Genomic DNA, 60948 nt, shown 5'->3' with positions numbered 1-60948 from the left:
TCAGAAAATGGTACATTTCCTCTATTTAAGGGCAGCCTGTGCTGAACCTTCCTGTGCTGTTCCAGCCTTCTCCTTCGTGGCAGGATTTCAGTACAGCAGCTTTGGCCATCTGGCTTCATTAAAACATCATTGTGTCCCTGGCTTTTTTTTGATGGACAAAAAATAGTAAGAGCAGTTTCCCATTTAGCAATCCCTCATTAATCAGTGCTAGCTGGTGGGTTGACTATGATTTAGTTTAGCTAAGGAAATAAGAAAACATCTTTGTAAGCTGCTGGGGCTTGATTGGCTTTCTGCTGTCTAAAAATTCTTCCTCACTTTGAAACCTATGTCTGAAAAGATCTGCTTTTGGGCCAACCTCCAATAGAACATACCCTGAAGCAAATGTCTAATGCTGCCAGACTCCTGCACCACAGCAAGAGGGGAGCTTTAATTTATGCTATCCCTCATCAATGGATGGAGCTAAAACCTAAATAACCTCTAAGAGAAAACAACTGGCGCCAAAGCACCATGCAGCAGGACCAGCCATGGGATTTGGGACACTTGGTGTTCATGCAGACCCCATTGCAGTTGCTCTTTATGGTTGCCTTTGCCCAGGGAGGTTGGGCTAGGAGGTAAGGGCCATGCCCGTGCCCAGCTGGGAGAGGGCTCCATCCCATCCATGCAGCTGCCGCCCTAAGACTCCCTGTCCGGATCAAAGGAAAAAGTTTGATTGTAATCCATGAAGGAGCTGTACTCAGCCACCAGAGAACTAAAAGTTATCTTTCTCCCATTCTACGGCAACACGAGACTATTAAAATCCTTGACTCCAAAGAGAAGCCCATAGACTTTAATACCAAGGTTTGTAGTGCTTGGGGATTATCTTGGAAGAATCACGAATACCTGCTTTAGACATTTTTCTTGGAAGAAAAAAACCTCCTCAAAGCCTTGGTGGTGAAAAGCAAAAGCCCAGCCTATATCCCCACACCTGAACAACAAAATACCCTTCCCAGGGGCAGGAGGTGGTTCCTGTACCCTCCGCACACCAGGAAATCAGCGTGTCCCCACAGAACCAAGGGGAGCAATGGCCATGTGCTGAAGACACTCAGTTGAAATTGAAGACATTTCTGGCTCCAGCACAGACTTTCATGTGAACCCAGGCCAGTCGATTAATTTTGCTGTGTTTAAGATTCTCGTCACTAACTTGCCCTTTCTTTCGCCCAACCTTTGTCCCTCTTGCCTATTTAGGATACGAATTCCCCAGGACACTGAGTACCTCTTGCAAAGCCTGGGTAGATGTTCAGTACAGCGGGGCCACAAAGGTGACCGATGACTTCAAAAGCAGCTGTGATACAAACAACAAATTGCAGTTGCTAATGTTAAAAGCAAAGGTATTTACTACAGAGAGGCTTTAATCCTGTACAAAGCTGGTGCTGTGGTGTCAGATGTCCGCACACAGATAGCACACATCATCTGTGTCCCTGAGCGAGGAGGTGGCAGGAGACGTCTCTGCAGCAGGAGAGACCTCGCTCTGTGCACAGTGCTTGCTAGCAGCTCCCTGGGATGGCTCTGCTCTGCCCAAGCCAGGTTATGCAGCTGCCTCCAGAGTCAATGCGGTAAATATCCATCTTTTTTTTTTTTTCCCCCAATAAATAATAAAGCAGCCTTTCTGCCCTGCTGTGAAAAGAATGGATATCTCTGGATATGTGCTTATGGAAGAGCTGCACTGGCATATTTTGAGCTTCTCTGTCTGATCAGGTAAATCCATCAGTGACATAAAAAAATGCTGCCCAAATGGATTAGCTATCGCTTTGCATATCTTGGCTAAGGAAAGCAGGCTAATATCACATGACCCCAGTACTAGTTAAATGCAGTTGTTTCTCCTTAGAGAGGCAAGCTGAATTTGCAGCTTTGGGAGCCTGAAGTATCCATAGCACTACCCCGCACTGCACTAACACCCACTGCAGCTGCCCATAGCCAAGCCTACAAGCTGCACCTGAAAATTGGCTTTGAAGGGTTTAGAAACTGTAGAAACTGCCTTTCACGGGGCTTCTCCACACAAGCCTGCAAGCATCTGTATGTGTTACTCCCCGCCGTAGCTCAGCAAACTGCAGAAGCGCTCATCTGGGGGAGGAGCGGGGAACATCAGACCAGAGCAAACCTCCTGGCACAGTTCTGAAACAGAGAAATGAGATGGTGTGCATGGCGGAAACGACTTTTGCAGCTTTGGATAGCAGTCTGCCAGACAGGGATGGAGAAGGGCTGTGGATATCTGTCTCCTGGGTGTTAGCAAACTCCTCCAGAAAAGCACATATCTCAAGCTGCTTAGCTGCAAACAGGAGGAACAGTGTGTCAGCATGTCCCCTCTGCCTCTCCTGCAGGAAGGTGAGCTCCCCTCCCAGGACTGGACCTTGAACAAATACCACCGCATCCCTGTCGATAAAGAAAACCTCACAATATTTGCTTTCCTTACTGAAGTCCGTTGAGATCAATGCACGAAACAACAGTACACTGTATAGCTCTTGGACCTTCTCTTTAGCATAAACTAACACGCAGTTCTATGTTTTCTTTATTTCTGAGCGAAATAATTTTCAAGAAGAGAGAGGATCTGCCAGGTTGGTTGGGAAAGGGAGCAAGCCACGTTGGGGTACAAGCCAGGGAGAGCTGAGAGCTCTGCCCAAGGCCACGCTGAGCCAAAGCCATCTACCTGGCATGATGCAAGACAGCTTAAACCCTGAGAGATTTAGTATCTCCTCGCTGCGGGGCCTGGGTAAGCTTAAGGAAAAGCCTGCCCTCCCAGGAGGCAAGCTGAAATGTGAACACTGCTCAGCATGCTGCCACTCACACAGAGCCAGGACAACGCTGAGTTATCCTTGGCACATCTCCCCTGAGCTGAAGTGATGGTTATAAGGGTGCTCTTTTAAATAAGAGACAAATATACCCAAGCTGAGCTAAATGGCAAATGTTTCTTGGCAGGGGATGCAGAATAGGATTGTTCTGGCATCATCCAAGGCAGCACTCTTGTGGAGGTTTCTCTGTCTCCATTTTATTTATTTATGTACTTCTAAATTTGTAGTTCTCATTTGGGGCTGTGCAGAGCTTGTGTGGCAGAGGGTGGAAGGGACTCATGATGCCTACTGATGGGGGAAGCAAAAATTGTCTATGGACAGCAGAATAACAATGTAGGAGGGTGGATGCGTAACAGTGGGTATATGCACGTGGTCATGTTGGTGTGAAAGTGTTTGGAAGAGCAACTGCATAGTCCTTTTGTGCATGACAGGCAGACGAGTGTGGCATTCAGTGCACACGTATGGCTGTGCACATGAGCAAAAGCACCACGTTGCTCCTAACCCGCTCTGAGGCGGCTTTGTTAACATTCCTGGTGGATCAGCAGCAAAGATAACAGAGCCTTCTTTCAGTCCTGGAAAGAGCAAGCGTATGCTTTGGGTAGAGGGTCATGGGGAGACAATCAAGAGCCACTCGCACCAACTTTCATCCAAGGAATTTTCCAAGACTTTCCTAGAGATCTATCTCACAACTGCTTAGCATCACCCCCACAGCCTCTAAGCATCTCCTGCTGCAAGGTGCCAAACCAGCTTAGCAAAGCCAGGGGAATACAAGAGCCTTGTAATAACAGCACCTAAACACCCCCACAAGGAGGAACAATGTCCCTCATCATTCCTGTAACAGAAAGCTATACTGGGCTACAGTGAATTTCTACGTTCACTGCATCCATTACATTGGAAAAACCTCAACAGCAGCAATGCCAGAAGCGCTGTTACAACTGGCAAACCCAGCTCAACGCACAGTACAGAGCAAGCAGGGAACAAGGGCCTGCCTCTGCATGCATAGGGTGGGGAAAGCACCACTTGCAAGTACTTTGCTACACCTATAATTACGGGGATGTAAACATGGATGTAAAGACTGCCCAGATCCAATGTGGCCCAGAAGCTCGGTCCATTAACAGCCCGAGGCATGGGGGTGAGACCCCATCCCAGCCTCAAGCAGGTGACCTCAGTGTCCATGCCCTCCTACAGCTGATGTTGTAAGTGCACCCCACGCCTCTTCTCCATCCCGAGAGGGACTTGCCTCTCAGTAGGGGCTAGACCTAATGAAGGCTCTCCACACACAGCTCTGGGATGGATCTGCATCAACATATCTGATCCTTTAGTTTGATTCATAATTTTCTAGATAGCACAGGAGTTAAAGTGTGGCTGGTTCTGAAGTCCAATATAGCAGGAACAGTGTGCACCCTCTGTAACTAGTGGAGCCTGAATACTATTAGTCAGTACCTGACAGCAACAGTAAATCAGTATAATTGGCGTCATACAGTATGTGGTTATCCTACAGGCAATTGTACCTTGCTGGACCAAGCCACGATAAAAGAGCTTGATACAACTTTGCAGCTCAATGCACCAGGGCCTTACAGCAAATCATTATTATTTGAAGCACAATAAATATGGGACCAGTTCAAAGGCCACTGCAGACAGTGAAGAGCATCCTGCTGACCTTAGCAGGCTTTGGATCAGCCCCCGTAGGACTGCGCATTCCTGCTGTCTCGAGTCCTTGCCCACATTTTGCAACGCACAGGTACATCTCTCAGAGCCCCAGCTCACCTGGGTGTGAAATGAACGCTGCCCATTTTGGCAGAGATACAGACAGGGAAAGCAGGAGACAGCACACAGAGGGAGAAAATCTTTGTTTTCTTTCTTTTTTTTTTCTCTCTTGACTACTAGCGTTTTCTGTGACAATCCCCATGGCATTCAATATATCAGAAATTAAAGAAGCTACTGTAGAGAAACAGCAGGTGTGCACGGGTGGGAAAGCTTTAAAATAAGCACTTTAAAACTAATTATTAGATAACAATGTTGTATCTGAAGCTGCTTAGATAATAGCACGTTAACAGCTGGCAGGACTGACAGTGCCTATTCTACTCACACAGGCACAACAGAAATCTGTGCTTTATCTCATAGCCATGCTGGGTGCAAAATGCATTTCTCAAGATTTTCATTCACCCTCAAAGCACTTTGAAAGCACGGAGAGCTGTCTGTCCAATTATTCACCCAGCTCCGCCCTTGTCCTCCCTCTTCCTCAGCACTGCAGTTTGAGCAAAAATGCTGGGTACCTCCTCAAAAGCATGCTCCTTTTTTTGCAGTCTCACACACGTTCACTTGTCTCCCTAATTCCTGGCGCCTTGCTCTTCTCATCAAACTAAAGTATTTAACAGCACAAGATTGCTTCAAGAGTCTAGCAAAAAGATTTGCCACATGCTTAAGACATGGAAGCTCATCCAGAGTCAGAGAAGCATACTGTAGCAATTTTAAAACTGCTGTAGATCAACCTCTAATTTTACTATATATTTTACCTATAAAATAACTCCGAGGTTTTTCAGCATGGCCCACAGAAAAAGGAAGGGCATTGTTTTCTGTTTCCTCAGGCAGCCACATTTACATGAAGAGTAATCTTCAAAACTGTCACCGATCAGTCAAATCCCTGTAAGCACTTCGAGGGCAACCTTCCTGCAGAGCTGGGGCTGTTGCATCAGGTTCGGATATCCATCAGCAGCTCTGGGCTAGAAGTACAGGGGATAAAGTCCTCTCTCCTGCCAGCAGGACAAGCTGGCCCCAGGACAGTGGGATGAAGAAAGCATTCAGGTCCTGCCTTTTTTGAGGCCTGAGGAACAAATTACCATTTCAAGGCATGGTGTCAAGAGACAGATATCAAATGCTTTGGCTGTTGGTGCTACTACAGCAATGAGAACAGATTAAGTAGAGAGATGTCTAGAAACCAAGACCATATACATCAGGAAAAGGAATCTGAATCCTTCCCTAGAGGAACAGATGTTATCGTCAGTGATTTTTTTAGCTAGGAGTCATCCTGGAATGTCATGTTTTATGGAAACATTACCTTGGCATCCAATATGGGCCTTTTCAGAAGAGCTTGGTAGTTTAAACTTTCTCACAAATGGACATTTTTCCACCTTATGAAGTCACCAGCCTGTTGAATTTCTTTCTCCATCCAAGAAAGAGCAAGGACTGAAATCCCTGCGGAGTGCGAGGAGGAGGGCTTGGCCCAGCAGCGAGACTGGGAGAAACCCACACTCACACAGCACCTGCTCTGGAGAGGGCTCTTGGTTTCATCTCCCACAAGCAGTGACATTTATTCCAGGTTTTTGTTTTCTTTCTCTCCCCGCCCCCCCAACCCCCAAATGATCCTAAGTCTCTGATGGGACTCTGCATTTTGTTTTATTCCAATCAGGAGCAACACTAGTGACTTTTGGACTGCAAAAAGCAGAGTGAAAAAGCAGACAGCAGTGAGAGAAACAACACACAGGCATCCTAGTGCCAGCACTGATGTCACACGGAATAGATATTTGAAAGAATTTAGTGGCTTGGTATCATTTACTTCCAGAGGCAGCAGTACCCAAAGCACTCCCGCACGATTCGCACTCTGGAATTCTGGTCTTTATGTGCCCGACAAGTGGAACAAACTCTGGTTTTTATCTCATACTGCAGGGACAGGACAGGTTGAAGTCTCCTGGACTTTTGGAGTCCAACTGCTTTACAGCAATTTAAAGATCATCTTATACTGGCTCAAACATGAACCTCCCCTGCCAGGAGGTGACCCGAATCGAGGGGCAGGACTTCATGGGATAACACCAAGTGAGACCCTCTTGGGTCTCTGCAGAGGGTTGGGCTCGCTCAGGCTCCTTCCTTACTCCCTCTGCAGGGACACAGTCTGCTGGCAGAGAGGTGCAGGGCCAGTTTGAGCTCACAAGTACAGGGCAGGGATACGCTACAGGCTTAGTAGAAAGGAAAAAAAAAAATCAAAAGGCACAAGCAAGTGACACTAGGAGATGCTGTCCCCTCCTTATCTTCCATATGTCAGACCCCAAGAAGTCAAACAACTCAATGAACTACTAGCATAATGTATGTGTCCCACAACACTTTTTGCCCCTCGGTTAATGAGTATGGAGAAGAAAAAAAGTACAGATATGGGAACAGTTTGCTGGCACCACTACAGAGATAGCAGTCACCTTCATGCTCTGGGCAACTGATGTATAAATGGTGTTTTAGAAGTGACAAGTTCCAAGAATTCATGCAACGGAGACAATCCTCATTTGCCCTATTAATGACTGAAAAAGCATCCGTCATGATGCTATTAACTGGATCCCGAACTCAATTGTCCATCCTGTGACATGGCTCTTTTGCATCCAGAAGAGATATGTGGGCATCAAAGTAGTGTAAAATAACTATAATCAGCAAGTGCAAGGTGGCCATAGCCATGTCCCAGAATGAAACAGACAATTTCTTCCATGTATTTTCCTTCCTCTCCTTTCATGATTTACAGAAGACCCAGTTATTTTCTCAACTGGATTCATTTCAAGCAGGTATTTCTTCAACATACGCTCTGATTTTTGTTGCTCAGTTTGGGCTGGACACCAGTGTCAGATGGCATTGCTACTGGTCCCCAAATGGATGAAACACTCACAGACCTGGATTTCTGATGAAACTTTTCACACTTGCTTCCTGCAAATAATCACTCACAGTAGCTTCTCCCAAAGGCATTCCTGCCAGCAAACGTATTAACTCAAATGTTTGGGGATTTGACCACAAAGGAGGTCACAAAAAACAGCAGAAGCAAACACTACATTTAATTTGGCAAATATTTACCAAAAAATGGCACCCAGCCCACAGTAATTATATTCCTTGCATCCACGTCTAATTTAGAAAGCCTGAATGGAAGGAATTTGTCAGTATTCTTTTGGGGAAACAAAATTTATCTTGAGTAAAAAACTGGCTCATGCAACCAGCCACCAAAAGCCCCACTGAGCTCCCAGCAGAGCGTAAGGACAAATTTTGCCAGCTGTAGGTTACAGAAGTCTGTGTTTAATAAGTGTCGACTTGACAGTAAGTCCCTGGCAGCAGTCTGAAGGGAAACTGTGGCAGGTTTTGAAAGGCACCAGTCTGAGGGAGCTCACAGATTTGTACTTGTCACTGGTGACAGTGAGAAACCTTTCAAAGGGTACTCTGAGAAAATTGGTTCATGTAATTATAGAGATTTATGTCTCTTACAGTTCCAGGAGGTTCACTGCTATCCTGGATCTCTTGGCACAGAGGAGTCAGAAGAAAAAGGTAACATCATCTTTGGATGGAGACTGTATGATCATATCCACAAGGTAAATAAAGTGACCGGCTTCAGTGTTTGGTTAGGTGAGAATAAGGCAACCCCTCCCTTGGAGGAGGCAGAGACTGCAGGAAGAGCCTCACCATGGCAAATCACCCTGCTGGGCGAAAAAAGCCATCAGAGCTGGGAACCAGCGACCACATTTTGGTTTATTTCCATAGGGCAGATAGAAGCAGCTCATTATCGAAGGCATTGAGTTTGCCAAGACTTCTCATTAACGGTGCACATTTATGCAGTTAGTCTGCAACGATTTTCATGGTTTGAATGTATTAGACAGTGTGTTGAGGTCTCATTTAGGGGTAGAGTGTCTGGAGTAAACGTCTACAGCTATAAACCGCAAGAGTCCTAGCCACAGCCCTGAATTTCCAGTGTTGTATAACATTAAATTCATCATTTAAATAGCACCCCAACTGAGATTTAAATGAATCAAATATATGGAAAATGAATGTTGAAGTCCATCTATGTTATTTAGTGTATACACAGGGCAGAAATAATGAATCCATTGAGATGTAAATCAAGGACTTTTAAAACCAGATCTGTCATTGCCCTATCAGGATTACAACAGGACATTGTGCTACCAACTCCCACAGTTTTCTACTCAGATGTAGACTGATTTTTTTTAAACACTCTGGTCCCTGAAATCCCTGGTCTGTTGGAAAACCTCATCTTTCTTTAAGAAAATATATCCCATTAAGTTTCTAGCCCCTCAGGTTGCACAGATTAGGTCATAAACATGACAAAGACAACAAAGAGAAACCCAGGTCTATTTTCTCATACCATCTTGTGATACCTAAGCCAGTCCCAGGCCAGACTTCTGGCTCAGCTCAAGGCTAATGCTCCAGCTCCCCAGCACCCACAGATTCACTGCCTGCCCTCAACCCCTGACTCAGCACATACATTGTGAGAAAGCCTTGCACCAAAGACAAGGGCAGGATAAAAGAAACAAGGTAATGAAAAAGAGCAAACTAAAAAGTCCATTTGGGGTCTTCCTGATGCAGCCTTTCCTCAGTAAGATAGCAAATTCTCGGAGAAAGTACCACCAGAAAGGACCCAAATCAAAACCCCATGATGGGAGGCTCACAGACTGCAAGGAATTTGAAAAGTTGGTTTTCAACTGCACTTCTATGTTGATTATAACATATAGGTACATACACTTTGAATGAATAACACTGAATTTAATGCCCAAGCTCTGGGGCAGGGCAGCAGCACCTTCCCTGGATAGGAAGGTTTGCTCCAGCTGTGGGCCTTGCTCCCTGAGGCAGGAGACTGAAAAGTAAGCACACTGCTGGGGTTTTCTGTAACTGGAAATGTTCCTTCTGTTATTCTGAACAGTCTGTCCACAATTCACGGCATAAACTGCTTTAGAAATTACAGCCCTGGAATGTAAAACCAGGGCAGGCTGGCTGCTAGCCCTGGCTGCTCCTTGCAGGCTCTTTGCCAAAGGGTATCTGGTGTCAGCAATAGAAAGAGGGGAAGAAGCATAAAAAAACCAAACATCTCACTCCAGCAGCCATCCATGCTACTGTGGTGGGTTGACCCTGGCTGGACGCCAGGTGCCCACCAAAGCTGCTCTATCACTTCACTGGACAGGGGAGAGAAAATATAACAAAAGGCTTGTGGGTCAAGATAAGAACAGTTTAATGAAAGCAGAAGCAAAGGCTGCACATGGAAAAGCAAAAGGAAAACAAAAATATTTTATTCTCTACTTCCCATCAGCAGTGATGTCCAGGCACACCCCGGGAAGCAGGGCCCCAGCATGCACAGTGGTTACTCCAGAGGACCAATGCCGTAAAACAACAAATGCCCCCTCCATCTCCTTTCTCCTAGCTTTTTTTTTTTTACTGAGTGGACATCATATGGTATGGAATATCCCTTTGGTCAGTCTGGGTCAGCTGTCCTGGCCATGTCCCCTCCCAAGAGACAGCCTTGATGCTGTGGGATCACTGCTCAGCAGCAGCCAAAACACTGGTGTGTTATCAACACCCTTCCAGCTATTGATACAAAGCACAGCACTATGAGGGCTGCTATGGGAAAAATTAACTTCATCCCAGCCAGACCCAGCACAGCTACTGACCACGACGATCTATTGTGCCACAAAAGAGGGGCAAAGCCCCCATTTTGGACAAAACAAGTCCTCCAGCAATTCTTCTGTAAAATACACTCCCCTCACATTTCCACTCCACATCTGGATTTTTCCCCAACGCCATACAACTGAGCCTCTTGAAATGTCTTCTCAATCTGTCAGCATCAAGGTAGAAAGCATGCGAGACTATTTGGGGTGAGAAACGCTCAGTGCTGCTGCTGCAGAGTGGGTTTGGGGAAGGCTCCCCAGGAGCCAGAAGCAGGGCAGTGCACGGACCACGAGTGTACCTGCCCCAGCCTCGGCAGCAGGAACAAGCAGGATGCGTGTCAATCCATCTCAAACACGGCCAGCGCACGGGAACGCAACCACATGAAGCAGTCTGGTCCAAGGCCTGGCCTCCAGATGTTCCCAGATAAGATAAACAGCTTTGCACCACAGTGACCAGGTTTTTCCTCCTCTCTGCTCACTCCTAACTTATCAAGGGTTAAGAGGGCTCAAGTGCACCCACATTAATAATGCTCAAATGTGGTTATCTACCCCATACTAAAGCCAAAAAAAAAAGCATAGCCCAACTAAACCATGATAAAGGATTGCATTCCTCAGCTCCTGTGATGGCCCCTGTTTTATCAACAGCCAGAAGAGAGGTTTTGGCCCCAGATGATATGCAATAATTATCTTGACAGCAGTACTTGAAGGACACATCTTCTATATTACTCCCTGTGTTTTTAACATTAAACTCTCTACCACTATATTTAAGGCCAACAGAGGGTTTACAGGACAAATGCCAAATATGTTAAAAAGGTTCCATCACATAAAATTACATCTTAAGCACTGAAGAGAACAAATGAGAAATCGGGTGAAGGCAGATGTTGCAGATGCCAGAGTGACGATGCTAATACTGGAACTCTATCTTCACAGAAAAATGACTGGGTAGCTGCTGATTTGATGTGTAGCAATTAAAGAGTAATTTACACAGTGCCACTTAGTGACAGGTATAATTATGTTCTACTCAGGGTACATATCAGATAATAATTGCCCCCAGCTGAGCTGGGGTTTGTAACCCACTAAAAGGAACTTTAATGATATGACCAAACATGGATTTCAGCTAGAAAGTTTATGACTGACCAGAAGATCACAGGAGTTGCTCACAGCTTTTTGAAGAAAATTGCAATAACACCTTGATCTCCTCTATATAAACAATTGCACTGATCTATGCACAGATCTATAACAAAGATAAGAAGGTACAGAAGAAATTATGAGATTTCTAGCACAGATCATGCAGGAAATTGTTCAATTCACAAGGCTCTGGTGCCTAAGCTTTAAAAAAAATTTAAAAAAATATTTTAAAAAAGGTACAGCTGTGCCAGATATGGTCAGTAGCCAAAATTTGGTAGACAAAGGATGCCACCAGCCTACAGGGACTGCCTGGCACATATAGCAACATCTTTCTTTAGACTCTGTAGCGTCTTATCTGGGCTATGGTTGCTCCAAAAGACATCAGCTACTACTCCCAAGATGCTGCTGGAATTAACTTTTAATAGCCCCCATTAAAATAAAGCCCCAGAGCACTGAAACCAGCTCCACAGCCTGGCCTGTAACACTCCCATGAAAAATAAAGTCTTATATTAAGCTGTGGACACACTTTAGCTCTTCTGTAGCGCAGAAGGGCTCAGCTACATACTACAAAAGAGACCTTCAGAGTGGCCATAGCTCTGAACACATCCCCAAACCTTTTCAACAAGAAGGAGGAATTACAAAATGCAACAGTGTTTTTGAGCACGTACTCAGTGTTTTCTCTCCCCAGACTCTGCTGGTCTTTGGACTACCCTCAGCTGGGAATTGCAACATGAAAGGCCATGGGATGAAGGTGTGGGAAAAGGAGATGTGACTGTAGCAGCATCATTGAAAGCTGAGAAAGAAGGTTGCTGTTTAGCTTGGTTTCAGAAAGTTTTGGGACAGTGTGGCTAGTGCCCTAACAACACAACTTAAAGCTAAGTAGGACCTAGGCCACACACAGATTTGGGAGTTACAAAAAACACCAAGAATTTCTCCAAAGGGAATAAAGCCAAGTCTACCCTTTCCCCCAGAACCTACAGCTGACCTCATTTACCATCAACATAAAACATGCAGTGACATGGATATTCACGGTGAACCCAAAGCAAGCGTGAAGTGCTGTGCAGAGCCTGCTGGGTACCGGCAGGCTGCAATGCGATGCTGAGATACTTGAGCTTGCAGAGGTACCAGAGTCAGTCCAGCTGTGCAACCCAGGGCGAGCACAAGCTGCTCATGGAGCAGCACACAGACCTTTAAATTCACAGCTCAGGCTCACCCTCAGCAGATCCTCCACACCAAGAATCCAGCCAGCCTACTTGTCTGTAAGCACACTGACATTAAATTCTTAGGATTTGGGGTGGACTTGTACAATTGGCAGCTGAGTTGCACGGAGCAGCAAGAAGCACAAAAATAAAGCAGGACTACAGCACAGGTCACAAAAGCTGAGCTCAGTAACATTTTGCATTGCAAACTACACAGCCTTATGGCTTCTCCTAGATTTTATCAGCCTGTTCACAGGAACAGCAGTAGTACTAGAGGTAGTTTTGATTAACTACCATGACATGACTCAAATGTGCAAGTGTAGAAATGCATCAGTGTGGGATGTCAGCTCAATAGGACAATCAAAGTCACTTTAAATGAAAGCTCAAGGCATCTTCTCACACTTATTTCTCTTCTCCTCCTCTGACATGAGGATGAGAGATGGTTGAATCAAATTTTACCTCCCCCGTTAGTTCTGGTTTCTAACTGGAAAAGGATTCTCAAACAAATTCATTAAACAGGTGAGGTGGCTCTAGGGTTTACCACACCAACTCATCACCCACCATGCCCCTATGCCATGAACTACCCCACAGAGGAGAATTGGCACAACAGGACCTGGGGCTGTTCATCACTGCCCACGTGAGCAGGGTCCCTGTCCATGACAGCCTGGGACTCTCCCATCTCTCACCTTACTGGGTGGTAGCTCCAGACAGATGGCCAGGCTCACTCTTCAGGCAGGACCTTGCTAAGCCAGAGCAGCCAGAATGAATATGAATGAATATATGAATATATGAAATTAATCCCTGTCTGTACAGATCACCTAAGTTCATCTTCTAGATAAATTAGGTCAGCAATAGCCTGAATTTAAAAAAAATTTAAAAATCTGATTGAGTGTTGAAAGTTTTACCATGGCCAATTACTCTGAATTATTCATCCCAGCAGCAGCTCTACATTGCTCAGAAACATTCCTACAGTCAGGGAAGCACTTCACCAGCAGAGCAGGGCAAAATAGGCCAAATTCCCCCAAAATACGGCGGCAGGGCCACACCCCGGCTTGCCATACAGCATCGCTCACAGGGCTGCATCCCTGCCAACCTGCCTGCCTTTGCCCTGTTCAGCAAGCACAAAAGCATTTGCCTTTGAAAATCTGGCCTGCAGTTTTACAAACAGATAAGAAATTCCAGTGTGGCACTGTTTTTCATGCTACCAAGAGCAGATTGCTGCAAGTCATTGATAAAGTGAATCAAAGCCTCTGTGTATCTACAGAAGAAAAATGAAGAAGTAAAACCTCAGCTGTTCTGAAATCTGAAGAAGCTGCTGCAGAGACACATGTCAAATCATTTACTATCTGTAATTACATGCGGTTTAGTTGGTCCTACAAGATTTTAAATGCCTCCTAATCTAGTGATGGCCCAGATTATCTTTTTGCCTTATATAGATTAATTAAAAAAATAATTTCGATGGCTAGGCAATTTTCTGCTCCCAAATGTATGTGCCTCTATTACAGAGAACCCTGAAAACATACCCTAATATTTAAAAACTACCTCTTCTGAATAACACAGACCTGGTGGTCTTAGAGGTGTGCAGCTTTTGCTTTAAGTATTAAACTGTCCTCCAGGGCTTAAAACCCACAAGTTTTAAGATAAAAGATGTTCTCAAAGATATGTTTAATTATTATTAGATGGAAGAATTAAAGATACTGGATGGGAGATAAGCTTTTACAGAGACAGAAGCTGTTTTCTAGTTCTAGGAGATAATAAATTGTGCTATTGGTCTGTCACTGGGCTTTGCTAGTAATAGATCACATGTATTTTCATGCAAGTTCAAATAACACACAGAAGAACAGCTACAAACTAGGCATGTTGCCAAAACACATCTTAAACAACACACCAAAAAACGGCCACAAACTAATCAGGGTGCCAAAAAGCACCAAGTGTTAAGGAGCCTGTGGTCTTCAGGATGTCAGGGTGAGACAGGCTGTTTGATGATGGCTTTTCAAGAGAAATTTCAGGGGTTTGCATGCCATTCCTGAAACAGCCATGCTGCTGCAAAAGGAAAACAGCATTTGTTTAACAGTGATCATGATTTGTGGAGGCATTTTATGAAACTCTGAGATGGCTGTCTTTAAAAGGGTGTAAGGGATGTAAAAAATTCAGAGTTGTTATGTCTCAAAGGCAAAGAAGGCAAATGCAAGGCTACGTGCAGCAGAAGCTGGCTTCAGCAGCACTGGCTTAGGCAGCTGCTGCCCAGACCTCTACTCATGGGAACAATGGACATCAGGAGGAAACGCAGGTAAAAAGAGGGAGAAGATTATGAAGACTGGGGAAAAATAGCATCCTTGGAGAAGAAAAGCAGTTCAGCATCTCTGAGCTGGTAGCCAGCTCCAAGGGCAAGGAAGGCTGAGAAGTGAGGTGGTGTCGGGGTCAGGACTCAGGGGTACGTGGCACTGAGCAGTGCAGTGGAGACCTCCTCTCACCAGGAGTTAAACATCACAGAGCCATGACCTTCAGCTGGGTCTCAAGGCACCCCTTACACCAAAGCAAATCCTTTGCCCTTGTGAGCGTAAAACCACAGCATGTCCAGGGTGGCACACAACAGGAAAGCCAACACCCAAGTGTGACGTGTGGTACACAGGCAGTGCATGCGTGTCACCACATGTGCCAGCATGATCCCACCAGTGCACAGCATGCAACACGCTTGGTCGTTCTGTAACCACAGACGAGGGAAAAGGAGCATGACTAAGTTCTCGTCTAAAAGACGACTCAAAGGAAAAGAGCAGGATCCAGCTTCAAATAGCACCGGTGAGTCAGCCCTGCTAGGATGCGAGCCAGTGGCTCCGAGGAGCCTCAGTGCTGCTTCACCCACTAAGCCATCAGCAACAATCTCAGCTGAGATAACGGGAATTGGGTTGGTACTGCATTTGCAGTTGGGTTGGTACTGGTTTGACCTTTGCAAAAATTGTGATGCAGACAAAGAGCAGAGGGAACAGTTCATGCCTTCACCTGCTATTTCCAGCCCTTACACAGCTCCAGAGCAGGAACTTGGTACCCAGGCCACAAGCATATAAGAGGGCTATGCTGTCACTTGGAAGGACCCATGTTACTGTAGTTCTTCTGTGTTGAGAAATGGAAAATAAAACTCCATTTTCCTGAACTGATCCTCACTCTCCATACTTGCACAGTATCTGTGGCACATGGGCACCACACCAGCTCTAACGGGGTGAAGGATATAGACACTCTGATTTTTGAGAGCCTTTCCCTCCTTCTGGTAAATCAATCCCAGCTTGATCAGCTAATAAAAGTCAGCAGGAACAAACACAGAGCACCAAGGGGGTGGCGGTTAGGTCAGACAGGGAGCATCACCCACAGGCTGCTTCTGATAGCCTGGCTGCACCAGCAGACAACGGATGCCGTCCCATCACTTTGCATTTTTACTTCTGTCATACATGGAATTTCTCAACAAAGCAAGAACAACCCGAAGGAGGAAAGCAGCAGAGCAGGGGATCCCTCTGCTGGCCTCTGCTGCTTAAACATACCATGGTGCATCTCTACTGCTTACATGAGCATCCCCTTTGGAAAAATCGGAGCTCTCATTAAAAGCAGCAAACAGTTCTAGTATGCAACCATTTCTTCTGTTTTAACATGGATGCAAGGTAACAAATGTACTATCGTGTGCTTTATTCCTCAGCTCTGTTTTTACTCCTCATCTCCAAGTTTAACACTCCCTGGAATTAGTAAAGCCAGAAAAATATCACTCCACATACGACTGAGAACTGGGAGTAGGGATAGCTGACTTGTCTCAGATGTTATCAAGCACCATGGGTTCGACCCAGGCTCAGACAGACCCAGTGGCAGGGCAAGCGGTGAGGCTGAGACAGAGCTACGGTACAAACATGAGTTTGAGTTGAGAGAGAAAAAGAGCAAGATTAAAATGGAGAAAACAGGAGGCAGTCAGAGGAGGCGGCCGAGGACATAGTTAACAATATGAGGAAGGTAGTGTCCTAAAAAGTTACCATAAAATAAGGGTCCCGTGCTCGATGACGAGTACTCTCAAGGCATTTATCCGAGGTGGCTGCAGCCCTGCTGTGCAGGAGTTACAACTCTCCCTGACATACAGAACTGGGTGCCCTGGAGCTACTGCAACTTTTAACTGTAGGAGTGAGTCATTTGCTAGGAAGATAAATGACATGAAGTGACAGTGAAAAGGTGTTGAATGACTGGAATTCTCACAACTCCTCTGAGAGTACAGAAATAAGCTAGAAAGGGAAAGCTAATCCCTGGTGTATCTGCATCAAGACTCCAGAGATACAGCAGGAGAGTTGGTCCTGTACATTTACAGCTGCCTTTTAAGATATATTTACAACTATCTTTCTAATTCCATGAATCCCAAGGGGACTGTAAAGATCACAGCTAAACTGTGTATTAAGCTTCCCACTGCAGAGCTCTACATAGGCACTACTCCTAACTGCCAGTGTTAAGGGAGCTAAGTCTCGGGACATACTAAAATACTTTTTTACAAAAAAAAAAACCAACACAAACCCAAACAAAAAAAAAAACAACTAAAAAACAAAAAACCCCCAAGGCTAATGCCATTCTTATTGGCTGCTTTGTGATTCATTAAGGTTACGGTTAAACACTTACAAGCAAAAATGAGTTTACGAAATTAATCTCTCAGCTTGTCTTCACAGCAAGGTTACCTGTCTAGTTGCAACTGTCATGGATGCAGCTGGCTGCAAAGGGGACCAGGACCCAGCTGGTCAGGCTGCCTGGTTGGTGTGTGGATGCAGACACCTGAATTCAAGTGCTTCTGTACCCTCCTATGGACACTATCCTCTAAAGAAAAAACAAGATCTCCCAGAATGATTCGTTGCTACGTTTAATTCTCTCCAACATAAAGCTTAAGCAAAACACTTTAAAAATTGATCCCATTCCCAGCGTGGCCTCCAGCTCCAAGGGAAGCTCCTCACCTGCCTTGCTCCATACTAAAAGGACATCATGCCCTTTTTTCCTCTGTCTCCAGACCTGCTGCAAAAGCATGCTCTCTCTCGAATCACAGGCTGGTTTTACGAACTGCCAAATAATTGAAAAACCTTCACCTCAGACCCTTGTGCCCTCAACATGGAAGACCAGCCTTTTACAACACATCACACCAGTTAACACTGCGGTGACAATGAGACCGATGACACCTTGCTGAATTTCATGATCAGAAAATGAAAAGTCCAAATCTTCTCAAATCGTCAGGAGTCCAGCTCCAAGCATGCTACACCCAAGGGCTCAGACCAAGCTCAGGTCTGAGCCTCTTCTCACCCAAACATTGCCCTTTCTGCTGGCTGCACTGACACAGGTCTTGCCCTTGCCCTTCACACACTACTTATTAGCCAGCAGTCGCTCCTTTTCCAGCCCAGGCTCTTCGAGGTAGCAAGGTTTCATATTTATTCATAAATATAAATCATATTTCCCAGCATGGAGCAAGCTGAGCACCCTGTTCCCATGGAAACAATTCAGATGCATTTATATGAATGGGCAATTTTACAAACCGCAGAAAAATCCTTGATATTGTCACAGTTGAGGGCAGACTCAGGGACTAAATAAACCAAGTTCTTAAGCCCCAGTAACAGCCATGGGGAGATAAATAGCCATGCAGCAGCAGCAGGCAGATACAACAGAGTCAGGATTTCCACTGATGCCGAGTCTGAGCAGCGGGATACAGCAGGCAAGAGTAACATAAGCAGAGGGTGCCTGGAGAATTTCTTTACCAATAGTTTCTTCTACAGCTGATGCCAGGTTTTGGACTACTGTAAGTGGTGGTGAAGTCTTCCCCAACACAGACCTACACTCCCTCACAACAGGTTCTCCATCACCATGAACGCTTGCACCAAGCAACGGGGGACTTTAGAGGGCTGGTTTTCATTATGGGGTTGCAGAACCAGCACAAGGGACCGAACAGGAGAGTAAACCACAAACCAGTGAGGTCTCACAGTGCTCAAGCCTGCTTCGACAGAAACACTGCTGTGTGCAGGGGAAGCCTTTGGATAAGAGCCTGGCACTGATGTTCACCTGTGCTGGGTCCAGCACTCAGTCCAAAAAACAAACCCGGGGGCTTAAGCCTTTGCCTGGTCTGTAAAGAAATTAAGACTGAAAAGAGCAAGTGCATGTTAATCAGTACTCATCACTTGGTCACTAGAAGAGTATTTACTGGGGATAGCATGAACAGGAGACAGTGGTCTCAGTGCTGATGGCTGGTGGTCTTTCAGGAGTGTTAGCTACCAATATACCAAACAGCTCTGAGGCAATGACTACATTTATAAAGTATTATTTCTAGCATTTTTTCTGCCACCTCAAAATGAGTGTCCAGTCTGCACTGGTTCTCCAGTGTGTAAGGTGAATCATCCAACCCTGAGTTAGATATCCAGAGAGAGAGAGAGGAGCCAGCCTCTCTTCACTGGCTCCAGAGTACCCCAGCTGTCCCATTTACATCCCAGTCTGGCTTTACATGGCTGGATTAGATGGCGTGAATCTCACCCCAGCTCTCAGCAGAGCAGACACTGCTGATACCATATGGCTGTGCAGAGCAGGAGACACACAACCAAGTCCAGAGACAAACTGCTCAGAAACGCACACCAGCTTTCTGCACCATGACACCATCCCACTCTCCTCTGCCACGGGCTCTCAAAGGACTCCAAAGCTGGAGAAAAGGCAGTAAAGGCCATTTTTAGCTGATGGTGCTGAACATGCACTCTGCCACTGCTGTGGTCCTACAGCTCCAGATATAACTCACTGCAGCTTGCACGGCCACCATCATCACATGGATGTCCCCACCAGCCAGGACAAAGTTGCCACGAAAAGGTTCACTAGACATATCCAAAGATCATGTTCCCAGTTCCTAGCTAACCCCATTCAAAATCCCTCATACTTTGAAAAGCTTCTTCGGAAGCAGGGAGGATGGGCTCAGGAGCCTGGCTGTAAGGAGATTTCAACTCTGTCTGCCAGCTGTTTTCCTCCTTCCATTGGCATGTTTTATTGGGCAGAGGAATGATGAGAGTGTTACTTCCTTCAGCTGGGATTTCAACAGTAACTCTGCAAACGCCATCTTATGAAACAGAATTCCAAAGCAACACATTGCCAAGGTTATCAGATTTGGACAGCACTTGCCAAATAACACATGCAGTTTTTGGAGATGTGACTGTTCTAAGCAGCAAAACAAGTTTCAATTCTTCAGTAGGGAAAAAAAAAGTCTTTCCTATGAGAGATGATTCCTTTATTTGCGTATCAGCTAAGGATCTTCTCGTTCATTTTAAAGCTGCACTAGAAAACTCTTTCTGCTGTGAAATGTTTGACCTGGTCACACTCCAAAGTGCACAAAGAGCAGGCTGTCTCTGCAACGCCAGCCAGTGCTAAGCAATGGGGATCCAAGTGCAGGTGTTGCATATGTGCTCCTGCACTGTACGCTCCAATTTACAAACCAGAAATTATTTTGTGAACTATCATAAATTATATACAAGTGTCAGAACTACTTTAAATTATATACAAGTGTCATCAAATTTTAAATTGCTCGTGGATAGTTCACTACAATGAAGCAAAACTCATCATATAAATTTTTGGGCAAAAGTAATTGCACCCATGGGTTTGCAAACATACCGTAAGTCAGGACAACTACTAGATATTGCACTCTGGATTAGTCCCAGCCTCACCCACAGTACTGAACTGGTTGTGGCTCTTATATAAACACGGAGAGCAATGATTTCCCAAATACTTTTGGCCTGAGAGCTACCCTCAGAACTTGTCACAGATCACTGTGTGCTGTAAGCACCAGGCAGATTTGCAGTCCCCTTACTGAGATGCCAGAGACCACTTAAAGCTTATATCTTACTTTCCTTCTAGCAACCAGGCTTACATGCACACCTGCAACATGTATCTCCTTCCTCCGTGTGCACCTTTGGGCAGTTTTGAGCAGCTAAGCATCAACAATGGCTGAACGTTTTTGCATACCCACATAACCTGCAGCGTTTTGAAGGCTTATAGCTCAGCTGGTTCTGAGTAGCATATGAACAATCTTCATCTCTCAAGGGGGCTGATTGCATTGTTTGTGTAAAACTAGACAGTATCTTCAGCATTTGCTAACCTAGGTCAGGCAGCAGCAATGTAGGAGTCAGGCTGAAGCACTTCAGAACTTTTGACTCCGTTATAGCAGATGAGAAATGAGATGCTACTTTTTCTGGAACAACCGCTCACCCCAAGCGGTGGCAGTCCCCCAGTGAGGGACCACTACCATCTGGGAACACAGAATAGTTGTATTTCTGTATAGTCTGAACAGCCACTGCAATCCCCAGTTATTTCTAAGCAAAGGATTAGGAGGGACTCAAACTTAAATGAAAGAAACCAAAATCTGCTCATCTCTTACCCCAGATGGTACCACAAACTCCCATCTGAACCATTTCGCAGTTCAGAAAACCACCCTGCAAAAGCCACTTAATGACTCAAACGTGCACGTGTCCAGCTGGCAGGAAGCAGCTTTTCAAACCTCTCACTTTCCATCCAGTGGCACCTGCTGTCTGTCAGCACGATATCAGGGCCAGTACATTAGGGAACCACATGGTGTGGGGAAGGCACTGCTGGCATGATTCATCCTGCACTAATGAAGCAGCAGGCCATCCATGAGGACTTTGTTAACAGAAGCTGTTGAACTCTCTCAGACAGCAGTTCAGGCCTGGTAGGTGGGAGAAGATGCAGCAATTCATGAAGGTACCACAACAGACCTTTGGCAGAAAGGACAGGCAGCAGCTCCTTGGGAAAACAAACTCTCCTCCCTCACCTCAAGTTGTATCTTTTAAGAATACTCACAAAAGAGAAAAATAAAATCACTCTGCCAGAAGGAGGCATGACCAGCACAGACACTGGAGCACAGGCTCGGCTCTCACTTTTCCCCAGGAGAATAATGAGCACAAGAATTAGCAGGGAATTCACAGCCCTCCCCCAGATCCATCCTCATTTGGTGCTTGGTTAGCAAGCTCACTGCTAATTGCCTGCTGCAGATTACACTTGACAGAGGCTAACAGCGCACTTTCTCCCAAATCCACTTCCCCATTACTTCCCTATAAGACTCCATTCTTTCTGACCCAACCAACAAGAAGGAAATTCTCCCACATGTGCCCTCCTCCCCTCGCTGAAGAGCCTCAGCTTCCTCCCGTTGCATCTCCCACAAGGTATTATCCAAAAACCTAAAAACTTCTCCAATAAGGCCGACTGTCTCCAGGACACAGAAGCTGTTAACGATGATGGGCTTCTTGCATTTTTTTGCTTGTGATATTAAAGATTTCCACATAAAGCCTCTCCACAAGTACCACAGCAAAAGTTTCAGGTGATATGCACCATGTACAACACCAGCCACAATGCCAACCTGTTAGTTCTGGTGGTCACAGAAAGAAATGGACAAATAATAACACTCAGCACCTTACCCATAGTTATTTTCCTCAAAGGAGGCCTGGGGAGGACTTGTTCATTAGTGTTTGTTGACTATTTGGAAAACATAAATGAGCTATTTAATAAGAAATGCTTCTTTTCCACTGTCTCATCATTATCAGATGTCTCATTGTCATTAGATCAGCTTGACTAATGGGATCCTAAATCCTAATTAGGGACTCTAGATGTGATTTTCACACAATATAAGCATAAAATGAATGCTAGTCAAAAGGGTATGAAAGTGCTTTCCATTGGAAAGTGTAGCTCTTTCAGAAATTATGTCAGACAAAATTTTCAGCAGGAAATGGTGTGCTGGTTCCTCAAGCCCCTCAAGTCAGCTGCAAAGGGGCTGTGGCACTGGGCACAACTAGAGCACGAGTACTTAAATAAACATGCCTAAAATCTTACAAATAAGGGCAGCTGAAGTCTTTAAAGGAGAACAAAATTATTTCTCTGTCTGAACCAGAAACTCTTCACTATTGTTATTTCTGGATCGGTGTAGCCCAGGTAGCTCAACTGCATCCTATTTAAAACTCTAAAGAACTTGGCTGGGCATCTGTGGCAGCATAACTGTGCAATTGCACTTTGTAATGGCTTTGCCCTTGAGTCAGAGCAATTAGCATCACACAACCTTCTTGCAGAGCAGTGAGGTGAGACTCCTCAGAAGCCACCTGTTGTGAATGCAATCAATAGCTTACACCTGGGAGGCCATTCTGTACCATAAACAGCAGTTTAGGCAAGCCCAAGCAACGGCCAGTCTGAGTAATATGATGGCTTTGGTTAACCTGGCTGCTAGGCTCTGGCAGAAGCATCCATTTAACACCCTCAAAGACCTGTGAGCAAGGACAAGTTGGGAAATGCTGTACAGCAGAGCTGTGAGCAAGGACGGCTTAGCAGGTGCAGCACGGCAAAACAGCCCATATTCCAGCACTTCCCTCTGTTCACTGCAGACTTCAGGTTCCTCTTTCCACACATATCTTAATGGAATTGTCCAAAGTACCGGTGTCACCTCTAGCTTTGACTGTCCTCATACTTCACGATTAGCACAAGAAGTGACAAGACAAGTTATATCATGGCAGCCTAATTCATGACAGTTTATACAGAGATCTGACAACATCCTCCTCTATGCTCATCAACAGCTACCAATGAAGGCACTCTGATAAAATACACAGTATATTTTAATGTACCTGATGCTTTCCGAGACAGGACTTGTCTGACATTCGGCCCTGCACGTTGTGGTGCGGAGGCCCGGACAGTTTACGCTGCATCTCTCGTGACTTTGTCATACCTCCCGTCACCTGTGGAGAGGCTAAAACAGAACAGACCTCATCAAACCCCAAATACAACTGCAAAACCCATCTGAGAAAGGCTGATGAACCCACCTCCCTTTCTCAACCACCCCCTGGTCCCAAAACTTTAGAAACCCCTTCTCTTGTCCTGAACTTTCAGGGAAGGAAGCCCACTCCTTCCCTCTATTTGCACCCCAAACCCACCACGTTAGCTGCTCCTCAGGAGCTGCTCTTCCGAGCCGCGCCCTGTGCTCTGCCAGCACCTCACCTTCCCTCTTCCCACAGACTCCAAGCTCTGCTACAGGCCCACAAAATAAGTGAAATCCTGATGCTTATAATCTCTGAGGGACCTGCCACAAGCTGCAAAGGTTCTAAGGAAAACATGGTATACTCTGTGGGTGATCGGGAGAGGCAATGAGCTGTCCCATACCCTGAGAGACACTATGCTACTATATATGCTGCTGAACCTCGGCTGGTCCTGAAGCCCTTACCTCAAACAGACACCTGCATTTCTCTAAATGTCAAAACACACCTACCCAAATAGCTCAGACAGCTCAAAAGCTGCAATTGACTGAAGGAACAGCAGAACACAGACACCACAGAAGCCCAGGAGCAGAGTGAGCTCTCTGAGGAGAGGCTGCAGCTCCTATAGCCCGGGCTCCGCCCACCACCCTTCCCACAATCCCCTGGGAAAGGGGCGGGGCAAACCACCAGAAGGCATAAAGGAGCCCAGAGGAGAAGGAGGGAGTTTGCTCGGCTGCCTTAAGCTTACAGTGGGCAAAGCACTGAGCAGAGAACACAACCCTTCCTGGAAACAGCGATGCCACAAAGCACGAAGGCCGGCGTTTTGGTTGGGAGAGAGTTAATGTTCTTCACAGTAGCTGGTGTGGGGCTGTGCTTTGGATCTGTGCTGGAAGCAGTGCTGGTAACACAGGGCTGGTTTGGTGAGTGCTGAGCAGTGCTGACACTGAGTCAGGGCCTTTTCTGCCTCTTACCCCCCACCAGCGAGGAGGCTGGAGGGCACAGGGAGCTGGGAGGGGACACGGCTGGGACAGCTGACCCCAGCTGACCCCAGGGCTGTCCCACATCGTATGGCGTCATGCTCGGCATGTAAAGCTGGGGGAAGAAGGAAGGGGGGGACGTTCGGAGTGATGGCGTTTGTCTTCCCAAGTCACCGTTACGCATGATGGAGCCCTGCTTTCCTGGGGATGGCTGAGCACCCGCCTGCTGATGGGAAGGAGGGAATGAATTCCTTGTTTTGCTTTGCTTGTGTGCACAGCTTTTGCCTTCCCTATTGAACTGTCTTTAGCTCAACCCACGAGTTCTCTCACTTATACCCTTCCACTTCTCTCCCCCATCCCAGCGGGGGAGAGTGAGCGAGCGGCTGGGTGGGGCTTAGTTACCAGCTGGGGTTAAACCATGACAGGGGTACAAATTATGCTCCAGAGCTAACAGTGTGCGCCAAAGAGACCCTCCAAAGCCTCAGGAGGAACCAAGAGAAGAGGGGAAAAAAATAAAAGACACACAGAAAATTTAAATAGCAACAGGGTATGTGACAAACAAGAAAGAATTAAAAACAGGGATAGACAGCTTGATAAAAGTAGACATAAAAAAAATTGAAAAAGGCAAAAACTAAAATATAGGGACAGCAAACTAAATAAACTGAGACATAGAAAGAAAATTGAAAAATTGAGAGAGTACCCAACAAACAAGAAAGAACTAAAAAATAGGGACGGGAGCTAGATAAAAGCAGACGTAGAAAAAAAATTAAAAAGCAACAAGATTAAGGAACTAAAGGGGGAAAAAAAACAGGAACAGCAAACTAAATAAAGACACAGAAACAAAATTTAAGAAGCAACAGGGTACAGCACAGACTAGAATGAAATAAAAAATAAAGAACTGGATGAAAGTAGATATAGAAAAAATTGTAAAGCAATGTGTCACAGGAAAGACAGGAAATAAAAAAATAAGGTTAGACATCTGGATAAAGATAGACAAAGAAAATTTTAAAACTGACAATGTAGAGGACAGATAGGAAAAAAGTAAATAATAGAGACAGAAAAATACATAAAGTGAACATAGAAACAACAATTCAAAAGTGAAGACATTAAGAGAGGAAAAAAAAATAGCAAAACCCCCTAAATAGACGGAGACATAGAAAGAAAATTTTAAAAGCGACTGGGTACAGGACAGACTAGAATGAACTGAAAAATAAAGACAGCAAACGAGATAAAAATAGAGGAGGAAAGAAAATTTAAAAGTGATGGGGTACAGGACAGACAGAAAACAATTAAAAACAGGGAGAGACATCTTGATAAAACTAGACATAGAACAAAAATTTTAAAAGCAACAGGATACAGGGAACAGGAAAAAATTAAAATACAGAGACAGACAACAAAATAAAAGTACAGCTAGAAACAAAATTTCAAAACTACAAGAATTATGAGAGTAAAAAAATTGAAAATAGGGACAGTTAACGAGATAAAAGTAGACATAGAAAATTTAAAAAGCAATGCGGTTCATGAGAGACAGAAAAGAATTAAGAAACAGAAACAAAAACTGGATAAAAGTAGACATAGAAAGAACATTTTAAAAGCATCAGGATTAAGGAAATAAAGGAAAAAATTAAAAAGTAGGGACAGTGAACTAAAACAGATGTAGAAAGAAAACTTAAAAAGTGAGAGCACTAAGGAAAGGCAAGAAATAATTAAAAGGAAAGACAGTGAAATAGAGACAGCAAATGGGTTAAATGTAGAAAATTAAAAAGCAGTGGGGATTAAGGAAATAAATGGAAAAAATTAAACGAAGTGACGGCAAACTAAAACAGAGACATAAAAAGAAAATCTAAAAAGCAAGGGCACTAAGGAAAGACAAGAAATAATTAAAAATAAAGACATCTGGGGGAAAAAGTAGACATAGAAATAATATTTAAATAGCAAGGGGCATTAGGGAAATAAAGGAAAAAAAATAGGGACAGCAAACTAAAACAGAGATGTATAAAGAAAATATAAAAAGAAAAGAAATAATTAAAAATAAAGACAGCTAACGGAATGGAAGTAGACAGAAAATTTTAAAAGCCACGGCGATTAAAGAAACAAGGAAAAAATTAAAAAGTAGCAATGGTGAACTAAAATGGAGACGTAGAAAAAAATTTAAAAAGCAAAGGGATTAAGAACAGAGAGGGGAAAAAAATAGGGTCAGGAAGCTAAAGACATTGAAACGAAATTTTTAAAGCGATGAAGTAGAGGACACGCAGGAAGAAATAAAAGACCGGGACGTGGAACTGGATGAATGGAGAGAGAGAGAGGAAATTCAGAGAGCCCCGGGCGGGGGGGGATCTCGGGGAGGGAGCGGGGTGCAAGGGGAGGCACTGAACACAGAGCCAGGTCGCTGGGCGGAGGCAGGCCTGGAAATGCCATTTGCACCAGCAACTGGGGAAAGGCCGGGGTGCCCCGAGCTCCTCTCCTCTCCCCGAGGCTTCCCGGGGGAGGCACCGAGCTCCCGGCGCCGCGGGGCCCCGCCGGGGGTGGCTGCGGGCCCCCTCCTCGCCGCAGGGCCCCGCCGGTCCCCGCTGGAGGCAGCGGCCGGGGGAAGCCCCCGCCGTCGCTCCGCGGGCAGATGCAGCCAGGCAGCCCCCTCCCCGGCTCGGCACGGCGGAGCCCGCCCCATCCTCGGCCGCACCTGGGGCTACCCCAGCCCATCCCCGCCTGCAGCCTCGTTAAACCCTTGGCCCAGCCCCCAAAAATCGGGAGAAAAGGACGAGATGATGTTTATACAGCCTCCGCGCCCCCCTGACATCCAGATTAGGAAACTAATGGCATCTCCTGAGATACCTGGGGCAATCCCACTGAGAGCAAACCAGAAGCCCCTTCGTTCCCCACAGATCCTCCCGAATATGAAGCCAGACCCGTTGTTAAAACAGAAACAACTATGGGACCTCGGGGTGGTCACCCGCGCCACACCGTGCCACCCAGCCCCTGGGATCCGTTGCAATTGACTGCATTGCAAGAGAGAGACAGCAGAAACCCGGGTGAAACTGTCACTGCAATTGGGAATAAACCTCTTAAAACCAGTGTAGCATTAAGAAGCAGGCATTCTCTTTATTGCGGCGCTGGATGCACGAGGGATAGTTCCACCTAACGTGCATGCCACATGTCGCATCAGTCAAAACTTACATCATTCTGATACATACGTATGCATCAAGTTTCCCAGAATGCTTATACGTATTCCTTGGAACCAATTACCATGTCTGCATAGTCCTTACGCATGCGGCCTGGGTCTCTGAGGGGCGTCCATGGGGTCTTCGATGGTCTCTGGTGGTCCCTAGTGGATGTTGAAGAAGTGTTTCTTACTGTCCTTTCCATCACCTCGGAGCTTTTCTTCCCTAGATGGTCATGAGTTGGCTCATCAAGCAATCTTGTCACGGCGTGTTGCACGATGTGCCAGTTTCGGCTTGTTTTTCAGTGCTTATCTAGGTGTACATGTCCCTAGTTCCTTTTCTCTATGATTAACACAGAATGCCTGGAGCACTACATTTCGCAATGATTCCCTCCTTTTGAGATTTCTCTACTTCATTAGAGAGATCTCAATACTTTATGTATTTTGAATCACACAGGTTCCTAATTATAGAAATACACTGCATTAATATACAAGTTACCAAAATTATTGCAATAATGAGAATGGCTGCTATGAAGATTTGTTTAACCCAGGCCAAGTTCGGTAACCAATTTGCTAACCACGACCAATCCAGCCCTTGTCTCTCTTTAACATCATGGGCTAATTGTTTCAGACCCTGCCTGTATTTTACTTTCTATCAGCTCCGAGTTGTCCGTTAGGTTAAAGCAGCACAGGCCTTTGAGTTCTTCGCACCCATGACTGTGACGGAGCAATAAATAGTCCATGGCCGCCCTATTTTCCAAAGTAGCTTGTCTTATCTGGCTCAGTTCTTCCTGTATGACCGACAGCACCCGAGAGGTGTAATTGATATTTCTCACCAGGGCACAAGCCAGTCGTTTCATTGTATTATAATTCATAGCAACCCCTGCTCCTGGAGCTAGGAACGCAGCTGCCGCTATTTCCTCAGGACTAAACAGCGTTACTTCCACATCACACTCTTCACCCAGGGAGTGGATCGACCTCCTGGACCTACCCCCTTGTCTCGTGACATCGGGTGGCCGATATAATCGGGGAACTAATCTTCCCAGAGAACAGGGACCTCCAGTACAGTTGGCCGGGATATATGTGTAGGCCGTTCTACCACACAATAAAAACCACCCTTGAGGTAATATGACGTGTTTGTAACTGGTTGACATGTCATATGTCCGATTACAACGTAATGTAGGCTTGGATCTGGATAAATTTATACAATTTTTAGAGCAATTAACAAATTTCATACAACTCTCAGCTGGAAATAAATTGCCTATTCTGACCTTGAACATTTTCCTGTTAAACTCCTGGCTATCCTTTCCCAAAGCTTCCACTGCAGTTTCATTATATTGTAAATCATCCCCTGCTACGGCCCAGCACAGTATTTCCCCAGTGGGAAGGTGGGTTTGATGCTGTAGACAAGTCTCATTACTGACCTCCCACTGCATGGTTTCTCTGGTTGGGCTTGTGCAGTTGTGTTGAAAACGGGAATGTTTCAAGGTCCTTAGCGGGGTCGGCACCCCAACGAGGCAGGAAGTAAACACCTGATTCACCGAATTGTTGGAGTGTAAGCAAAAATCAGAGCTATTAACTACCTTAATGGCCAATTGTTCCCATAAATTCTCCTCTGGATCCCAAATGGGAAGTTCAAGTGTGTGCCCTTCTGACTCTAAGCTCCTTTTTGATCTTTGTCTCACATTATCATGCCCTTGAAGGGAGTTTGCCAAATTGATTAAGATCCCTATAATCAAGAGGGATCTATTGTAAGTTTTGAGATAGCTCTGGGTTAAACACAGATAATTTGCAGGGGACATGCTCATCAGGTAGTACAATCCCAATTGAGGTAAACAGCAAACACACTTGCTCACAATCTGCTGTCAGTAATAGGAGAACTGTGGTTTATGTGATTCGATTGATTTTTATCTTTAAAGGTCCTTCAGAAGTAATTCTCCATCGATCGGGTGGCGGCGCTTTCTTAACTCGTATATAAGGAATCCAGGGTTCAATCTCTCCTACCTTGCCGGCCGTGTAAGTCGTTAGGAGTACCTGAAAGGGTCCTTTCCACTCTTCTCGCAACGGTTCCGAGTTCCATGTTCGAATATATACAGAGTCCCCTGGCTGAGACGGGTGGATGCGTGTGTCCAGTGCAAGCGGTCCAGCCAGTACAATACGTCGCCTGAGCGTTCCCGAGGTTTTACCTAGAGAAATCAGATATGATCTCAAATCTATTTTTCCTTTTACATTCATTTCTCTTGGAATTAGTGGTGCTTGGTGTGGTTTTCCATATAGTATTTCATACGGACTAATTTTACTCCCAGATCTGGGCTGTATTCTGATTCCCAAAGCGCTAGTGGAAGGGGCTGCGGCCCAGGACACGAAGCCAAAACCCGAGTAGCGTCCGGAGGGCGGCTGGGCCTGGCCGGAGAGCGGAGGCTCACCCGCGGACAAGTGGCCGTGGCCCGTACATTCTAATTCCAGCTGGTCCTCGATGGCAATTGGTAAAGTTTTTAATAGATACGGGAGCACAAATTGCAAGACTGACAGAAGAAGCTGGGCGTGCGACGCACGGCGAAGAGCGAAGATCGCCGGTGCGAGGGAGCGAGTGCTGTGTGTCAGCCCGCCGAGGGCGACTCGTGGCTCCCGGGCGAGAAGCGGGTGGCGGCTACTCGCTTTGCAATTAGAGGTCATCATGAAAATACTTCAGGTTTCGATGTTTTAAACGGACGAAAAAAAAAAAATTAAAAAAAAAAAAAAAAAAAGCCGTTCCCGCCGCCCGGCCCGCCCGCCGCTCCCGCCTCCCGCCCGCAGGCACCGCCGCCCGCCTCAGGGCTCGCCCGGGCCCCGCTCACGGGCCCCGCTCACCTCCCCCGGTGCCGCCGCAGCCCGGCGACCGCTCGGCTCGGCTCGGCTCCTCCCTCGGCTCACGGCGGCCCCTCCGCCGCCACCCGGGGCGGGGCAGCCGCGGCCCCTCCGCCGGCAGCCGCGGCCCCTTCACCGGGCGGGGCGGCGCCATCGGCCTCGCTGCCCGCGCCTGCGGCTCCTCCGGGCCCGGCCCGCAGCTGGGGCCCGGGGGCATCGCCCGCCCCCCCAGCGCGGCACCTCCTGCCCCGGGCTCCCTCACAGCCCCTTCCCGGTGCGCAGGGTGGGGCAGGGTCCGGAGCACAGGGCTGGGGAGGAGCGGCTGGGGGTGCTCAGCCTGGGGAAGAGGAGGCTGAGGGGAGCCCTCATCGCTCTCTGCAACTGCCTGAAAGGAGGCTGGAGCCGGGGGGGGGTCGGTCTCTTCTCCCAAGGAACAAGCGATGGGACGGGAGGGAACGGCCTCAGGCTGCGCCAGGGCAGGTTTGGGTTGGATATTAGGAAAAATTTCTTCACGGAGAGAGTGGTTGGGCATTGAACAGACTGCCCGGGGAAGCGGTGCAATCACGGTCCCTGGGAGCGTTCAAAAACCGCGTGGATGTGTTGGAGGTAGGCGAGAAATAAAACAAAGGACATTAAGGCGGAGGACGTTAATCAACCTCTGTAAACAGTTAACAGGGCCTGGCCTGAGAGAAGAAACAGGAGGACACCACAAAACAGCCTAGCAAGGAAATACTAGAGATAAGCACGAGAAAACAGGGCCACTGACAAAGCCGAAGTGAGAATCACTTGCACCATGAGTGAACTATCCCAATTAACAGGGTAAGAACCACACCTCCGGCAATGAAGGCCCTGGCCCAAGCAAAGCCCCCTACCCACTGAACACGCTCTGTAAGTTTGAAACACGCTGTACCTCTAACCAGAGACTGAGGCTTGTGAGAGCCAACAGAAGCAAGGATGAATAAGCAGAACGGTGAAAATACTGATAACAGCTGCTCAGAATGTATGAAATGTGCCTGCATGTTAACCAAGGGGCGCTGGCTTTGTGGAGTTACCACCTAGCACCCATCTCTGCGCAGATATGAAATAAATACCTCGACTCTGTGTGTTATTCGGCTTTTTTACACACCGGGTAAAAGAACCCTGCTTTTTGGGACAACAGACATGGTTCTTAGGGACATGGGTTAGAGGTGGACCAGGCAGTTAGATTAACAGTTGGACTCCATGATCTCAGAGGTCCTTTCCAACCTTTGTTACCGGAAAGCGGCAAAATAATTCACTCTCTAAAACTTAATTTTGGAGTTTTAGAACGCAGGCATTCTTTCTTGCGGCGCCGGGCAGCACTGGGGATAATTCCCCCCATAAGTGCTCCGAAGGCTTGATAGACTTTCAGTAATTATATACTATGAAAATATACATATTCATAGGATCTCCGAGAATCCGTCTATGTAAACATGAGATTTCCTAGAACTTATTAACATATGTAAATATCCGATCTGCATGCACAGTCATCTTCTGTGGTGGTCTTCAGGTGGTCTTTGGGGGTCTTCAGATGAAGGCTCGTACTCTTCTTCACTGTGTTTGCTGACTGACCTTTACTTCTGCGCAAACTCAGTTCTGGGATCACGCATGCGATGGCCTTCAGGGTCGGTTTGTTCTGGTCTAATGGTCATCTTGCAACTTTCTTCTCCTCACGGCTCCGCATATCTGTCCTCCCGAGGCTGAGCTGTCTAAAGGGGAGCATTCCGGAGCTTCTTATCTGACAAGTGTCCTAACTAGTCAGAAAGATTTGCTTTTGTTTGGTGAAGGGGAGTATTCAGGAGCTGCTATCTATATTCGCAGGCATCGCCTTAACGATTCCATGATTCTATGAAAGGGAGCTTATAACTGAATATTAGTTTTCAATATATATAAAAATGAGAGATTTTTCTCTGCTTCAGTGCCTCACACCCATATTTACAGTTCTTAATATTTTTTAAACACAACCCCCCTGAATTTTCAGGCATTTTTGGGCTGTGACCCACCTTCTCTGGGGGGAACCCCCTGTGATCCCCCCGTCCCCCACTCACCTGCTCCTCTGCTTCACTGGGGTGCCCCAAATGACATCATCACCCCCCAGCCCCCCCCCCTTTTATTCACCCCAAAAAAGGCACAGAACAAGGGAAACAGCCCCAACCGGCAGCTTGTTACTTTAATAATGCCATTTACATATGTACGTGCCCCTCCCAAAGAAGGGGAGCTCCGCTAGAAAAATAAAGGGGGGGCGGCCCCCCCAAATGGCTGCAGCCCCCCCAGTCCCTGTCCTGCTGGCTGGCAGCTGCCCCACGGCACAGGGGGAGTGGGCCAGAGGACGGTGCCTCATCTCCAGCTCAGGCTCCGCCATGTTCCCCCTCTATTCCCGTGCTGGGATGGGCTCCCCAGGGCAAGGAACGTCCCTGCTCCCTGTTGGCCCGGGCTCTCCCCACCAGGCAGCCCTCGCTGGGGCGCCCACTGGAGCCAGAGCCCGGAGCCTCCAGGCACGGGGCCGGCCCCTTACCGTCAGTACGCATAACGACCGGCAGGCAAACCTGGGCTGGGGGTACCTGTTGAGCATCACGAGACACTTACAAGACTCCTGAAAAACAAAAATCCCAAATTATATTTCAGCATATTAAAAAAACAGCACAGAAGAGAGTGGAGGAATTCAGAGTATGGGATAGGAGAGTAGTTGAGCTAAAGGAGGATTCTAGGTAAACCGGTCAGCTCAAAATACAACACATCCTTTAAAAGCTAGCGCAATTTGAACACTTAAAATCAGTATTAAGACTAATTGATATGATTTTGAACACATTCTTAGCATAAAAGTAAACACTCTTGCTGGTGTTGGGAAACGTCTCATCCCTTCCTTACAGCATGGCTGCAGGGAGACAAGGGCGGACCGTAATCAGAATCTACGCTTACAGATCCACCACAGCAGCTACAGCTCTTGCGCTGCTGCCGCACATCTTGCTGGCTTGGTCAATAAAGCTGAAAGTGAAGTGTTAAACTTTCAAGAGTAAAATGAAAACCAAAGAGCAAATCTCAGTAATTCACTTTTATACTAAAAAGGTGCGTGTAGGTTTATATGCAACCAATAAAAATACTTTATAGTATAAAAAGTATTTGATTTCCCTTTTGCATTAACTTGCACAGCTGTGAATCGATACCATTAGATTAGCTATCTCCACGATACACAGTTATAATTTAACCAGGGGTTTGTGCGTGTTACATAATTAGGAGGGACATCTGGCCAGCTGCACGGCCCAAGAGAGATGCTACTGAACTGCCAGGGAAACGCACCGCTGAAAGCTCTTAGCCCCCAAACCAGCTCACTTCGTGCTCATTTCTGAGCCCCAAAACCCAGCTGCTGAGCCTGTTCTCAAGTCCCAAAAATGCAACACTTGACCTCTGTTCCTGAGCCCAAAACCACACGACTTAGTCCCCTCTGTCAGGTCCTGAAAACGCACAACTCAATCCGTTTCTGAGCCCCAAAATCAGCTGCGTGAGCCTATTTTCAAGCCCCAGGAGCAGAAGAGCTGGTCTCCCTTTTCAGCCCCCAAACCAGCTCACACCCTCTGCTTTCTGGCCCCCTTTGCAGTCCCCACATGCGATGCTGCGGGCAGTGTAGCCACCCCACAGCCCTGCGCCCCCAGGGCCCCACATGCAGTTTTGGGGAGCACCTGGGAACTGCAGAGGGCCCGGCCCCACACCTCTGCGTGGCAGCACCAGCACGGGCAGGGCATTACCAGCACAGCCAGGGCGGCGCTTTATTATTGCCGTTTCAGGCTTTATTTCTCCGGCATCCTCAGCACCGCACCCCAAATCCCCCAGGCTGAAGGACCCCCGCGGCGAGCCGTGCCCAGCCACCCTCCCCAAGCCCGGGACCGGCCCGGCGCCGCAGGAGCCCCCCAGACCGCCGCTGCTCGATCCGCGCCGGCAGCGGCAGAGGCCGCCCGGCCCCCGTGAGGAGGAGCCGAGCGCCGGATTGGACTGCCCCTGCTCCCCCCGGCCGAACACAGGCTCGGCCCCAAAACCCCCCGCCAGCCCCGGGGCCACGCTCGTCCCAGGGCCGCTTCCCTGAGGACAAAGCCCGGACCCGCCCGCGGAGGCTCCGCGACCGCACCGGCCGCCGCCGCTCTTCTGCGCCTGCGCAGGCCCCACGCCCCGCCCCCCAGCCCCGCCCCCGACCACGCCCCTGCCCCATGCCCCGCCCCCCGTATTTAACAGAGCGCTGAGGCGCAGGACAGAGGAGTAGACAGAAAAAAATAAAGACAAGGGAGAAGACTGAGAAGCGGAGAGAAAAAGAAAGGACGAAGGAAAAGGTCAGAGGCAGAGAAATCAAGACAAATAGGGACGAGGAGCTCTGCAGGGAGACGGAGCAAGAAGATGTAGGGTTGGCGAGCAGGACAGAGGGATAGAGAGGCGGGGGGAAGGAGAGGGAGAAAACAGAGAGAAAACGGACAGGGAACAGGACAAAGGGATTGAGAAATAAAGAAAGGGTCAGGTCTGTACAAAGAGACCAAGAAGGAAAAAAGAAACAGCAATAGGATAGAGGACAGAGACAGAGGAAGAGGAAAAAGGGCCAGGGAGCAGGACAGCAGAGGAAAGGGAAAAAGGGAGAGGCGACTGGACAGGGAGGTACAGCAAGAAACAACCAGACAGGCAGCGGGACAGAGAAATACAGACAGAAAAAATGGGGACAGGAAGCAGGACAGAGGGACAGCGAGAGGGAACAAGGGGCAGGGAGCAGGGCAGAGGTGGAGAAAGAAGCATTGGGGCAGCAGGATAGACAGGGAAAAAAGAAATCAGGAAGAAGGACGGGGGGTGACAGAGAGGGGGGAAAAGAAGGACAAGGGGCAGGACACATTGTCAGAGAAAGACAGGGACAAGGAGCAAGACAAGGTGATACAGAGAGAAAAAAGGGACAAGGGGGCAGGACAAAGTGAAAGACAGGCAAAAATAGGAGACAGGCAGCAGGAGAGAGATGGAGGGGAAAAGGCCTAGGACGGACAGCAGGACAGAGACACGGAGAAGGAAAAAACCAGCACAGGGCTGCAGGACAGAGATGGAGTGAGAAAACACAGTGACAGGGAGCAGGACAGAGTGACAGAGAACAAAAAAACAGAGAGAGAACAGGGCAGAGAAATGGGGGGAAAGGCAAGGAGAAGGATAGAGAAAACAGGAGAGGGGAGGGGGGATAGGGCGCAGGAGAGAGAGAGACGGAGCAAGAAAGGAGAAAAGGATGAGAGGCTGAAAAAAGGGAAAGAGAGACAAGGACAGGGAGCAGGACAAAGGGATGGAAGACGGAAAAAAATAGTGATGGGCTGCAGGACAGAGATGGGGGAATTAAAAAATAGATACAGGGAGCATGACAGAATGACAGAGAGAGAAAAAAGGGACAGAGAGCAGGACAGCATCAGAGGAAAAAACCAACTGTGATGGGCAATGGGAGAGAGAGATAGAGAAAGAAAAAATACTGAGGAAGAGAGAAAGGAAAGAAGGGACAGGCAGCTGGACAGGGGATACAGTTACAAAGGATGGGAGAGGGAATGGGACAGAGAGAAAGACAGAAAAGATATCAAGAGGAAGCAGGGCAGAGGGACAGCAAGAGGAAAAAAAAGGGACAGGGATCTGGACAAAGATGGAGAAAAAAGCAGGGACAGAGGCAAAGAGACAGAAAGAGTGACGGAGCAGGGTAGAGAAAGAAAAATCAGGGCAGCAGCAGGATGGAGACAGAGGAAAAAAACCTGGGATAGTCAGGAGGACAGAGAGGAATATGAATATGGGCAAGGAGCGGGACAAAGGGATATAGTGAGAAATGACAGGACAGGAAGCAAGACAGAGCAACAGACAAGGAAAACAACAACGAGAGAGAGAGAAAGACAGAGACCTCGAGAAGCACAGGGGGTTGGAGAAAGAAAGAGAAGTATTAGGAGCCCTGCAAAGAGACGGAGGCTGGGAAAAAAAGGGGCAGGGAGCAGCACAAAGGGTCAGAGAGAATAAGATGAATAGGAAGGACAGGGACAGTGAGACAAGGAATGGGAAAAACCAGCAACAGTGAGAAAGACAAGGGGATAGAGAGAGAAAGAGAAGGAAGGAGAGAGATAGGAAAGCAGCAACATGGAGCGGCATGTACAGGCACAGAGAGGAAAAGGACGCCAGGGAACAGGCCAGAGCAATTGTGGGGAAAAAGAGACGGATGCAGATCAGGACAGAGAGATGGAAAAGGAAAAAACCAGCAATGAATACAGGACAGACAGAAGATTAAAAAAAGAAGGAGAGGGAGCAGGACAGAAGAATAGAGAGAAGAGATGTACAGGGAAGCCAAAAAAAAAAAAAAATCACAGCAGTGTGTGAAAGAGAAGGGGCCAGGGGAGAGGTAGGGAGAGCCCAGGACACAGAAGGGTGACAGCCCCCAGGGCCTGGAACTCACTGCAGCTCTCGCTCTCAGTGCTGCCGGGAGAATTTGACAGTTCAGACGCTTCTTTCTCCTTCTCTCCTCCATTCCTCTTCTCTAAGTCTGGTCGCTTGGCTGTCCTCCACCTAAGAGAATACGTGGGTGTCTCACAGCTCTTAAGAGACGAGGCTTCCTAGACCCGTAGCCTCGCTCACTCGTGCACTACGCGGCCGTACCGCACTTTGGGTTACGCATACAGACCCTGTGGTGCACGTTGGCTGTCTGGCCTGTGGTGGACTACGAAGAGGGATCCTTCCTCACCCGGAGAGGCAGGCTCTCTCTTGCCTGCAGCGGGAGGCAGCTGTTGGCCGGATGGCCTTCCATTTTTTCTTCTTTACCTTTCTCCAGCCTCTCCAGCAGCAGCAGCTCCTGTCCGCAGCCAGTAAGCGCTCCGCCTGTCCCTTTTCGCCCCCACGCCGCCAGGAGAGCGAGGCCGGGCAGCGACAACCCACACGAGCCTGAGGCGGGTGCAGTCAACGGCATCCCCAGGGGAGGAATGGACAACCATGTCCTCAGCGCGGCCTCTGGGACAGGGAAAGAAGAAGCGGCGACCGTTATTACCGTAGATCGCCCCTGGCTGAAGCCTCTCCTTCTGCAGGGGCTTCTGGAGACGCCGCTCTTTCCCCGCACTCCTGGTAACGGCACCCGCGTTAAGGAGAACCCAGCCCATCCGAGGGCCGGCTTGCGGCCTTCGCGGCAGGGCTTGGGGGTGATGTGGGGCTACGGGACGGGCTCCAGGGAAGGCGCCGGAGCGGGGGGCAGCCGCACGGGGCCGGGGGGGGGCTCAGGGGAGCCCTGGCGAGCTGGGGAGGCGCCCGGGGGGTGCCCGCCTCCTGCCGCTCCTCCCTTCTGCCAGCTCCCGGTCGCCCCCCGGGGCTGCCCTGGCCCCGCTCGCCCCCAGCAGACGGGGAGCCCGCCGCAGCGGGCGGGCTGAAGCCTCCCGTCCGGGCGGGAGACAGCCCCGCGGCCGCCGAAGGGGCAGCCTCGCCTCACCGGTAGCCCCGGCCCTCGCTCGCCGCGCATGCGCCGGCCGCCCACGGCGCGCCGGAGGGGCCAGAGCCGGCGCGCGCCCGCCGGGCTGCAGCCCCGCGCTCCGGCCGCGAGGCGGCGGCAGCAGCGAGCGCGCGGCGCTTGCCCAGGGGCAGCAGCGACCGGCGGGCGGCAGCGCCCCGCAGGCACCGCGGTACCGCGCCGCCGTTACCGGCGGGCGGCGGCGCCCGGGCCGTGCGCGGCGCCCGGGCCGCAGCACCGCCTTTTGGTCGCCGGCGGCAGCGGCGAGCTGCGTGCGTTGAACAACGAGATGGCCGCCCCGCAGCCCGGTACCGGAGGACCCCGCCTCCCGCTCTGCCCCGCGGGGTCCCGCCTTCCGTGAGTTTCAGCCCCGCGGGGTCCCGCCTTCCGTGAGTTTCAGCCCCGCGGAGAGGCGGTGGCCCCGTTTTCCCCAGCTCCCACAGCCGCGGCCACGCCGGGCAGGGCGATGGTTCCCACCCGCTTACCTACGGCCCGGGCACAGCGGGGCACTGCTGTCCCGTTCCCCCGTCCCTGCCCCACAGCCCGCGGCTGCAGCCCACGGGGAGCCCGGGGCCAGCATCCTCGGCCCCAGAAGGAACAGCTGGGGCTGGCAGAGGCGGGCAGCCTGCTGGAAGCTGGAGGGGTGCGGGATAAGGAAGAAGGATGAGTATTAAGGGGACAAATGAAGAGCTCTGGGGTGCAACGAAATGGGGGGGGGAGGGAAGGGGGAAAAAGAAAACGAGAAAAAAAAAAAGGTAAGAAAAAAGAAAATTCCCCCCTGTTATTCCCCCTTTTCTTCAGTCTTGTGTTCACAGAGTGGCAGTAAAACTCCCCAGGCAGCAACTGAACGTTTATTTCTCCCTGCAGTTCTGGACAGTGTTTAGCAAAGACCATAGCTTGGAAGTGCATGTGTAATCGCTTGTGTTTACCACTCTCTGCTGCAGCCCTGTCTTTCTTCCACCACTCAGGAGGAAAACCCCTCCATATTTAAAATTTCTTTGAAGGGGATACTAAACAGAGTACACAGGGACCAAATGAAACTGGGGGAGTGGAACCAAAGACCCTGATAGAACTCTCCCAAAAGAGGGGAACAGCTCTGGGCATGGCAAACTACCCCCCAAAACCCAGGAAAGGGATGCCATGATACTGCTAGGATCCATCCCCAAAGCTGCAGAGACCTGAGAAGACCCCTGCACCACCCCAAACATGATAGCAACATGATGGGGACAGCCCTGCAGCCCCCCAAATGCCCTCCCCCTATGAACAGAGCCCATAGGTGAGGAGGAGAAGCCCCGCTGGCCACCCCAAATGTCCCGGGGACTTCGATAAAGTCCCAGAAAGACCACAGCACCCTGCAAACCCCCAAGCAGCCACCGCAGGCTTCCAGAACAGCTCCACCGAGATGACCAGAGCGCCTCAGGGACCCCAGGCTTGGGGAGGCTGCCTGGCTGGGTCCTCACTGCCTCCCCTAATGAATCTAATGACCTCTGCATTAATTGAGAATGAAGTGCAGCCAAGGGCTAGCTTGTGCTTATCTTCCTGGGATGAGAATGGGGAGTGCAGGGGACAGTGTCTCAGGTCTGCGTCCACATCCCAGCAGCACTGGGCCATCTATCCCATTTCCCTGCGATGCGGGACATGGGGCAGACAACTCCCCCCGGGCACCAGGAGGTCTGGGCTGGCCAGCAGCAGGAGGTATGAGACATCCAGGACCGAGGGGGAGCCTGCAAGCAGGGAGGACGTGGTACAGTTTGGGGGTAGGTTTGGGGGTGCTGGGGTTCTGGGGTGGGGTTCAGGGCAGTGTTGGAATCATTGGTGGGCTTGGGGCAGCGCTTGGGGTTGGAGGCTTTTGGTCCAGGCCTGGGGGTGTTTTGAAGTCCTGGGACTTTGAGGGTCGATGGTGGGTTTGGGGCAGGGTTTAGCAGTTGTGGGTGAGTTGGGGCTGGTTTGAGGGATGTCTGCAGAGCCTTGGGGCAGAGGGCTTTTGCTGGCAGGATGTCAGGGTGGCAGTCCCATCCCAGAGCGGTGCTGTTTTCGTGCAAATGTCAGTGCCTTGGGTGCTTTGTGTGGCTGTCAGAGTTCAGGGAGGAGCCATGGGGAACCTCGTGAGTGACCCTGCGTGCCTGAGAAGCCATTGGAGAGGAAAAGCCTGCACCCTGTTCCTTCAGATCCTCCTGCCTTTCCCCTCCCTCCCTGCATGCCCCAGACCAGACAGCCCAGCCCACCCCTCACCACGCTTCAGCTACAGTCACCCCCACGTGCCTAGCACACAGGTTCTTTCTTCACCAATGAGGCCAAGGCTCAGCATAACCCCGAATTCTCTCCAACTTTACCAACTTCAGTAGTCATGGTACTTAGCTTTTCCACTGTTTCAAACCTTCCTTGCTCTTTCCTGTCTTCCTAATGCTCCTAAGCTCCTTCTGTTCTTACATGCCTCTTTAAAACATCACTAAAATCAACAAATTGGGTCAAGCTGCATCTCTTCAAGTTATTGGCCCTCAAAGTACTACCCTGCAAAACAAACCAAAAAGGCTGTTGAGGCCACTAATTTATCCTATTTTCAGAGTACTTTTCCAAAGCTTTAACTGTGACTGATGGAACCACTTCTCTTCACATTATGCAAGGCTACATTCAGTAGCTAGCCTTCAGTTACGGATACTGTGCGTACATCTCTCATTCGGTCAGACTCAGAGACGTTTTCAGCAATTGCAGAAATTTCTCACTTGGTTCTATGCTCTATAGTAATAATTTCAGCAATTATACTTAGGTTTATTAATTGTGTTAGTTATAGACATTTAGCAAACCGCTGCCATAAAGAACTACAAGCTACTGTGCTCAGACCTTTAGCGGTCATCACGAGGCAAGACCAGAGAGGAGAAGGCAAATGACTGATTGGTCCTGATCAGAAAGCTTGAGTGACAGGTAGCTTTGCAACATCCTTGCCAGAGCTGTGAGTAATAACCCATGATTTGCAAACTACTGATGGAAAGGGGGAATGCTGCCCCGTAGCCAGCCTTTGGTAGACAACACCCCAAGACACCCCACTGTTCCCTCTATATACACACCCCTATACTTTTTGGTGAAAATCAAGGGCATGGAAACTCTCTCACTCAGCTGTGATCAACAGTTCTGGTCCTATGTCCAGCCTGCCTCCTACTACAAAGGCCAAGACTGTAGAAAAAAAATGTTTCCATTTCTCTGCCAGCACTGCAGCTTCCTTCACATGTACAAGGTCATGAACCTAAGCAGAAATCAACAAAGTTTGCCCTCTTACAAACACAAGTAGAACCCACTGCCTCTGCCACCAGGCCCTAAACCTTCATTGCCTTAAGTAACTCAATATGACCTACACAATCCACATCTCAATCTGTACACGTGGTCCAACACCCCAACTATAGAGCACTGCTTCCTCCCCTGCCTCTGGCTGCCCGCCCTCGTTTGAGCTGCTCTTGTGTCCTTCTGCTACTAGCTCTGCCCAGCCCATCAGGACACCCCCAACTCCAAGGCTACACAGCACACTCCCTAATACACACAGCAAGGAGGACACTACTCTTATTTTCTCCATTCTAGCACACGTACCACAGCACAGCTCTCCCTCTCAGCACAGGAGATTGGGGGGAACCATGATTATCTCAGCGCTGCTGCAGGCCAAATCACAGGGATCACATGCGTGACAAGGAGAAAAACCAGCCAAAGCCCCCCAATGTTCAGTACAAAGATCTCTTCCAGTTTTGAGTCTGCAGTGCTCTACAAGCACTTCCCATGCAAAATCGACACATACTCGCACCCATTTTCCATAGTAAACCTCTGCAATACCATATCCTGACACATAAAACATTTTGAGGGTATTTGATCCCTCTCTATGCAGCACGACTCAGACCTTGATGCTGCAGGGAAGGGTACACTAGACGTGCCACCCATCTGAAGAGGGGTGAGATGGTCCCATCAGCTTCCTAAGGCACACATTCTCTGACTCACCGCTCCCTGTGCACTTACGCTGCAGGCTCTTAACAACCACCCGCCACAGAAAAACATGGGTACCCACGTACCCATGTCACCTAGTCCTCCTGTTCGGACCCTACTCCTTACATCCGAGGAGCATGCCGCAGCTCCTGCTCGACAGGCACCGAGCTGTAGCTTGGGCCTTGGCATGCAACCCAGCAATTGCTGCCCACACGGTTGGGTCTGCAACACCACCCAGGCAGAACGATCCAGAAAACCCTGCATCTCGGTAGCATTACCGGCAGGAAGCAAGTGTCTCCAAGACGCAGGCTTATACAGTTCGTTCACTTTCAGGACGCAGAAAAATTCCCCCTTGCAGGACGGTACATGAAACAACTGGAAGGGTACTTGGAGACTCTTTGCTTAGAAACCTGTTGTGACTTCGCTTTCCCTCCCTCTGCCACACACTTCTCTCTACTCCCAGCACCACAGCCCGCTGCCATCTGCAGCCCAGCCCCGCCGATGCCAGCAGCTGGCTCCGCAACCCATCTCCCCGCTTGCCAGTGCAGTCCCCTGCTTGCCATGAGAGAAGGCAACCTCGAATCGTCCGCCGCCCTGTCAAGGTCGGGCTTTCAAGGGGCGTCGCTGCAAGAAAAGGAGAAAACATGCAAACAGAAATATATTTTCTCACCACTCCTCTTCCACTGCAGCAGAGGTAGGTGGTTCCTCCACCCCACAGCAGGCCGCAGAGGAGATCCCAACACTCCTCCCCGCAGGAATGACACGTTTTCCCGCCGAAATTTGCGGGGTCACGACTCAGACTTTGTCCCTGACGCCCCACGGTCACAGGAGCACTCCCGGGGGCCCAGCGCAGCCGGAGTACCGCTCCGCTGCAGTGACCCACGGCGGGGGTCGAGGAGGAGGAGGCCACAGCCGCCGGGAGGCCGCGGGCCGCGCTCCCCGCCCGGCGGGCTCGCCACAGCGAGAGAGGCGCCCGTCCCCGCGGCCAGCGCGCCCCGCCCCCGTTGCTAGGGAAGTGAAGTCACGCAGTATGGCGGCGCGGAGCCGGGGCGGCTGAGGGGCCGGTCCTGCGGGGAATCCGCGTCCATCCTTCCCGGCAGCGGCGGCGGCGGCGCTGGCTGTCTCGCTAGTATCGAGCGGCGGGACCAGAGCCGCGATGGCATCAGGAACCGGAGGGCTGTGAGGCAGCAGAGCGCGAGCCGGCAGAGCAACACAACCGGGTCGCGGAGGAACCCAGCTGCCGCCATGGAGCTGAGGGTTGGGAACCGGTACCGGCTGGGCCGGAAGATCGGGAGCGGCTCCTTCGGGGACATCTACCTGGGTAAGGAGGGCGGCTCGCCGGGGAGGGGCCTGGCGGGTCTGTGGGGGGCGGCGGGGGCTGGGCCGGGGTGGGCGCCGCTCGCTGCCGTGCCCGCTCCCGGCCCCCGGCGGCCTTGGGCCGGGGGCGACCCCCGGGACCTCATTTCACCCCGGCCGGCGCTCAGGCTGCGCCGCTGGCCCAGAAGGGCCCTGTGATGTGAAGTACCTTGCTAGGGGCACGGCAGCAGCGATCTCATATTTCGTTGACATCATGTCCTAATTTGGACAGTGCGGAAATCGGGAATTCTGCCTTGTTTAGCTGCCTCTTCCCATTGTTGTCTTGTGACCTTGGGCACCGTTAATCTTCTCGTCTGTAAAAGGGGGATAAGGGTATACATCCCCTCGTTTGGAAAAAAAAAACAACCCACCACGTTCAGAAAAATGTTTTGGGAAAGAAACATGTGCATCGGGGTTAAATATCACTGCAGTGGACTAGGAAAAATTGCTGTCGTAGGGATGTTTGGTTCTCCTGCGAGGCCTAAAAAAAAATTACACAACTACGGATGACTAGGTTGCAGTTAAAAAAAACCCAAATCCTTCAAAGAATCATCACAGTTTGGCTATCCTGTTGCTTGAATGTTGCCCTAATGCCTTATTGCGTATATCTTATTCTGCTACCATGATTTCTATGCAATTGCAAAGTTTGCAGGGTTGGCATTGTCTTTGCCTGTCGGTTTATGTAGCTCTCTATCATAATGGCTCACTGCTTATGATTATGACAAGCAGTGGTGGGTACAAGTTTTGAAAGCAAGTATTCTCAAAATACTCAATATATTATGCAAATTCTCTAACCATAAGAAATGGGTTAAATCCAGAGAAATATAAATTTTATATCCTGCCACACAGAAACAAGTACTCAGCATTTGAAAATTGTGGTAACTTAGAGAAGCAAGTCAAAAAGGGGGGAAGGTGGAACATGCAGGGGCTGAGGTACGCTAGCTGCATACGTCTGGAGGGTAAAAACAACGTCACTAGCTAACGTATGTGGTATGTTTGGCAGTGTATGCAGTATGAGAGGTGTTTTTTTTTTCCTAGACAGCAGTGCTTCATGTTGCAGCTCACAGCTGGCATTCCAAAATAATTTGTTAGCTAAGGCTGCTTGTTTACAGATTATAAATACTGGTTATCCGTAATATAGATCATATGCCTGATGAAAAATCCATGTTTCTAGCTGAAGGCATGTGGTTGTCTAGAGGCAGAGAACATGATTCTTTCTCTCTGCAATGCTTGCATAAAAGATTGAAGACTATTGTGAGAAAGATGGTGGTAGCGCTTGTGCAAAAATCCTCATTAGCTACCATTGGGATTTTGGGTGGAGATTAAGACAGCAGTTAAAATCTGAAAAATCCTAGATGATTTGAGAAACTCCTACTTTAGCATTTGACTGCTGCTCAGGTAAATCAGTTTGTATTATAGGATAAATTTAAAGTGCAAGTAAAATAAACATTTTTTTATTCGTCACTTCTGTCTTTATGCGTACAGCCCACACCCATAAAGTTGCACAGGAAATAATAGTTCCCTGTGTATTAGTACACTGCCATGCTGCATTTTGCACAAGAATTCCTCATCCTCAGTTTTTGACCTCTTCTTTTTATCTCTAACTAGCCAGCGTGGATTTCCGTCTAGGGTTTGCTGCAAATGTCATGCCTGAGCCGGTAACTAGCAGAGAATTATATGGCTGGAAGATCCGGCTAATGGCATGGGTTTCTTTTTCCAGGGGAAATTACTGTCTCTCAAGAACTGAAGCCTTTTGTAGAAGCCCATTTGGTTTGCCTACCATTATCTGGTAAAACAGAGGCGTTCAAAATCTATGCTTTTTGAGATAACGAAATGTTTTTTTTAAAAAAACCCAAGTTTCTACTTGGTTGTTCAGATGGTACAGTAGGACATAAGTGCCTTAACATAACTTCTAAAATTCTTTCAGAAGTCATGAATTTTTTTTAAGTACACATGCCTTCTGATAGCCCTTAGTGAATTTGTAGATTACCTCGATGTAGCTTTCCAGCTCGGTTTTATGCTTTGAAAAGGAAGATTTTATTATTTTTGCCTGTTTCCAGTCCCCCTGTATTTTTTTTAATGCAGCTACAAGGGTGTTGGAAGACATTCCAGAGTAGAGGGGAGGGACCTTCTTTCTTTCTTTCTTTCTTTCAATCAGTTGTTTGGAATATGGAGCCGATGACTCTGTTGTTATTATCATAGTTCTTTCATATTCTTTCCTATTCTCCCTCATACCTCAAAATATGTCTTCTGGAATTTGGAATGGCCTCAGCTTTGCTTGCTTAGAATGGCAGGGTCTGTGGGACAGGATTTTGAAAGGTAAGGCACTATTGTAAATAGTGTGGGCAACTTAAAGAAAATAAAATTTAGGAATTTCATGTATCTGCATCTTTGGAAGTTACCCTCCAGAGGAAGATATGAAAGAAATGGATTCCCAGATATTCTATAAAATTATAAAAGAGGGACAAGGAGCGAGGGGGGCTGTGGATCAGAGCAAGCATTTGTTTTGTTGCTCAGTCCATGAGGTTAAATAGATATGAGTCACGAAGGCATTGCAGTTGCTGTGTTTTCATGATTTTTGCATTACATTTATATTTTTCTTAAGAATGAGTTTTGGGTTGTAAATTAATCAAAATAATTTCCAAGGCTTTCCTTATGGTAGAGGATTTTGCAATTCCAAGTAAATTGGAATTTTGCAGTTGAAAAGAAAACACTTTCGTAACTCTAGACTTTCTTTTTCACTTACAAATGGTGACTTCTCATTATACTGCTCGTTACTACTTCTGAATTATCCAATCTTCTCATAATACTGCTTCTTGCTACTTCTCAAATATTATTATGTTTTCCTTAAAGGAAGCTAAGCTTTTGGTGGTTACAGAGTTATTTTAGAAATTTTGTCCCAGGGGACAAAAGTCCCTACTTGGGGACAAGCACTGGATTGCTTGGAAGAATGATTTGTATTTTTGTCCCCCTCTCATCAGTTTTCCTGGACTCAAATATTTTAATTTCATTATTTTAATACGAAATCTCTTGTCTTGAAGGAGAGGGTTTATACAGAAGCAGAGTTCAGGCTAAGGATCTTGGCTGTCTTAGATGATAGAGACTTCTTGGGAAGAGCAGCTATCCTAAGGAATGGCCTACCAAGTCAAGGCCGTGGTCCGTCATGTGACGGTTTAATACTGTGTTGAGCAGAATTTGGTACCAATAATATAGGTCTTGATCCTCCCGTGCAGTTTTTGCCCTAATCAAACACAGAAGAGATGTGTCTTTCAGTATACTTGGACAGCAATTTGTGTCTGTTTTGGATCAGAAAAGTTAAAAGAAAAGACCAAACAAACCAAAACCCTAAAACAACCACATCTGTTGCTGATCACCCATCAGATAATATTGTCTTTGGTCCACACTCTCCCTGATCTTGGCTACTGTGGGACTGGGGAGAACAGGTAGTGAATGTAGGGATAAGCAAGAAAGATCCAGAGTTCTGTGGTTCAAAATCAAGATTTTTATTTGTTTGGGGTGGGAAGGTCAGTATTAGATCAGAAGATAATGCCTTCCTCCTTGTATTGCTGATCTGTCCTTTCACACTTCTTGATTGACGTGCACCGTAACTCATTTAAAGTCCACCAAAATAATATATTCATAAAATGTGAAAACCTTAGATTACAGGTTGAAGAGTTTCCAGTTGCTGCTACTGCGCTGTGACCAAAGTAGCAAGCAGGGATCCTTCCACCTGTTAGGCCAGTTACAAAGGAGTCATACGAGACAGACATATGTACAGCCTTATTTTTCTTTGTGTCTTCTATTCTTCACCTTGGGTTGTGCTTATTGTACCTAGAGTGAGCTTCAGATGGTTTGTTTTCTTAAGGTGCGTTGTGAAATGCCTAATAAATGTTGACCCTGGTGTTCACTCAGATCAGCTCACTGTACCAGCAACACCGCCTTAATACTCATGTGTGCCCACACGCAAAAAGACATTTTATTAACCTTAAAAAAAAAGCACAGTCTTGCGTGAACTTGTAGATAATTCCATGCACCATCAGTTCCTTGCGAAGTGAAGATCATGCCTGTTTTGAGGTGTGGGGTGTTTGTTAGCCTTGGTTAGCCTTACTTTGTAGACAAAAGGCTCTGAAGCACTGAAGTAGCTCCTTAATCTCAGGAACAAGATTTTGCAGTTACAATAGATAGGTGAATACGTTAACTCAGTACTCTGTAATGGCCAAAGAAAAGCATGTGGGAAAAAATAGGGAAGCAGAAAAAACATATAACTGTGCATCTCTGTTTTAATTGGTTTGTGTGACTTTCAAAAAGGGCGTTATGGAACTGGAAAACATACAGATCAGTGAAATGGGGAATAATGAGGGGTAATTAAAAATGACTTCTGTACAAAGAATGACAAGAGTTTTTGAACTCTGAAAAGAGTTAAGGGAAAGTGAGGTAGGGTAGAAGCCTATGAAATCCTGAACATCATGGAGAGAGTACAAAATGATTGTTTACTGTTTCTTTCCAAACAAAAACTAGCGAACCTCAAGTTCAGCTTTTAAGAGTGGGGATCAGAACAAACAGCAGGTGATGTACTTCACTTGACCCTAAACCATGAGGTAATGCAGAAAAGAGAAAGACAAATTCTGAAAGTAGAGAGACTCAGCGGTATGTCTAAAAAGTGTCACACATCTCCTTTTGCCAATTCCTGTTTTCCTGTCGTTCCTAAGTTGCTTGGCTGTGAGAGTATGTATTTTCTTGACTCAGTGTTTCTTTTTAAGAATGTCAGTTTTTCCCTACATGCGTTTAAACTTTGAAAGTGAACAGGTAAGCCAGTTTTTCAGTCACTTGATTCCTGAAACAAGAATTTAATGAGATTTTTTAAAAGTTTTCTGAGAGGACAAATTCCTGATTCTAGATCACCTGCGTCCCAACTGGATAAAATTATAAGGTGTCAGAATACATCTGGAGTATGTTGAGCTTTAGGGGAGTTGTCATCTCTGTTTCCAAGGCACAGGAGGAGGTGATCTGAATTCCTAGCATTTCTTAGGTCGGCAGGGATACATGCCACACCTGTAAACATTCATTCTGAGCACTTCCACCACGAACTGGAAGTGGAAAGACACCCCTCAGAAGATGCACTCATATTTTTTTTGGAACGGGATAGCAGCAGTTTTGGCTTCCTGTGCTACAGTGTCTAATAGTTGTCTCTTAACCTACTAGTCTGTTGGAGAGAATCTGTAAGACTTCAGAAGAATTTTTAGGTAATCGTGGCTGAAAGTATTTAATCTCTGGATGTTTGCCATTGAGTAGTTTGTCAATATTTGTTTTGTTTCAGTCTTGACAAAGGCAACGCATCTTAAAAAATATTTTGACCAATGTTTTAAATTCTTCTGCTTTTAGGAACTGATATTGCTGCCGGAGAGGAGGTTGCAATTAAGTTGGAATGTGTGAAAACCAAACATCCTCAACTCCACATCGAGAGTAAAATCTACAAAATGATGCAGGGCGGAGGCAAGCAAATTATTTTCCTTCTTCAGAGATTTAACTGGTTTTATGTCTTAGATGTATCTGCCACTTGGAAGTATTTAATGGTTAAGATCTCTTTTGACATATAAGGAGAAGGTGGGAAAGGTGGCAGGGTAGACGAAGAGCAGTATCTCAGCTCTCCTGCGAGTGATGTAGAGTAGCAGTTCCAAATCCATGGCTACCAAACTTCATGATAACCACTAAGATCCTCCAATGTTGCTCGTGGTCCCAGAATGTTAAAATGTGAAAACCTTGAGCAATGTGGAACAAAATTTGGTCCCATCTGGCAGTACACTGATTGACTTCTGTTTCTCAGTGAAAGATGGTAACCACTGTTCTGAACCGTTTAGCCTGATTTGCTTATTATGGTAGCACAATTCTAAACTTAGTAAATTCAGGTTAATTTTTGTTATATATGTTAACATTCTTTCTTCTGAGTTAAAAATACTTCCTCGCTGTGGTAATTCTAAGACAAAATGGCATGAGTAGTAGAGAACGGGAGTGAAGCAACTTTGTAGCTAGTGCGTGGTACTCTGCTAGGGTAACTCACTCATGTATTTTGGAATTCTGCAAAGGTAAGATACCCATGCAGTTCTGGGACATAAACTTGGTGTAGGTAAGTTTTGGTTTTGTTTCATAGTCCCTTGCATTCTTCCTGAATGAGGCTATACTTTGCATAAAGACTACATTCCACACTGTATCTCAAATGCAAAATACAGTAATCGTACATCTAGAAATGGATGATAACGTGTATTTGCATTTAGTTACTTTTTAATTCCTGCCTCATTCAGTTGCCGCCCGTGTGTAACCTGAATGGCCTTCATATACTAAAATGCTTCCTTTATGGGCTTACTAAGGCTGTGATGGTGGGTTCCCTCTGAGGATGGATGCTGCGGAGGCAGGTGGCAGAAGGTTAGTTTCCATCTGAAAAAGGGTTTCTCTGTGAAGGGAATTCGGGGAAAAATAATGCATATCAAGTAAAGGTAAGAGTTTAAAACGGGTGAATTGTACCGTTTCACTTCCAAAATGGATAAGACTAGCTCAAAGTAAAGGCATTTGAAATTCTGAATAAGGCTGTCTACATACAGGTTTAATTCAAAATATTCGAGCAATTCTGCAGGTTTGTGTGAAATAACTTTCCTGTGTTTCTCCATAAAGCGGGGCTAATTTTAGCGCGCTCAAGCTGAATGTATAACGCATCTCATAAACAATGCTACTTTGGTAGAGATTCACCAAACAGCAAATACAATGGAACTGGAGGAAAGACGAGTATGAAGCAAGGGTGAAAATTCATTGCAAATTGAAATGGAAGAGAGAGATATTTTATAGTGATCTTGTAGGCTTTGAAACAAAGAAGCTAATTTCTAAGGCATTCTTCAGTAACAATATTTAGTGGTTTGTCAGCGTCTTTATTTTCAGACTTCCAATTTGCTCCTTATTGCCATATTGGAGACTACATAAGTATTAATACTTGTAAAATGCTTCGGGTTCAAATCCAGCAAAAACACTAAATACTTTTAGGTTACAAGCTAAGCATAAAGACTGGGAGGTTTCTGGGGAAGAGGAAAAATGCTATTTTTAGACCTCTGTTGCTATAATTTTATATTGGTTCTGCTGTGAAATTATCAAACTTTTCATTTCGGAATGGCTGAAGGTAGCATAAAATATTAAGCTTCACTGTAAATACAAACATTCACAGTCATGACCCTCTTAGAATTCACCTTAAGAGCCTTGAAGATTTGTGTGTATGAACTGTATAAATCAAATTGCTATACTGAATAAACTGTTTCCTTTTTTCTAGTGGGTATTCCTACAATTAAGTGGTGTGGAGCTGAAGGGGACTACAACGTAATGGTGATGGAGCTGTTGGGACCAAGTCTTGAAGATCTCTTCAATTTTTGTTCAAGGAAATTTAGTCTCAAGACAGTCCTGTTACTCGCTGACCAAATGGTAGGAAACTGCTTTGTTGATCTTGATGGTGCAGTATGTTGGGATATTAAAATTTCTTGAGAAATCATGACCAACTATGTTTTATTTCTGTAATTTAGAGTTGAATGGGCTGTATCATTAGAGAAAAGACTAAAAAACAGGTTTCTTTCCGTAAATATAAAGTGTCCCATCAAAAGCGATTACAAAGTCTTAATTTGGTTTTTAAAAACTGGGCCTGTGCTGTTTGCAAACCAGGTGTTGTGTTGCTCAAAGACAAAGAAATTCCCCCAAGGAAATTGTGTTGTTTGGAAATAAATGTAAAACAGACACAGGAAAAGAGCTGGAGAGAAGGTTTATCTATTGTCTTCTAAATGGTGTTCTCTTTAATGCCCTTACGTTTTACAATAAAAAGTTTCTTTACCTCTTTTATCATTAAGACAGTGTTGCTAGTGTTTTTATAAGAAAAAAGATGTATTCCCAGTCTCTTGACGATTTTTTTTCCCCTCTGTATTTAGATTAGTCGAATTGAATATATTCACTCTAAGAACTTCATCCACCGAGACGTGAAGCCAGATAACTTCTTAATGGGTCTGGGGAAGAAAGGCAATCTTGTCTACATAATAGACTTTGGATTAGCAAAGAAGTATCGAGATGCTCGAACTCACCAACATATTCCATATCGTGAAAATAAAAACTTAACAGGAACTGCCCGTTATGCATCCATCAACACTCATCTTGGAATTGGTGAGCTGGGGAAAGCAATAAATAGAAACTTCAGAAGTGTTGATGCACATAATTTTAGTGCAAGTAGATGTTGCTTTATGGAGGCATAGAAGACAGTCCCTATTTCTGGCACTAACGGTGCAGCATGCTTGGCCTCGTATCTCTTGATTGGGTGGGATTTGGTCAGTTTGTCATTCTCAGGAATTAGCACATTTTTTAATAACTGCAAGGGTGATAGGCTTTTTCTTGTACTGGATGAGTTTATCATGGGCATAGTAATTCTCAGCTATCTCTTGTTTTTCTAAGGGTGTTATGACAGTCTTGTTGCACAGTCTTTTGTTTTTCCAGTAGAAAATGAAACCTAATGAGTCCACTTTTTTATGCTGTTGTAGAGCAATCTCGCAGAGATGACTTGGAGTCCTTGGGCTATGTACTGATGTATTTTAACCTGGGCTCCCTCCCCTGGCAGGGACTGAAAGCAGCAACAAAGAGGCAGAAATACGAACGTATCAGTGAAAAGAAAATGTCTACACCCATTGAGGTTTTGTGTAAAGGATATCCTTGTAAGTTACTCTTTTGTGGCACTAGGCCTACATGTTCGCGTTGTAGTGGTATTTCTTCTTTCTTTACACTGAATTCTACCAGTCTTTTTTACTTCTCTCTCTCTCTTTTTTTTTCTTCCCTCCACCCCTGCCATGATTGAGCACGTCCGTGATAAAGATACTGTGCTTTCAAGACTGGGACCTCTGTGATCGTAGACCATTTCTAATTATCCTTAGTCTTAACTATTAGTAAACAATCATTGCAGTGCCCTCGAGTTGAAGAGTAGCGTGGTTCATCTGATTTGCGCTGTATGGTGTGTACGTGTGTCGATGCTGGCTGGATAACTCTAAGCTTTTTGAGAAACTACCCATCTTTTCGTATGTGTGGGTACTGTTTCTTGGATGAATCAGACTGTGTAGTCAGATGCACCTCTTACCTATTGCAGTTTTTTCCCTTGGGAATTGTCATTCCAGGTTCATCTAGTTTGGCCTGTTGATGGCCAGCATCTGTGAGAGGCATAAGAAACCCTCCTATATCCTAGCATCATGCCTCAAAGCTGTTCTGTTTCTCAATTTGGTATTTACACCACAGTAATAACTAGGCATTTTTGAGCCCCGCAAAACGATACTTAAATCTGTTTTAAACCTTGTTAGCGTTAGCTGCCATCAGAGAATATTGTTGATCTTTCATGAAGAGTTCTGTCTCTGTTCTTTCCATGCTTCGACAGCTAGGTATGATAACGAGAACTATAGTTTTTGTTATGGTTGTATGAAAACTTATTGTCTTTGATCTGTTTCAAATGTTGCTTCATACATGTTCCTTTACATTTATTAACTATGTTTTTTCTCTGGGCTTAACAGGCAGGGAAGACTAATCAACTTTTCTTGTGCTGTTTCTTAGAATTTCTTTCTTAACGTAAATTATTATTATTTCAGCCGGAGAGACTTGAGCCCAAAAGCTGGTATTTTGATACTGCTATTCTCTCTGGTGCATTGGATTCACAACAATGTTCTTTTTTTGCTGTGTAACTAATATTTCATGTGCCATATAAAAACAGGTGTTCAGACTATTGCAAATCTAAAATTGTAGCATGACTTACATGGGAAATTTATATGGGTCCCCTAGTTTTTGCATGTTTTGTGAGCTGGCAGACATGAATCTTTACGTGACTTAACAACAAAGAGATGCTATTCTGTGTCCTGCAAGAAATTACATTTAAATATATTCAAAGCAAAGAAAGGCAAAAAAATCTCTTTTCTTTGCTCAACGGTAGTTTTAAACCTGTCGTCCCCCTGCCCACTGTTGGTTAAAGAACTCTAATATTGGGTCCTCTCTGCCGTTAACAAATGAGATCTTTGCCTACTCTGTGATAGACAAATAAATAATTTCCTTTTCAGGATTGACTTGATAGATGGGCTATAGTGTTACCTCCAGTAGATTTCTAGTATTAGGTCATTATTCTTTTTCTTATGCTTAGGAGATTCTCTATTTGTTGGGTTTGGGGTGGTTGGGGGTTTTTTGTGAGTCAGAGTTATAAAAAGCAAATGTGAAGCTGAGGGAAAAAAACAGACTTTCTTTTATTACAGCTGAATTTGCCACATACTTGAATTTCTGCCGTTCTTTGCGCTTTGATGACAAACCGGACTATTCCTATCTAAGGCAATTATTCAGAAACCTTTTCCACCGACAAGGGTTCTCGTATGACTATGTGTTTGACTGGAACATGCTGAAATTTGTGAGTAGCTGATATAGCTTTCTAAAACTTTTTTTTGGTAATGGTATTTTTTTTTTTTTACTACATTGTCAGTTTCGAGTATCTTAACTGATACTGATATTGTAAGATTGCCTTGCCTTTTTCCTCCTAGAAGCTCTACTGTCTAGAAAAAAAGGTCAGGAAATGAGGAAAGGCAGGAGATAGAGAAGCCATAAGATGGGGGTTGAATGACAACTGAGTTAAAGTTACAGGTTTTAAATGTGTAAGGCTTCTGAGATACTTCCTTCAGGGCAGTCACCAGGCTAAGCTGCGGAATTATTATTTTCTCCCACCTTGATCTTCAGCCAGGTCATTTGCAACTGTTGAGGAGGTGTCCAGCTGCCGTAACAGTATGTGTGTACAATAGCATTTTGAAGACTGTCCCAGCAGTTGTATGAACAAAATTTATAGCAGTTCTTGAGAAATTTTACCAAAATAATTAATGCCCTGGCAAATTTAAGTTCACGGGTTGTCCAGTTCTTTGTTTTCAGTATTTTTCTGCAAATATATAGTTGTAAGCTCAATAATCCACCAAGTTGTTCACTAGTCTTGACCCGTAGGGTGCCAGCAGAGCGGCTGAAGATGCTGAACGTGAAAGGCGAGAACGAGAGGAAAGATTGAGACACACACGAAATCCAGCTGTGCGTGGATTACCCTCCACTGCTTCTGGCAGGCTGAGAGGGACGCAAGATGTAGCTCCTCCTACTCCTCTTACCCCAACTTCACATGCTGGTGAGTAAGCAAACACCTGGATAGATGCACATTGTAGACTACTCTAATTTGCAGTTTGTTCCTGGTCATTGGAAATTTGAAATTAGGATAGCCGAGTGGTATTTGTCTCTGGTCAGGGTTTGGGTTTTTTGTTTGTTTTTTCTCCCCCTTGCTTTTGAGTAGATTGAAAGTAATTGTATATACTCATTACCTGCCAATTGCTACCTAGATTTCTGTGAATGTAAAACAAAGGCCTTGATTTCTCTTGTTTGACACTGTGGAAAGTTTTATATGCAAACAGCGAGAGTGTAATTTTTCCAGTGGCCATATTATAGTCCCATTTCTTGTTACGAGAATCTAATGCAGTTTTTCTCACAGCCAACACCTCTCCTCGGCCAGTATCTGGTATGGAACGAGAAAGGAAAGTGAGTATGAGATTGCATCGCGGTGCCCCAGTCAATATCTCGTCGTCTGACTTAACAGGCCGACAAGATACCTCTCGCATGTCAACTTCGCAGGTAAAAAAGATTTCTGTGTAATGGAAAAATGAGGGTGATTTGATAAAGTTAATTTGCCAAAAGAACATACCAGCTAATTGATGTGATTTCATACTGATTTTGCAGATGATGTTGACTTGTATAAATACTTGACATTTTAACTGAATGTTTGTGGTGTGGCTGTAGAATACTGCAAATTTTTTATTTTTTTACCTTGGTAGCAGTAAGCATAAAATACTCAAAGTAATACAGAGTCATTGGTGTATGAGATGATGCAAAATCATAGAGATACAGCATTTTTACCTACAATTATGGTGTTTAGCTCCTTTGCTCATTGAATTTCTTGTATCTGTTATCAATGAGGCAGCAGAGTAAATTAGACGCAATTGTGAGTCATGTTTCCAAATGAACAGAGCAGAGAATATTAGTGCAGAATAGACAAGAAATTGTTGGTGAAGAACAGAAAAGTGCAAAAGTGAAGAAATGTTGTACTGTGGTACTGTAATTCAGAGCAGAGAAGAAGCCACGTACGTGGATGATGGATAGGTTGCAGAAGGCTCATTTGAAGAGGATGGCAGGAGGATGAATGATACAGTGATTCATAGCCATAGTCAGCATGGAAATCATCCTCATGGTCACAGTGACTTAGCAAAGAGATTTTAGGAATGCTTCTTTTTAAGACTGACAAGCAATGTTTAAATATATTTTTAACTCTTTATGCTATAGCTGAAACATTCCTTTTTCAGGATATTCACACAGACTTGTCCTAAGTAGTGTGTGGCCTGGCTTTGTACAGCTTACCTTCAGTCTCGCCTGCGGAATGGGGAATCGCCTGTACTGTAGGCATACTGCAACGTTGCTGGGAGAGCAATCTGTTACGAGGCCTGGTGCAGTCGCCTAGGGGTTTTTCCATCACGCCACAATGATGTGCTGGAGTTCTAACTGCATAATTTTTGCTGTGGACTCATTTTATTCCTTGTTGACGGAGCATATTGATAAAAATTAACTTGATTCCTTTTGGCTTCATCATTTAATTGGCAGAATTAATTATTTTGGATAGTACGTGTTCTTATATATAAAATCTTACTGCTAGAGGGAACGCTCTGTTAGATGGAGGCCAGGTGGGTATCTCTAATGAAGACTGAAGGTGAACTGGATTGGAGAAACAATTCTGCTGTAACAAAAGTGAAGTGGGATTTTGGGGGTTGGTTTTCAGCTGAATGAATTGTTTCACCATGTAGCTGCACAAATATTTGTGCTTGCACAGGGGATGAACAGTTCAGGAGCAGAAATGCCTGGATGAGAATAGGAGACAAGTGAGGTTTTCTTTGTTGGCTTTGGTGGCAATTTTTGCCAGCTTAAATTGTTCACTGAACTACAATTCTTGCCACCAGAAATTCTCACGTTGAAATATTTTATGGCTGAAGTTTGTAAACGGTATGAAAACAAAGAGGGTAGAACTGCGCATAGTTATGGATCTTGTTAATATGCATAAATACCTGATAGAAGGATGTAAAGAAGGTCCGGCCAGACTCTTCTGAGAGCAATATCCAGTGAATGGACAACGGACAGTGGGCACAAATTGAAATATAAAAAATTCCATTTAGGCATAAGAGAAAACTTTTTTACTACGAGGGTGGGCAAGGGCTGGAACAGGTTGCCCTAAGAGGTTGTGGAGTCTCCCTCTTCTGAATTACTCGGAACCCAATTGGACATTGTCCTGAAGGGCCTGCTCTAGTTGACTGCACTTTGGGCAGTGGGATGGGACTAGATGGTCTCCAGGGGTCCCTTCTGACCTCGGCTGTTCTGTGCGGCTGTGACGCCGAGTTCCCCCAAACGTTTACTCAAACGTAAAGATGGTTTCCTGGTAAAGTGTGTGTGCCCAGGGTTTCTCTCTGGCATTCTAAGCAAATCTCAGATGCTTTGTCTCTGTTACCGGTCAGATAAATAATTAATGGGAGTAACAGAAATAAGTGCAGTGATGTTACTTGCCTATGAGAGTATATCTTTAATTTTTTGCTATATTACTGACATGTAGCTCTGTGCGTGTGACACTTTTCTAAACATTGTAAGGTACGAGTAATCCAGCTGGGTTTGCAGATACATTTTGGTTCTGCCTGACTTGTAAAATGGGAATATTCTGAGATTGTGTAGGACTGTGGGTTTTTTTGAGTAATCTTTGAATATCCAGATGTATAATTTGTGCACTTGGCCAACAGTACAGTCTGGCTTAATGGCACATTTCCATACCTGCCCTTTTTAACACTGCTCCAAGTACGGGATCACTCGGTTGACTTCTTTACAATGCCAGTAGCGGCCTAGTCGGGACCTTCTCTGAGTTTGTTAGAATTAATCATTCATCATCTGTTATCTTCATTTAGTTCTTATCAAGGCAGTGAACCACTGCTGGTCTCGACTGAATAACAGTGTGTGACTGTAGTATAATTTAAACAGCTTCCCTTTGGCTTCTCGCATTTGGAAGGCAAGAGAGATTTACTTAGACTTTACCTTACAACACTTCCCCTTGAGCTTGTTAGAGAAAATTCACTTTTCATTTTCCCAGTCCTCGCTTACTCCGTTAGCAGGCAAGATGGCTCAAGTTGCAAGTTTTCATAGCTTACGCTCTTACTATCTTCGTAACGTTAAAGTAGTTCTATCCATAATCAGAATTTATCCTTGGATGTTAACCAGGTTACCAATTAAAGCCGTGGGTTTCCCGTTTTCTTTATATCTTGTTCTTAGGAAAACCTAAAGTATCCAACTCGCATGGCAAGGTTATTAAGGAGAATTTTGATTGGCTAGGTGTAAGAGTATAGAAAATCATCTGTACCGGTTCTTATCAGGAGAACAGTAAAGAACTGTTTGTCCATGCCCATTCCAAGTGTGTTAGTTTCCTTTGTAAGTCTTAAGTAAATATGCTACCGCTGTTCCTTTTCAGGAAGTGCTTAGACCATACTCCTGGTAGTAAGCAGCTTTTAAAGTTTGCTATGCAGATCTACAGATGTCTTATGTTAAGAACTACATTTGTTAGAGTTGTTATTTATAACTCGATAAATTACTTCTGTTATTTTATTTATTTGGATGCCTTGGTTTGGTGAGGCAACGCCATACCTGTAATCTCCACTTCTCATCATCTAGAGGAAGGGCTACTGCTTGCTAAACTCTGGGCAATGGAAATGTGCAGAGGTTACTCAAAGAAATAATGAAAGCTACTTATAAGTAGAGTTCTTAAAGATGACTCCACGTTTTTATCTTTCTTTTTTCCAAATGAGTTGTGATCAGTTCAGATGGGAACTGAAGACTAAGGCTGGGAATGAAGATAATACAAACCAAAATTCTCTTATGGAAAATAGGTCTTCTCAGAGAAATTTAACACTCATGGAAAAAGGGTAATTGGTAAGGAGAGCAAACCAGGTGTCATGTATATTCCCCACCTCCAAGGTATTTTCCACATAGTACCTAAATAATTCTCCTTAGAAAGACTAGCACTTAGTAACACAAAGTAACGAATGTTTATTGGAGTAACGACTAGCATGTCTATGAAACTTAAGTGTTTCTAAGGAAATTACGTAAATTCTATGGCACACATTATTCAGTACTTTTCTGGATTATATGGAAGTGAATGCAACAGCTAAAAACCTGCAAGTTGTGAGATGTTTGACAGCGATAAACATTAGTGAGAGTTGAGCAGTCAGGTAAAGCCTATTCAAATAAAACGTGTATTACTGCAGTACTCCAAAACCTGGTTAGGATGAAGGAGTGGAGCCCATTGTCTTGTACGTGGGAACTATATCTGTGGTAAGCAACGACTGCGGAGGCTTTAGGTGTAACGTTGGAGAGGTTAGTGTGGTGTCATCATGAAAGGGCGTAATTTCATCCTTGAATCTATGTACAATACAGAAATGAACAGAAATGGAGAGGTTATTTCATGTCATTAATGAGACAGATGCTGGAATGTTACGCTTATTTCAGTTCTCAGTATCTTAAATTGTTGGAAAACTAAGTAACACAAAGAAGAGCCATAAAAATTGAGCTTGGGAAAACAGATTGTACAATGCAAGAATTTCAAATCAGTGCCTTTCAGTTTGTCTGAAAGGTAAGAGATCGTCTTGAGTTAGTTGGTGTAGTATTTTAAAGACCATGATTTTAACAGGAACTGACATACGTGCAGAAAACGTATGTGAAGAACCTATTGCTTAAAATCAAAACCACTCACGTTTAAAGAAAAGTGAAACAGAGGTCTAAGTGAAAGCGGTTAACCACTGAAACAACTTCTAGAAGTAGACCACGTCCCCTTTGCATTTACATCAAAACTGGATTCATTTGTAGGTGGTGTATTCAGGTCTAAAGCAAGCCTAAATTACAGTTCCCTGTGCAATGAAAAGTTGTGATCTGTGATGGACAGAAAATCCTACCAGCTGTTAAAAGATCCTTCTGCTCTTAAGCTTTATGAGTGAGTTGTTCACGAAGTCTCCTTTACGTAGTCAGTCTTTAAATGTTAAGAAACGTAGTAAAGGAGGTCATGAGTACTCTAGTAAACACTACTTTGAATCAGTGCTGTCGGTCCACATTGCACAGGCTGCATCCCGAAAGCAGTGATCATCTCGAGAGTCTAGTTATAGGTGAGTAGCCTTCATTTCCTTCCACAGAAGGTTCGGTCTGACGGCTCATGGTATACAGTAAGTTTAATTTTTTTTCCTGAACGTAGCATGTTCAGCACCCAACAGTCAAAGCTGTGCGTAATTCCTACTGGTAATAGAGGTATTCTGTCCGTAGTTGGAAGAAAAGATTGGAATGCTGCACAAAGAAATACTTGATTAAGTCTTTTTGACAGAAGAAGTTTTTAGAAGACTGTAGCCAACACTGGCATTGAACAACTTAAGTGTTGTGCTGCTTCACTGGGGAAAAAGCAACATACTTCCAATGCCTCTGCATTTTCCATCTCCTCATGAGCAAATCTTTCTCCATATATCCATCTTAATAGGCATCATCCTCTGCATTGTTCTTCCGACCCTGTCAGCTTTCTTTGAGGACTAATGATTTGTTCCTTTTACGTATCTCTTAATATGATAGAAATGCCTTATAGAAGTCTGAAATCAGAGCTCCTCAAAAGATATATTTGCCACTGGCAGTTTAGGTTGGATATTTGTTAGACATCTTTATATATCGGGGCAGTGGAACTGTTACAAATTGCTGTCTTTTCCCCTACCTCAGAATAGCATTCCTTTCGAACACCATGGCAAGTAGCTGCTCGTCTCCTTTCGTTGGAAGGCAGCACTGGGTGAGTGCTTCTCATTAGACACCAAAGCTTTGGATGGGGTGGGGAAAAAAAAATCTCTGGAAACATCCAACTTTGCTTCTTCCTCTCACATTATCTCATAGTTGTACCTGTGCCTTCCGGTCAGATACTTGATGGAGCATTGGTTTTTCTCTAACTTAAAAGTAAATGTCCTTCCAAAAGTTGAATTACTGCTGCTGTTCCACTTGGAGTCTTAAGCAGAATTGACAAAAATAGTGACTTAAAAAGTCCCTAAAATCGTTCAATCATCAACAATAAAATAAAATAACCAAGTCTAAATTTTAGCTGTTTGAGAATTACATGTCTTTCCAGGGATGTTCATGCAGCAGTGTGTCATCCATTCAAAACCAAATCTGCTTCAGAATCGTAAAACCAAAATACTTGTATGAAGACTCAATTGACTGTATTACTCAAATGAGGCTCTGTCTTGTCGTGAATGGAATGTTCTACTCCAGCCATATCCATTTTTCACTGGTGTATATTCTTCTCCATTCCTTATGAGCTGTCATTTTAAAAACAACTCAGATCTATTCAGGTCTATATTTAAAAAATGTTCACGTACTAATGAGCATAGTTTGAACATGAGCATCTCGGAGGTGGACAGACTTGGATTTGGGTATTTCGAACTCCTTTCCACTGTTCAGTGCAGTAGAAGTTTCTGCCTTTCTGTGCGCAGCTTTTGGCTTTTGAGTCTGTTCTGCTTTTGGCAATAACAGGCTTCGTCAGGGAAATAAGTTTCAGTTGGAATCTGAACCTCGATGGCTGAAGGATGCTTTCTTAAGTATTTCAGGAGCTTCTTTGCTTTGCTTCTTACTAAAAAAAGGCTGTGAGATTTTTCTGTTCCTTAGTAAATTCTGTTGTATAACTCCGTC

The 60948-nt window shown here is 46.0% G+C and overlaps 3 protein-coding genes and 1 long non-coding RNA gene across 7 annotated transcripts in view; 1 reads left to right on the top strand and 3 right to left on the bottom strand.

Moving 5' to 3' along the window:
- Positions 1-1276: 1276 nt before the first annotated feature.
- Positions 1277-23911, bottom strand: LOC148056460 (uncharacterized). Its single transcript, XR_015703342.1, has 3 exons — positions 23843-23911; positions 23205-23326; positions 1277-2151 (listed from the first exon to the last, which is right to left on the bottom strand). It is a non-coding gene; the product is annotated as an uncharacterized LOC148056460 (long non-coding RNA).
- Positions 23912-27406: 3495 nt separating this feature from the next.
- On the bottom strand, positions 27407-30191 carry LOC148056459 (uncharacterized). Its single transcript, XM_087751243.1, has one exon. The coding sequence runs from the start codon at positions 29270-29272 to the stop codon at positions 28076-28078; it is 1197 nt and encodes a 398-aa protein (XP_087607369.1). The 5' UTR covers positions 29273-30191; the 3' UTR covers positions 27407-28075.
- A 2281-nt stretch (positions 30192-32472) lies between these two features.
- LOC148056458 (uncharacterized) lies at positions 32473-37453 on the bottom strand. The gene is made up of 3 exons (XM_087751258.1): positions 37122-37453; positions 36760-36869; positions 32473-32922 (listed from the first exon to the last, which is right to left on the bottom strand). The coding sequence occupies exons 1-3, from the start codon at positions 37451-37453 to the stop codon at positions 32912-32914; spliced, it is 453 nt and encodes a 150-aa protein (XP_087607384.1). The 3' UTR covers positions 32473-32911.
- A 5307-nt stretch (positions 37454-42760) lies between these two features.
- CSNK1D (casein kinase 1 delta) overlaps positions 42761-60948 on the top strand; it is a 21303-nt gene continuing 3115 nt past the window's right edge. The window contains exons 1-9 of one of the 4 annotated variants that reach the window (XM_087751241.1): positions 42761-43078; positions 48496-48606; positions 50423-50571; positions 51066-51294; positions 51666-51836; positions 53403-53551; positions 54130-54301; positions 54659-54798; positions 55524-58683. In XM_087751241.1, coding sequence (XP_087607367.1) covers positions 43003-43078; positions 48496-48606; positions 50423-50571; positions 51066-51294; positions 51666-51836; positions 53403-53551; positions 54130-54301; positions 54659-54798; positions 55524-55547 — 1221 coding nt within the window. In that variant the 5' untranslated portion in view covers positions 42761-43002 and the 3' untranslated portion in view covers positions 55548-58683. Of the gene's footprint in view, positions 43079-48495; positions 48607-49412; positions 49534-50422; positions 50572-51065; positions 51295-51665; positions 51837-53402; positions 53552-54129; positions 54302-54658; positions 54799-55523; positions 58684-59991; positions 60059-60948 lie in introns of those variants that run through there. The other 3 variants (XM_087751240.1, XM_087751239.1, XM_087751242.1) reach the window with 3 other exon arrangements.

This window comes from Nipponia nippon, unplaced genomic scaffold (genome assembly GCF_047370975.1).
Source record: "Nipponia nippon isolate SJK-2023a ecotype South Korea unplaced genomic scaffold, ASM4737097v1 scaffold_14, whole genome shotgun sequence".
NCBI classification, from domain to species: Eukaryota; Metazoa; Chordata; class Aves; order Pelecaniformes; family Threskiornithidae; genus Nipponia; species Nipponia nippon.
This window is presented reverse-complemented; position numbering and strand designations above follow the sequence as displayed.

Excerpts from the sequence above, each read along its gene's own strand:
- LOC148056459 (XM_087751243.1), bottom strand. The coding sequence starts at position 29,272 with ATGAGCATGTCCCCTGCAAATTATCTGTGTTTAACCCAGAGCTATCTC.
- LOC148056458 (XM_087751258.1), bottom strand. The coding sequence starts at position 37,453 with ATGGGCTGGGTTCTCCTTAACGCGGGTGCCGTTACCAGGAGTGCGGGG. Across the intron at positions 36,870-37,121 it reads GCTGGAGAGGCTGGAGAAAG|GTGGAGGACAGCCAAGCGAC; the intron begins GTAAAGAAGAAA and ends GTATTCTCTTAG.